This window comes from Phaseolus vulgaris, chromosome 6, assembly GCF_000499845.2.
Source record: "Phaseolus vulgaris cultivar G19833 chromosome 6, P. vulgaris v2.0, whole genome shotgun sequence".
In the NCBI taxonomy this organism is placed as follows: domain Eukaryota; kingdom Viridiplantae; phylum Streptophyta; class Magnoliopsida; order Fabales; family Fabaceae; genus Phaseolus; species Phaseolus vulgaris.
Window position 1 is genome coordinate 25788140 of NC_023754.2, and position 61913 is coordinate 25850052.

The following is a 61913-nucleotide window of genomic DNA, read 5'->3' on the forward strand; positions in this document are numbered from 1 at the left end:
TTAGTTATACTTTTAGCGGCTAAAATTTATTATGTCGCATATTCATATTCAATTCCGTCGTTAAAATAATATTTGAACATAGCTAGTGATTAGCGAATGATAATTCGTGACTAAACATCCTTTCTTTGAAGTTATAAAAATGACTAAAATGATTATTATTCTCTAAATTAATTACTAATTCTAACTAAATTAATTTAATTACTAAATTTGGTGACTATTTGACTTTTCTTAGTGATATTTTAACAACTTATACATTTGGATTATTAATGTAGTAACTGGTTGGTGGCGTTTTGACGATAGATGGATCTAAGAAAATGATTCATGTTGTTGATCTAGCATGGAGTGTTATAATGAATTTGTTCTCACCATGGGAATATTCCATAATGATTTAGATGAATTGTGGTTTGTGGGTGATTTGTCAAAATAAGAACTATGTATCAATTGACAAGTATGTTTTCCAATTCACATTAATAATATGTTAAAAAATAGTTTTTTTATTGAAAATAATGCTTCAAGTTTAGTTTTAATATATTTTTAGTCACAAATAATTTATTATGTGGTTAAAAGAAACACAATTATTCAGGTGATTACTTCAATGTTTAGTTTGATTAAAAAAATCATCTATATTGATAAATATAAGATTAAAATAAAATATTTAAAAGAAAAAAAAAATATTTTCATTTTTGTGTGTGTAAATACACCATTATGACATATTAAGTTAAGTAAACACAATACAAATAATGAGGTAAGTTAACTATTTTTAAAACTTCTAATATAAATATAATTTTAAATATTAAAACAAAAACATCAATTCTCATACATTTTCGCTAAATCATAAGAGTTCTATCAATTGATAATTTACTTGTCTTATGTAAGACTTATACTAATTCACAACACATATATATTTGACTTTATTTTCGGAAGACTCGTGTATTGAAATTAACATACAAAGACTTGTACTTGTCATACTATTTATTGTTAATACACACAGTCTCATCATCTCATGTGACAAGGTAAATCTATATGTTTTCTTGTAATGTTATTTCAAACCTCAAACTAAGTCAAATGAACATCCTTTGACTTTCTTCAACTTAATAACTTTATTTATGTGATTCAATTATATCATTAGAGTCAGATCGTCTCATTCAAATGACACTCATAAATCAATACACCCTAATAACAATCTCTACATAATATTTTCTTTCCTGAAAATATTATGTCTTGATCACACTTTCACATCATATTCCATAATTCATGTAACACATTAATACATCATTCAATCACATCACATATGAACTTTAAAAAAATATCACCAAAATTCACTTAAACTCACAAGTAATTACTTTTAATCATATTTTAAAATAAAATTTAAAACTTGCACACGAGAAACAATAATAAACTATGTTTTTAGAAAAAAAAAAAAAAGAATCCTGAGCGAGATATAGAGAAAATATGCATAATTATGTCAAAATACATGATCTCAACTTAATTTCATCATATATGTACAACCCAATTTAACAATTCAAACCACAAATATCTCATTCAACATGGTAGTAGTACTCTCATCAATCCACTCTATCAATCTATATATCATCATTATATCTAACCCAATTTAAATCATCCAGATTCAAAGAAAACACAAATTCAATAACTCATTCACTTTAATATTAACTTACACTATATCAATTACACAAATAAACCAATTTTTTAGATTCAAACAATTACTCAAAAACAATCAATCCTTACAAATAAAATTTGGAACCGTTGACCAAGTCATTTTTACATCCATATATAAAACTTGGTTGTTAATTATATATCAATTTATAATTTTTTATAAAAATAGAAAATACTTTAAATATTAATATTTTTTTATTTTTAAAATATTATTTAATTTAATTAATATAGTAACTAATTTTTTTCTGAAATTATATTTTATTTAATGATTTTTTAGTACTAATTAATAAAGTATTAATAAAAATTATTATTAAAAAATAATTTTAAATGTATATTAAAATAAAGATAATTTTACAATAATAATATTCTTTGATGATAAAATTAGGTTTTCAATTTTCTAACTCTTATCTTAGAAACATTAATTAACATTTATAACAAAGAATATTTAAAAATATATTTAGATGTAACAATTAAGTAGTTGGATTGTTAACTCGCAGTGGTCCACCATGCCTGTCCTGCCAAACTGACAAGATGGAGACAGGAGAATCCATTTGTTTAATTTTTAAAAAATTAGGAATTGAAGTAAAAGATTATTTAATTTTTTTATTATATTATATAAATATGTAATAATAATATAATAACTGAAATAATTAATTATAATAAAATACTTTAATATGTAATAATTATTTTAATTATTTAATGAAAAAATTAACTAACTTATTAAAAACTTAAAAATATTTTTATAATTGAATATATTTTTCACAATATATATAAATAAAAAAATTAGAAAAAATAACGAACTAACGTAGCAAGCCATTCTTTTGAATCTATCTAACCACGACAAAATGAGTCCGTCATCCCTAAATATGTTTGAACTATTTTATTTTATGATAAATTTTAATAATTTGATGAAAGATTTATATTCTTATAATAATTGTATTTTCAAACACCAAAAGAAGATGTGCGTAAGGAATTGACGTGAAGACTGAACTTGAACCACATGATTATGATTTTTTGTTTCTGAAAATTCTCTTCCAAACGGTTGTGAAAGTGTTTAAATCTGTGGCCCAAGATTCAAAATGTATTTCCACCGCACACAAAATTATTTTCAAACATTTATAGTGTATCACTATATAAGGATTTATATTGGAGTTTATTTTTATATATTATCAAGCTCATAAGAAACTACTTCAAATCCTAATTTTAAAATAGCAGATAAAAATATATTTTTAAAATAATTATATAGCACAATCATAAATTTATTTTACATGATAATTTCTTATTAAATAAAGAATTTAATATATTTTTAGTAATTACAAATTCTGTTAATTTTAAATTTATAAATTTTTTAATCATTCATTTTTCAGTATTTATCTTTAATTATGATTAGTTTAATATTAATAATAGAGTTTTTTAATTAATATAATTAAATTAATAGAAATATTTTAAATTAAAGTAGTTATGTTTTGTTGGTACGTAATTAAATTAACTAATATATTTATTATTTAATATAAATAAATATTTTTCAATCAGTAATGTACTATGTAACATTGTATTTTTATCAAAAAATTATCTACTTAAGATTTTTGTTTCTCTTCTGACTTCTATTATCTATTATATTCTTTTGGTGGTTAATACTTAGTAAGTTGTAACTTGTCAAAATAACAGTAAATAATTAATTAGTTCACTAACTCAACATATAAAGCTATATTAACCTATAAATAAATCCCATGTTAAGAAAAACCACTTCAACTCACTCTTTCCATTCTTATTTACTTTATCATTTATTTGATGATGTGTTCATTCTTAATTGTTGCGGATAACTTGGTTCATATATTAAGAATTTGATAAAAAAATATATTTAATTTTTAATAAGAACGTGTATCTAAAATAGGTACATATGTAATATATAGTAGACTATATTAGCTTTAATGACAATTCAGATTCTATTCTCTTAGTTCAATAATTTATTTTGCCAACTTCATTCCAATTTAGTCCTCAAAGTTGATTAAATTTTCACTGAAAATACCGTTTTTTATTCGTAAGACACATGTAAAAGATTTTATCATAATTCACTTAAGTTATTCAACTAAGAGTTTTTCATAACTTATATATCTTATTCAGTTAAATTTCCTTAACAAAAGACTCATTATTTATCATGAAACCGACACATTCATAAGACAATCACGAACTAATTTAACATATGTTATCATGTTAAAACGAAAGTATGCATTTAATATTTTTTTAAAAATATTGTATGCCTAAGGAAAAATGTTCTACTAAAAAAAGTCCTATATTTCCCTTCCTTATATCTCTACATGTTTTTTTTTTCATTTTTCTTTGGAGAAAAAATTGGGCTTATCTTGTTGTACTTTAGTTTCTGTCTTTGAACTATCGGAAAATTTATTTTGAAATTTCTTTTTCAAAAATATATTTTTTGAATTCCAAAAAGTATATTCTGGAAAATTTACAGAAAAGATAATTTGAAAGTCATTTAAAGAAAAGGTAAAACATTATTTTTAAAAATTGATGGGTGAATGAAGAAGTTTGATAGGGTGCAGGAAGAAATACTCAACTTCTTTTTGTGTAGAGCACAAAGATGGGGGGTGTAATTGAAGCCCAACCTTCGCTGGAAAGCAAGCCCATATTACTAATATATTTAAATTTGACAGAAAACATATTTTTTCCAAAAATTAAACGCACGTGATCTTAAATAAAAACAGGAGTGTAAGAAATGAAGCTCATCAGAGCTCCACTAAAGTTCTGAAAAGATAAAACGACGAAGTATCACACTATTAAAGAGAGTCTTCCCGTGCGCGCACTAGTGGTGGAACGGAACCTCTGTAATCTCTTTCCCTAAAACCCTTTGAAGTGTTTTGCGTTGCGCCTCTCTTTCACTTCAGCATGCAGTCCACACTCTTCTCTCCGACTTACACCGTTATCCCCATTTCGCCGAAATCTGTCAGATCGAATTCTCGTTCATGTTCTCTCTCCGTCCGAGCCTCCATTGCGGTGGACACCGCCACCGATGCGGCCAAGTTGAACAAGTACAGTTCCCGAATCACGGAGCCGAAGTCGCAGGGCGCGTCTCAGGCGGTTCTCTACGGCGTAGGACTCTCCGAGGAGGACATGGCGAAACCGCAGGTCGGCGTCTCCTCGGTCTGGTATGAGGGAAACACATGCAACATGCATCTCCTCAGCCTCTCCGAAGCTGTCCGCGAAGGTGTGGCCGCCGCCGGCATGGTTCCCTTCCGCTTCAACACCGTCGGCGTCAGCGACGCCATATCCATGGGCACCAGAGGTATGTGCTACAGCTTGCAGTCCAGGGACCTCATTGCCGATAGCATCGAAACCGTTATGGCTGCGCAGTGGTACGACGCTAACATTTCCATTCCCGGCTGTGACAAAAATGTAAGACCCGCGCCGCGTTTTCGCTCTTGATGTTATGTGTGTGTATGTGTATCTTACGCTTTTACAGATGCCAGGTACTATCATTGCCATGGGCAGGCTCAACAGACCTAGTATCATGGTTTATGGGGGGACTATAAAGGTAAAATCACTTTAATTGTATCCATTGTCTTGAATTTGGCCATTTTTCTAATTAATAATTTTCTCTGAGCTGAATGTGCTATTGCTACATGTGTAACTTTTTTGCTGTTGTTCCGTTACTGTAGGTTACTGATAGTTTATTTATTTTTATTGGGAGTGGTATTTTTCTTTCGGAAAATGTAAAATGGTATACACCAAATGAGTTGGAAGGAGGTGGAAAGAAGAGAAAGGAATATATAATAGAAGAGGATAAGGTAACAGATGCGATGAGTTGTGTCTTCATAGAAGAAGAAAGAGATAGGAGGAAAATTATGTGAAAAAGGAGATGAAAGAGAACGTGGTGTGGGAATATTCATCCCCCTCCCCCTTTTTATGTGGTTTTTGAGTCAGGTGTTGTCTTTCATCTTCGTTCTAATTTTTATTATTGTTATTTTTTGTTTCAGCCTGGTCATTTTCAGGGCAATACGTTTGATATAGTGTCTGCCTTTCAGGTAAGAAGACTTTTTCTTTTTAATATCATCCCATCTCTTCATTGTTTGTGGTGAATTGTTTTCTCCTCCTTTTATTTTGCACTCATTTTAACATAGGAAATATACTCTAAAATATAAATTTGTTTTTCCTGAACATCAAGGTTTGATGTGTACTGTCGAGCTAATGCAAATGTAGTTAATCATGTTCCATTAATTTCTGGTTTTCCTTTAGTGCTATGGAGAATTTGTGAGTGGATCAATTAGTGAGGATCAAAGACAAAATGTTATTCGCAACTCTTGCCCTGGTGCTGGGGCTTGTGGTGGCATGTATACAGCTAATACCATGGCTTCTGCAATAGAAGCTATGGGAATGTCTCTTCCCTATAGGTAAGTTATGTGTAAGTTTCTCTTCTGTTTTCTTTTAGAAATGTGCTTACCTTTATTTGTTGTTCCTGCAGCTCATCTACACCAGCTGAGGATCCACTGAAGTTGGATGAGTGTCGGTTAGCTGGGAAATATCTACTTGAGTTACTGAAGATGGACTTGAAGCCCCGAGATATCATTACTCGTAAATCACTACGTAATGCAATGGTTATAGTTATGGCACTTGGTGGATCTACTAATGCTGTGCTACATTTAATTGCTATGGCCAAGTGAGTGAAGTTTGATGCCAGGGATCCTGTTGTTATAAAATAATACTGAGAGGAAACCTCAAGTGTAATCATTTTGGCAGGTCTGTTGGCATTGAGTTGACTCTTGATGATTTTCAGAAGGTTAGCGATGAGATTCCTTTCATTGCAGATCTTAAGCCTAGTGGGAAATATGTCATGGAAGACCTTCACAAGGTATGCAATTGATGCTTTTGTTAAATAATTGAGCATTGCTTCTCTGATCAATTTGTCCCAGTCATATGATGTATATGCTCTTTTGTCATTATTATTCTTGCTCAAAATTCTTATTTTTTTTACTTCTCTTTTGTAGATTGGAGGGACCCCTGCAGTTATCCGCTACCTTCTTGAGCAAGGCCTTTTAGATGGTGACTGTTTAACTGGTATGTTACATGCCTTTGTGTTTAGTCTGTTAAGAACAGAAGGTTAATTTCCAAAAGTTACACTTATCTCTAACATACATATACCTCCTCTCTAGTCACTGGAAAGACCCTTGCTGAAAATACAGAACTTGTCCCTCCTTTGTCCAAAGGGCAGGTATGAGTATGATGTTTCCGTTGAACTGTATCTTTTTCTAATAAATTGATCTCTTGACAAATTGCAATTTTTCTGTGATGCATGATTCAGGAAATAATAAGGCCACTAGAAAATCCCATCAAGAAGACAGGTCACATTCAAATATTATATGGAAACCTTGCACCACAGGGTTCCGTTGCTAAAATTACTGGAAAAGAAGGACTGTACTTTTCTGGTGAACTTTCATGCCCTCTTTTCTTGAATATCTAAAAGATTTGATTTGCAAATTATATCTTCCCTTATCACATTTTTTTATTAATACAAGTATTATTCAACAGGTCCTGCACTTGTGTTTGAAGGAGAGGAGGCGATGATTTCTGCCATTTCAGAGGATCCTTCTAGTTTTAAGGTTTTTTTTTCCTGTTTCACCTAAAACTCAGCATATAAGGACAATTCTAGCTGTAGGGCTGTCAAAAGACTGAAGATGGTTTGAATGAAGTATCAAGAATTGCAATGTCCAAAAGTTCTTCTATTTCATGTGTGCTTGTCAACCTTTGGTATTGGATTGAAAATTTTACATATAATTTTTTTTACAAGCTTCCTTTTGAGAAAAATAACTTAAACATAAATCAATTTCACAAATCAAGATCATAAAGAAATAATGTTTGCAAAGGCACACTATCACTCTAGTCATAAGGGTTTACTTGTTAGACTATAGGTTTTTATCTTTTTAAAATAAGTAACTATTCAAGAGAAATGGCATTTTTCAACGTTTTTCTGAATTGTATATATTTTTTTGTTGAGCAGCAACAAGAACTAGGTTTGTTCCTTCTATTTTAACTGTTAGTCTCAGTGATTAACCTTTGTTCTGATTCTGGTGCATGTTGCCAAATCTTTCTTTGGAACTATACAGATCACTAATTTGGTTGAATTGATTGCTATCTATTTCGCAATTTTGTTGCAGTATTTGTTTGGTTTGACATGGATATAACCACAATAGGTGACAGGTAAAATGGAAAATTGGACATAAGATTTTTTGTGTTTCTATTTCTTCAGGGTAAAGTGGTTGTAATTAGGGGAGAGGGGCCCAAGGGTGGTCCAGGCATGCCTGAGATGTTAACACCAACAAGTGCAATAATGGGTGCAGGGCTTGGAAAGGTTTGTTTTGCGTCTTTTTTATTCTATTTACTTAGTTTGTAATAGTGTCCTGTCCATTATGACTATGGAATGTGTTAACTGACCTGTTGAGTTTTATCTTCATTATTACAAACTCAATTGACCTGAGTGCTTATTTTTAAATTTCTATTTAGCCAAACACATGTACAGAGATTCTCCGGCCATTATTATTTTAGTAGAAACTGAAAGGCCTTGCTTCAAGCATTATGAATCATGATAATGAACCTATGTGGATTGACATTTCTTAAGCTATTGTCTTTTGATATTGCAGGAAGTTGCATTATTGACTGATGGAAGATTTTCAGGAGGTTCACATGGATTTGTGGTTGGCCATATATGCCCAGAAGCACAGGTGAATTGAATATTTTTTATAATCAGATGCATAGTGTATGAACTGTTTGATATGTGTAAGTTATTACCCTAAATGCTTGTCATAATTAGTCCCTGCACTTAATTATTAGTAAAAATGTTTACCACAAGTAATAATATGTTGCATGGTCAAGCTAAAGTCTTTTTAACTTTCTGCTCATAAGTACTGTTTGTATCAGTGTTATGAGAAGCACCTGGTTTGTTTCGTCTCTAAACCCTGTGAGTGGCCAAAATGACTGTTCTTGAGATTCTTAGCAGTAGTGTTAAGAGTGAGAACAACATATCAAATGATTAAAGGAAATTAATTGTGAGGAAACTTAAGACACTCGAGTGAGAAAGAAATATTTCTAATCAATGCCAATGATTGTATATTGTGCAATACTTTCTTTTCAAGGGACCAGAGAAGTTGCTTTAGCAATCTTTTGGAATTACTATCCACACTTTTGCAGTTCATTCAGAGGAAGTAATCGTAGTGTGTTTGTCCATTTAGAAAAAAATTATACTTCTAAAACCATCTAGGCCTGCCTTTTGGTATTAAACTTTGTTCTTTGGAAACGCAGTTTAGTTCCAACATTCAAGCTATTTAATTGTATTGGGTGCAATAGTACTATGTCGGATTTTAAATGTTGAAGATCATGTTATAATGCTTTACTAGCTTGATTGATTTTATAGGAAGGTGGTCCAATTGGCTTGATTAAAAATGGAGACATAATCAACGTTGACGTCCAGAAAAGGAGAATTGATGCTTTGGTATCAGATGAGGAGATGGAGGCACGCAGGAAACAGTGGACTGCTCCTCCATATAAAGCTAACCAAGGAGCTCTGTACAAGGTATGTGGTTTGAAACTATTGGAAGGAAAAAAGTAGCCTTAACTTTATGGAGGTCTCTATACATTTCAATCCATGTGATATGAATACTACTCTCTGGTCCTCCTATTTTCAGCTGTTACAATCTAGTTTTCTTGGCTATGGGTAGATTTGTCCTGGGTCATGGATTTTCTAAGTTTGTGTCGCTGTGGTCAAACACAATTAAATTAAGAAAAAATCTAAGAACTTCCAAAGGATGGGTGTCATTGAAGCAACATGAAGCACTTAAGAATAACAACTGAGAGATATTGGGATGGGAAATTGCATTTTTTTTCTTCTTTAGTAGATGATTAAATGTGTATTTGTTTTTTAGCTCTGGATAAATTTAAATATGCACGTCGATACCTTTTATATATCGAAATATGATCTACACTTTTGTTAGTAATTTTTTCTTCCCAGTGTTTCTAATCCTACATTGTTTGTCCTGGCCCAGTATATTAAAAATGTGAAATCTGCTTCTAGCGGATGCGTGACAGATGAGTAGAAATACATATTTCCAGAGCAAAAGCTGATTGTATGCCTTGAAAGCGTTTTAATGAGGTATTCCAATTTTGGCATACACGGTGCATGTACATGTAGCCCGGTGTGTCTCTTGGATTTTTGTTAATTTTGGCTTATATTTTTTTAGACTTGAATGGCACCACCTGTCTTCTGTATCTCATATTTGTTTACTTTTCTTCAGTTATTAAATTTTATCAGTTAGAAGTGCAGTTTTGTATCTTAAACTTCCAGAACAAATTGGCAAAAATTGAATTGGCAGTTGATTAATTAGATTTTCTAGAGCTACCCTCTTCTTTGTTGTTTAAACTTTATAGCCTTCCTACGTAGCTACTACTGTTATTTCTAAATGATAGAAAATGGGGTTTCATTGAATTGGCAACTACAAATGAGGTTTCAAAGTGCCATAACAGCTACGATGTGAAGCTTAATTAAATCACGGAAAATGTGGAAAATTTATGCTATGGTATCTGCAAGCTCGGTTGAAGCTGGCCGGCAAGTATGCAAGTTCAGCCGTGATAATTACATGTTAGGTTCTTCAGCACCTAAACGGAATTTTACTATACATTTCTTTCCTCGAAAAGCCAAATTCTTCATTTACTTTCAGGTTATTTCTTCCTGCACCTTCATAGCTTCTTCTGACACCCTATACTTCAAATATCTTTTCATTTTGGAATGGGTGATAGGACAAAAATCTGGATTATAGAACTAAAATGGCACTGGAACTTCAGCTGCCAAAGGAAACAAATGCTCAACACATGCCTCCTATTGGAGAAGCTTCTTTCATTCATTTCCCTTACCAGCCGGGACATCTGCTCCTCAAATGGTAACTTCACTCTGCCCCTCTTGCCCCGCTCGAGTGGCCGCTGTATTTTCGGTTTTCGGATTTTATAATCTAGAATGTTTCCTTAAACCCTAATCCACAATATATTTTCCTTAAGAAAAAAAATAAGATTTTTATTGTAAAATTTAGAAAGGTAATTTTAAATTCGAAAATATTTTTTAAATTCTACAATTTAAAATATAAAAATTAAAAAAAAAAGATTTTGAATTATAGTTAGATTTGGGAATATCTTGGATTTTATAACTCATAATCCCTGTTGAATTTTTCTTAGAAAAAAAATATTATGAATTGTAGAATTCAAAAGATATTTGATTTTTCTTTTTGAATTCTGCAAGTATGTTAAATTAAAAATTTAAATTCTGAATTATAAAATTTGAAATGTGCTTTGAGCATATTTTATAATTTGGAATGTATTTCAGATTTTAGAATGTATTATAAAATTTTGAAATGTGCTTTTAGCATATTCTATAATTTAAGAATGTGTTTCAGATTTTAGAAAGTATTTTTACGGACAAAATGACGTTTTTGGTGACGTATGGGGTGTCATGAGAAGTAAGTTATGAAAGTACTTTCTTAATAGGCTTTGTTTCAGTGGAAAAAGAAATGTTGGAATGGGATAAAGTCATGGACAGTGGCTGTCTTTGGAGAGAACCTTCAATTCACCTAGAAATTGCAGTTTCTTATACATATTTCATCTGTTTAAAATTAACTAGAGAATCTGTTTAAATTTTTTTAACCATTTCCTATGTTCAAATTCACGGCTTTGAATAAATTTATTATGACCCATTTTAAAAATAAAGGACAAAAAGTTTACTTTTGAAAAACTAAGAGGCTAATTTTTTTCCCATATTTATAAGGACAAAAATATTTAGCCTATTAAAAGATCTCTGCATATTTCGCCTAAGAAAAAATATAAAGAAAATATAATGACATGTTATTCCATCAATAATCATGTAGACTTTGATTTGACATTTTTTTTTTCATTTGTCGGAAAAATATTTTTTGTTATAGATTAATATTAGCTTACACTTAATTTGATAGTAGAATTTTTTTGTTAAAGTTTTGCATATGGTTTTTTTAATTTGCGTATGACATGATTTTAATTTTAAAAAATGAATAATGTTAACTAGCCATACTTAGCTTTATTAAAGTAAATGTCTAATTCTCTTATATATACGACGATTTTTTTAAATTGTATTTTTTTTTAGCTTCGCTGAGATAAAAAAAAAACGTGATTTTGTTCGTTTGAGTTTAACTATTTTAAGAAAAAAAATTGGGCCACTGATGGTTTTGTTACTAAGTCTATATCACTTACATTTATACGATAATAATTGATATTATAGAAAATTATAGAAAAACGCAATGAATCTCTTACGAATGTTATATGAATATTGCCGAAACTATTGGCATTTATTTATAATTTTGAAAGATGAAATAGTTTTTTATTTAAGAACCCAAGTTTATCCATTTCCCTTTCGTAGGAGGACAACCTATATATGCCAGCTGTGTTAGACAGACTAGTATCCAAAATATGAAGTCTGCATTGTATGGACGTCCTTTTTGACCGACCAGCAATCATAAATATCATTATTACTAGATCTTCTCCATATCATATGCTCTCCATCATTCTTCCTATAAAAGGAGAACTCGGCATTCTCTATTACACACACCAACACCATTCATTATCTTTCTCTTAGCAATGTTTTCCTCTTTTGTCATCCATTTCTTCCTAATCTCATTACCCCTTTTCTCAGTTTGTTGCTTATCAGCATCTCATGCTCCCAACACCAAACCACACCCATTTATCCTTCCCATTAAGAAAGACCCTGCAACCAATCTGTTCTACACTTCAGTTGGTGTAGGAACTCCTAGGCACAACTTTGATCTAACCATTGATCTTGCTGGAGAAAACCTATGGTACGACTGTAACACTCATTACAACTCTTCTTCCTACCGTCCTATCGCTTGTGGCTCAAAGCAATGCCCCGACGTTGGATGTGTTGGCTGCAACGGCCCCTTCAAACCAGGTTGCACAAACAACACATGTCCTGCTAACACAGTCAATCCATTAGCAAAATTCCTTTTCGGTGGTGGCTTAGCTAAGGATTTCATATTCATTGTTCAACAGAAAGTGTCTGGCTTGCTTTCTAGCTGTATTGACACCGATCGATTCCCATCCTTCACCGATAACGAGACACCTCTAGATGGCTTACCCAAAAACAGCAGAGGAATTGCAGGCTTCTCAAAGTCGCAGCATGCATTACCAATTCAGCTTGCATCCACTAATAAGCTTCCTTCCAAGTTTTCTCTCTGTTTACCCTCTTTAAACCACCAAGGTTTCACCAACTTGCTTGTTGGAACTGGGAAACATCCTCTGGGAATATCCAAATTTCTCCAAACCACCCCTCTCATTGTCAACCCCATTTCCACAGGTCCGAGATCTGTGGAAGGTGTTGCTTCCAACGAATACTTCATTGACGTGAAAGCAGTTAAGATTGATGGGCATGTTGTGAACCTAAAGCCTTCCCTTTTGTCTATTGACAAGAACGGAAATGGGGGCACCAAGATTAGTACCATGAGTCCTTTCACTGAATTACAAACCTCTGTCTACAAGCCTTTCCTTCGCGATTTCCTCAAGAAAGCCTCCGAAAGAAGATTAAAGAAAGTGGCAGCAGTGGCACCATTTGAGGCATGCTTCGATTCAACAAAAATTGGTAATTCCGCAACAGGACTAGTTGTGCCAACTATTGATCTAGTGCTGCAAGGGGGAGCAAAGTGGAGTATTCATGGAGCCAATTCCATGGTTATGGCAAAGGAAAATGTTGCATGTCTGGCATTTGTTGATGGAGGGACAGAGCCTGTAATGTCTTTTGTGAAAGCTTCAATTGTGATCGGAGGATATCAGTTGCAGGACAACCATTTGGTGTTTGACGTGGCTTCCTCTAAATTAAGCTTCAGTTCTTCGCTGTTGCTCCACAATGCCACGTGTTCTCACTCTTGAATGAGATGTGTGTTTTTGACGCGTTGAAGTTAGCCACGTTGAAGAACATGTAGCTAGTAGCTTCTATCTTTCAATGCTTTGAGGATAATTGAAGAATAAATGTTTGCTTTGTTGTAAATGGAAACACACCTTAGCGTTTTCATGTGTGCCATTTAGAGGGGTAGAATTTTTTCTAAGATTGATAGAGAACTTCTGTAAGCTGTGCTCAGCATCTGCTACAATTGCTAGCAGGAAAATGTAGAACTTTCTAAATTATGTATTGTATCTCTTTATCTCTCTCTCTTTCTAAATTATTTATTGTATCTCTTTATCCCTCTCTCTTTCTAAATTATTTATTGTATCTCTTTATCTCTCTCTTCTAAATTATGTATTGTCTCTCTATATATAACTTTTTTCACTCTATACATCTACATCACCCATCTATATATATGGATTTCTCCCTTTATTTTTATTTTATTATTTTAAAAATGTATAAAAGGAGACATTTGTGAGTAGTTAAAACTTTATATTTCAAAAGGATAAGAAGAGATAACACTATTTTTAATTAAAAAAATTTAAATTCAAAATTAAACATTGCAAAATAAAATTTGTTGAGATGGTAAAATTGCATATTTTTCTCTCTTTCATTTTTACTTTTAACCACGAAACCAAGTAAGTGTTGTATACTTTTAACCACGAAACTAAGTAAGTGTTGTATGTTGTTTTTTAATTATATAGTAGAATATGAAAATATAATGTGTGAATTTTATTTTTTTTATTTGTTTTTAGAAAATGTCAAAGTTAAGCTTGCGTACCAGAAAACGGGTAAAAGTAAAGAATTGTAAAGGACTTTCAACATTTTAATGTTACAATGTTAGGTTAATCATGAAAACAGGGATTCAAAGTTTACCATAAAGGAGCTTCACTTTTCTCTCATACACAGTCACCACTCCTGATAAAAATGCAACAACCAGTAAGCAGAGGCGCGGAGATACGCTACATTTCTACCTATTAACTGAAATAGAAATTGAAACAGAAGATAAAATTGTGGAGCACCCATGAGAATTCCAGAAAGTCTAAGAGCCATAGGAACCGATGGGTTCAGGATCTCTTTGCTTCACATAAACAAAGAAATAGAATCAGTGATGTAACAGAAAACAGAGAACAGTTGGGATCAGAGTTATAACTTATAATAAATACAGAGCAGAAACGGACATATTTGACCAAGAGGAGCCTTCCAGGCAAGAAGCTGGTGTGAGTAAACATCTTCAATACAAGAGAAATTAAACTATCTGTATATACAATTCACCAAAGTAGCAAAACCTCTTATTATCTTAAATTAGAAAAGGCAAAGATAGAAGAATTTGAAAGCAAACCTTGCAAAAAAAACTCCCTCCTCCGCTTCGCATTGCAACACTCTCTACCCGCAGATGTAATGTCTTATAATGTAATGCAGCAAGTAACAACAAACACGCCTATTGCTAACAACGAATGTGGCAAACAAAGAGCTACCCTCAGTGCACCGAATTTTCCCGTGCTACAAGCATGACTATAACAGGAGTAGCAGTGATGTTTACTCACTCCCGACTGTTAGAGTGGGCTCCACATGTCAACGATTTTTCTCGTTTTTTGTTCATCGAAGATGAATTCGTTAGAAAAAGGTAAAAACCCATAAAAAATGGACACGCGCATCACATTGTCACGTGACTCTCATTTTCATTGTTCCATCTATACTTCACTCACCAACTACCAAGCCCAATCCCAATCTCGCAGAGAGAGAGCTTTGGTAGATGGAGGAGGCACTGGTGGAAGTGTGCGAGCCCGCAGAGGTGCGAATAGAGTTCGCACTCAACTGCAAATGCCGAGCCACGTGCGGCTTCGCTCTCTAAACCCAATCTCACCAGTGGCTTTCAAGATCCAAACCTCATCGCCAAAAAAGTTTCTGTCAACCCACCCTGTGGACTCATTCTCCCTTTATCCTTCGCCACCTTCAAAGTCATCCTTAAGCCGCAGTCTCATCTCCCTCGCTCCTTCCCTCGCTCCCCCTCCAACCGCTTCCTCGTGAAAACCGCCGAGTTCGCCGCCAACTCGTCCGGGTCCACTCACCCCGACTCCATCAACTCGTGGTTCGCCTCTCGCCCCTACGGATTCAAAACTCGGGACATCAAACTGAAGGTGGCCTTCGTGGGACCCTTCCTCCTTAACGATGCCGTCACGCGCGGAGAATTGGACGCGGTTAGAAACCTAATCAAACGACAGCGTTCCATGCTCGCGGATTTGTCACCCGCCGAAGCCGAGTAGCTCCTCGGCGCCGCCACAAAGCTGCAGGAGCCGGACGACATGGTCCACCTCCTCCTGGAAGCCGGCTTGAGAATAGTCCCCAGCCCCAACGCCTCTGATGAAGTACACGTGGCGGAAGATACGAACACAACTGTAAGTGAAAGCGAACAACCCAACCTAATTGGCCCATCACTTATAATGCTCTGTTTTCATATTTTTGTTGTGCTCAGAGAGAAGTGGTGGAGGTGGGAGAAGCAATATTTGAAGGTTCGAGGAATGGAGAGGCGAATGAAGTGAAGGCACTGTTGCGAAGAGGTGGTGGGAGTGTGAAGTATCGTGATCAATATGGTTTGACGGCGCTTCATGCAGCGGCTTTTAAAGGGCACAAGGATGTGATGAAGGTGCTTATTGAATTAGCGGGTTTGGACTTGGAATTTGAAGACGAGGAAGGTCACGTGCCCTTGCATATGGCGGTGGAGAGTGGCGATGTGGAGACGGTACAAGTGTTGGTTGAGGAAGGTGTGAATCTTAATGTTGTGAATAAAAGAGGGTGCTACCCCTTTACTATCCTAAACAAAGAGAATGCACATGCCCAGAGTCATCTTTATAAAGTTTTGTAATAGCTTAATTATTTATGTTAAAACTCAAACCTATTTGAAGATAATTTTGCATAAGAGCACCCGGTATTTCAAAACAGTGAATTTCTCACGTACCAATTTGTCTTATTTTGACTTTGACTTTGACATTAAGATTTACAAGTACTACGGAATGCAAATCTTAATTAGGATATTTCTACCTAGAATCCCTTTTCCTTTAAAAACTCTCACTTTATCTAAAATTAAAGTTACATTTGTCTCATAATAATTTATATTACCCAAATAATCTATTTTCTTTTATGAATGTAATTGAGCTCTATCATTTTTAAAAGAATAAATATGCATTTGAATTTCAGTTTAAAAATTAAACTAAATTTGAATTAGAAATATATATTATAATTTTTTTAGTTAATTTAAATTTAAGATGAATTTTAGTTAATTAAAAAAAAAAATAATGTCAAACATATTCAGATAATCTTTGAGTATTACAAACTAAATCAAATGCAGCGTCCCATTGTTTAAGAACCAAAGCATGTATCTTTTCCCTTTCTGAGACAGCACCTATGCCAGATGTATCTGCATTAGCCATCTGTTACTGACGAAAAAGTAAAAACCAGCACCATGAATAACATATAGAAAAATATTCTTTCATATTATATAAAACAAAACACTCTCACTTTACAACCTATTTGAATAATACAATAATATATATCAATAATTTATATTAAAATTAAAATATAAAAGAAAAATAATTAAAATAATAATATAATGATATAATAGAGAGTCATCATTGATGAGTATATTACATCGTTAAAGTCATTCAACCGGTGTAATATATGCGTATTACACCAGTTAAGTCATCTAATCGGTGTAATATATGACCCAATAACGCTGAATACTTGAACAATAAACAAAGAAGCAACGACAACCGCACAATAAAAACGTTTATGGTTTGTGTTTCGCTTGTTTACTGATTGTTTTGTGCTTTCCCCTCCTTCTTTGTCCCTCCATTTGATGAGGCCGTTGCTTCTTTCTCTCTTTTGTTCGACCTTTCCTTTCATTTAAAACTCTTTCGCTTCCGTACTCAAACATTAAACTCTTGCACTCTTACAAAAATGACACATAACATAACTCCCATCAGAATTTAAAAAAAACCTTCCACATCTTCACCCAAAATCACATCTACGACATCTAAGTATGTATGTGTTAGTGGACAAAGATGTGTTAACAAAACATTTTCCAATAATATATTGATATCCCCTCCATCATTCTTCCTATAAAAAGAGAACTCAGCATTCTGTATTACACACACCAACACCATTCATTATCATTCTCTTAGCAATGTCTTCCTCTTTTGCCATCCATTTCTTCCTAATCTCATTACCCCTTTTCTCAGTTTGTTGCTTATCAGCATCTCATGCTCCCAACACCAAGCCTCACCCCTTTATCCTTCCCATTAAGAAAGATCCTGCAACCAATCTGTTCTACACTTCAGTTGGTGTAGGAACTCCTAGGCACAACTTTGATCTAACCATTGATCTTGCTGGAGAAAACCTATGGTATGACTGTAACACTCATTACAACTCTTCTTCCTACCGTCCTATCGCTTGTGGCTCAAAGCAATGCCCCGATGTTGGATGTGTTGGCTGCAGTGGCCCCTTCAAACCAGGTTGCACAAACAACACATGTCCTTCTAATACAATCAATCCATTAGCAAAGTTCCTTTTCGGTAGTGGTGGCTTAGCTAAGGATTTCATATTCATTGTTCAACAGAAAGTGTCTGGCTTGCTTTCTGGCTGTCTTGACACAGATGGATTCCGACCCTTCTCCAATGACGAGTCACCTCTACATGGCTTACCCAAAAACAGCAGAGGAATTATAGGCCTTTCAAAGTCCCAGCTTGCATTAACAATTCAGCTTGCATCCGCTAATAAGCTTCCTTCCAAGTTTTCTCTCTGTTTACCCTCTTTAAACCACCAAGGTTTCACCAACTTGCTTGTTGGAACTGGGGAACATCCTCTGGGAATATCCAAATTTCTCCAAACCACCCCTCTCATTGTCAACCCCATTTCCACAGGTCCTATATCTGTGGACGGTGTTGCTTCCAAGGAATACTTCATTGACGTGAAAGCAGTTAAGATTGATGGGCATGTGGTGAACCTAAAGCCTTCTCTTTTGTCTATTGACAAGAAGGGAAATGGGGGCACCAAGATTAGTACCATGAGTCCATTCACTGAATTACAAACCTCTGTCTACAAGCCTTTCCTTCGCGATTTCCTCAAGAAAGCCTCCGACAGAAGATTAAAGAAAGTGGCAGCAGTGGCACCATTTGAGGCATGCTTTGATTCAACCAGAATTGGTAATTCCGCAACAGGACTAGTTGTGCCAACTATTGATCTGGTGCTGCAAGGGGGAGCACAGTGGAGTATTCATGGAGCCAATTCCATGGTTATGGCAAAGAAAAATGTTGCATGTCTGGCAATTGTTGATGGAGGGACAGAGCCTAGAATGTCTTCTGTGAAAGCTTCAATTGTGATCGGAGGATATCAGTTGCAGGACAACCATTTGGTGTTTGATCTGGCTTCCTCTAAATTAAGCTTCAGTTCATCACTTTTGCTCCATAATGCCACGTGCTCTCGCTCTTGAATCATAGAATCACATGTGCTTATGACTCCTTCAAGAATATGTAATTGAAACTATCTTTGGATTTCGAGGAGTAAAATAACAAAGTTGTTTGCTTTTAATGAAGAGTGCCACTGCTTTCACATTGTTCAAAAAAAAATAATGTACTTCAACACTCATTATTTTAATTATATTTTTTTCATATTTTAATATAACTTTTATTATATTATAATAATAGGTTGTAAAATAGAGGGTTTTGTTTTATACACAGTTAAAGAATCATTTTTCTGTAATGAATAATGGTGTCAAAAGATAATTTCCAAAAAAAAAATGCTAATTTTTCTGTGTCAGAAACTTTCGGTACAAGTGGGTATGGATCAGTTTTTTCTATTTTAGATTTATTATTTTTTATTCTTTTATAAAAATGTGTAAGTTATGTTTCAAAGTATTAATTTAAATTTTTGAAATAGTACATCCAAACATGATTTTAGATTTATATATTTCAGAATTTTTTTTATTGAATTCTTGCTTTTAAGTTTATACATCAATTTTTTGTGTGTAAAAACATGTTTAAAAATATAACTTTGTTATAATTTTAACTTTTTTTTTTATTTTAAATCGCTATAAAAAAACACGACTTGTTTAATTGTTTTTCTTTTGATTTTTTTTAATAATAAGGACGAGCATGATAATTGGATAACAGGGAATGCATTATGACGGCTCAATTTTCTATTTAGCATCATTTACACTTTTATTTCTCCATCTAGCACTCTTTTGTTTTTAATTCCCTATCTAATACCTTTTTGTTTTTATTTCTCTATCTAGCATCTTTTTATTTTTTATTTCTCTATCTAGCACAATTTCAAAAATAAATAATAAATTATTATTATTTTGATAATTTTAATTTTGAATGTATTAAAAAATAAGTATTTTTAATGTTTAAAATAGTTAGAAATATAATTAATGAATAAAAAAATGAGTTTTTACAAAATAAAAATAAAGAAGTAATAAATTTAAAATGTTTAGTTTAAAATTATTTTTTTTTTAAATGAAGAAAATAAAAAATTAAACCCTACAATAACATAAAAGTTGAATCTATAAACATAAATTAATATTTATTTTTATTATTATTGAGGATTTAATATGTTAATTTCAAGTAAAAAAATACATGATATAATTATAAAAAAAACAAATTAATTAGTATTAATTAATAGAGGACACACAAATAATATTGAAGTGTTTACCTTAAATGCAAAATCCTAAAAAAAAAAAAAACTAATGCAAATGTTACCCTTAATGCTTAAAAATGAGAAGAAAAAATGCAAAAATAAATAAGTCTAGAAAATAAAAACAACAACAATCAAATAAAAACAAAAAAACAGAAATAAATAAAGAGTGACAGAAAAAAAAAAACTAAAAACATAAAAGATATAAAATAAAGGCAAAACAAAATAAGATAAAGATAAAATATATAAAAAAAAGTCCAAATAAGATAAATATAAGAGATATAAGATGATACTAAATAAGTATATGTTGATCATAAAAGGAAAAATAAATGAAAGATTGTCATTCATTTAATATTTTCTTCAATGGTACATTAAATAGTTTGTGCGAAATGAAACATAATTAATGACGAGAAGTGCACAATCCAGTAATGTTGGGACATGTTCTTTATGTGTGTCATGGTATTTGATAATATGAACATTTTTTTGTTCGATCATGTTGTTCTCTTATGTCCATATCAGTCCTTATTCAACTTGGTTTTTTTATAATTATGTCATGTATTTTTTACTTGAAATTAACATGATTACATCATCAATAATAATAAAAATAAATATTAATTTATGTTTATAGATTCAACTTTTATGTTGTTGTAAAGTTTAATTTTTTTATTTTCTTCATTCTTAAAAAAATAATTTTTAAACTAAACATTTTAAATTTTTTATTTTATAAAAATTCATTTTTTTATTCATTAATTATATTTCTAATAATTATATTTCTAATTATTTTAAACATTAAAAATATTTATTTTTTAATACATTTAAAATTAAAATTATCAAAAAAAATTAATTTATTATTTATTTATTTTTGAAATGGTGCTAGATATGAAAATAAAAAATAAAAGAGTGTTAAATAAGGAAATAAAAACAAAATGGTACTAGATAGGAAAATAAAAATAAAAATATGCTAAATGGAGAAATAAAAGTGTAAATGGTACTTCATAACGAATTTACCCGCATTATGCATTATCGTGGTTGGTAAATTATGAGAATGCACTGATAATTGTGTTTGAAGAACATTGCTCTTTATTTTGTAACTGTTAATTTGAAATTACTCCTATTTAATTCTGAAAAAGATCCTGGAAGTGACTTCTCACTTTAATAAATTTAGTTTCTAAAATATTTAATTCTCTTATACTAAAGAATTAATTAATTTAAGATTGGAATGTTTTTAGATCTTACTTTGAAATTTAATTTAAAAATAAACACTTTTAGAATTAAACTTCAGAAAGTTTAGTTTTAAAAATAAACATCCTTATGTAGTTTCTTTTCTTTGTTTCGTTAGTTATGTCTCGTTCCAAAATAGGTACATATTATGACAACTGGCATATCAGCTATTAGACCAACAATGTACTAGTATCCCTAAGATCAATATTCCATAATCTCAAAATAAAAATAAGACATTTACAAAAGTTGATAAAGGATAAAAATATTTTAGTAGAGTATTTATTATTTGCATTTTAAATATTACATAAACTAATTTTTTGTAGCTATCCGTTGCAAAGTTAGAAATGTCTTTAGTGGTGATTATCAGTTTTCTATAAGGATTATCACAAGGTCAATTTGAAAGTCATTATCGGAAGTATTTATAAAAACAATTTTTCTTAAAAATATCTTGTTTAATACACTCATATTTGACCTATACACTTAAACATGAGAAAGTCCTTTTCAAGTAAACATCTCCTTTATTTGGAAACCAACCTTATAGAGAAATACCGAGATCTGAAAATTCACTACAATATTTTCCGAATACATTTACATTTCTGATAAGAACAATTTTAATTTCAAAAATTTTAAATAAAGGATGTTGCGTATAAAAAATAAAAAATATTTAAACTATTTTTATAAATATTATATTTTCACCGTCAAATCATAAATTATTATTTTTTAATTATTAGAAATAAAGAGAAGAATTTTTGTTTGAATAAAGGACTAAGTCACACACACAATAGATGAATTTATGAACCCAGTAGTTTGAAACTGCATGGAGAAGTGGTATGAGAACAAGTTGAGTATTGACACCATTGACCCATCCTCTTTGAAGAAGCCCTACTAATTAATAATATGATCAAAGAGTCATTATATGCAATGGGCCCTAAGGCCTCGCTAGCTATAAAAGAAGAACATAGCATTTATTATCCTCAATACCTTGCTAGGATTCGATTTAAATTTTATATCCATTATCAAATTAATTTAGATTATTTTAATCTAATTGAAGTTTGGATTTAAATTTCATTAAACCTATATTCATTTACTTTGGATAAAATTGAAACTATTATATATGATAAATACGATAATAAATTTTTGCAATATTGTTTGATTGTACAAAGAAATATCACATGAATTTCACGAATACAGTATAAAATAAGAGAATAAAATGACTAAATAAAATAAAATAAATAATAGAAAAAAATAATCAAACTTTGGGACTATGAACAAAGAAAAGCCAAATCACTAAATATATCATTCACGTAATTGCATATGAAATATTCAAAAGAGTGATCCTTTTAGATATTAAAAATTCATTGGTATGGTATGGCTAGTTGCGTTGATGTGAAGGACCAAGTCTGGGCGAGTGAGGCCCAATTAAAGTAGTTGAGCATTTACACCACAGAGCCATCCTCTTTGACCAAACACTACCAATAATATGATCAAAGAGTCATAAATGTAATGACTTTAGTTACATGCAACAGACCCTCACGCCTTCCTCTAAAATGACTTCTTATACCCTTCACTTCATTGTCATTGTTTTCTCTATTACCCTTTTTTCACTTTCATCATGCTTATCAGCATCACATGCACCAAAATCTAGAGTAAATCTAGGGCAACAAAACCATTCATATATTCAAAGGTCCTTTAAAAAGGATAAGTTTGGGCCTTATGGGCCTTACACATATCGACACTATTTTATCACTTAAAACTACTCTATCAATTATAACAATAAGTATAACTGCTCTATTATTTTCTTTTTATCTTTTATTTTTTTATATGCTATGTAAATATAGTACACAATTTTTAACAATTTTTTATTAATAAAATATATCACTTTTTTATTTATTTATTTATATGAGATACACAAAACTAATAGGTACTTTGTTTGAGGAAAGTGTTCCATCTACTGAATACTTCATTGATGTAAAATCAATTAAGATTGATGACAATGTTGTGAACTTAAAGCCTTCTCCGTTGTCATAGATGGGAAGGGCAACGAGGGCAGCCAAAATTAACACCGTCACTAGTTTTGTTGAATTGCAAAGTTTTGTCTATAAGCCTTTTGTTAGAGATTTCCTCAAGAAAGCTGCAGATAGAAGGCTGAAGAGAGTAGCATTTGAGGCATGATTCGATTCAAGAAGTATTGGCAATTCCATAACTGGTTTTGTTGTGCCAACTGTGGATCTAGTGCTACAAGAAGGAGTGCAATGGACTATTCATGGAGCTAATCGGATGGTATTAGGAAAGTAAAATGTTGCATGCCTGCCATTTGTTGATGGAGGGAAAATAGCAACATGTCATTTTTGTACCTATAGTTTTTTTAGCTTCGGTGAGCTAAAAAACATGAATTTGTTCGTTTGAGTTCAACTATTTTAAGAATAAAATTTGGGTAACTGATATCTTTGTTAGTAAGTATCAATTACTTTCTTCCTAACCAAATCATTTACTTTTCTAAACATTAATTGTTTGCAAAAAGAATAGAATAAAAATAATTATTTTGTTAAATTAAAGTTACAATTATACGATAATTTATATTGTAGAAAATTATAGAGAAATGCAATTAATCTTTTATGAATGTTATATGAATATTGCCAAAACTATTGACATTTATTTATAATTTTCAAAGATGAAACAGTATTTTATTTAAGAATCCAAGTTTATCCTTTTTCCCTTTCCCTTTCGGAGGACAACCTATGTATGCCAGCTGTGTTAGATTAGTATCCAAAATATAAAGTCTGGATTATATAGCCATCCTTTTTGACCAAACAGCAATCTTAAATATCATTATTAATTGAACTTCTTCGTATGATATGCTCTGCATCCTGCTTCCTATAAAAGGAAAACTTAGCCTTCTGTATTACACACACCGCAACATTCATTATCATTCTCTTAGCAATGTCTTCCTCTTTTGCCATCCATTTCTTCCTAATCTCAATACCCCTTTTCTCAGTTTGTTGCTTATCAGCATCTCATGCTCCCAGCACCAAGCCTCACCCCTTTATCCTTCCCATTAAGAAAGACCCTGCAACCAATTTGTTCTACACTTCAGTTGGTGTAGGAACTCCTAGGCACAACTTTGATCTCACCATTGATCTTGCTGGAGAAAACCTATGGTATGACTGTAACACTCATTACAATTCTTCTTCCTACCGTCCTATTGCTTGTGGCTCAAAGCAATGCCCCGACGTTGGATGTGTTGGCTGCAATGGTCCCTTCAAACCAGGTTGCACAAACAACACATGTCCCGCTAACACAATCAATCCATTAGCAAAGTTCATTTTCGGTGGTGGCTTAGCTGAAGATTTCATATTCATTGTTCAACAGAAAGTGTCTGGCTTGCTTTCTAGCTGTATTGACACAGATGGATTCACATCCTTCACCAATGACGAGTCACCGCTAAATGGCTTACCCAAAAACAGCAGAGGAATTATTGGCCTTTCAAGGTCGCAATTTGCATTACCAATTCAGCTTGCATCCGCTAATAAGCTTCCTTCCAAGTTTTCTCTCTGTCTACCCTCTTTAAACCACCAAGGTTTCACCAACTTGCTTGTTGGAACTGGGGAATATCCTCAAGGAATATCCAAATTTCTCCAAACCACCCCTCTCATTGTCAACCCCATTTCCACAGGTCCTATATCTGTGGACGGTGTTGCTTCCAACGAATACTTCATTGACGTGAAAGCAGTTAAGATTGATGGGCATGTTGTGAACCTAAAGCCTTCCCTTTTGTCTATTGACAAGAAGGGAAATGGGGGCACCAAGATTAGTACCATGAGTCCATTCACTGAATTACAAACCTCTGTCTACAAGCCTTTCCTTCGCGATTTCCTCAAGAAAGCCTCCGACATAAGATTAAAGAAAGTAGCAGCAGTGGCACCATTTGAGGCATGCTTCGATTCAACAAAAATTGGTAATTCTGCAACAGGACTAGTTGTGCCAACTATTGATCTGGTGCTGCAAGGGGGAGCACAGTGGAGTATTCATGGAGCCAATTCGATGGTTATGGCAAAGGAAAATGTTGCATGTCTGGCATTTGTTGATGGAGGGACAGAGCCTGTAATGTCTTTTGTGAAAGCTTCAATTGTGATCGGAGGATATCAGTTGCAGGACAACCATTTGGTGTTTGACGTGGCTTCCTCTAAATTAAGCTTCAGTTCTTCGCTTTTGCTCCACAATGCCACGTGTTCTCACTCTTGAATGAGATGTGCTTTTGACGCGTTGAAGTTAGCCACGTTCAAGAATATGTAGTAGCTTCTATCATTTAATGTTTTGAGGATAATTGAAGAATAAATGTTTGCTTTGTTGTAAATGGAAACACACCTTAGTGTTTTCATGTGTGCCATTTAGAAGGGAAGGCATTTTTATAAGATTGATAGAGAACTTCTGTAAGCTGTGGGCAGCATCTGCTCAATTCCTGAAGATGTAGAACTCTGTTAATATAAAATATGAATGATTTACAGTTTGTTAATAATAATAAAAAAATGTTTTTTTTACACTCACCTTACACTTCAATAAATATTAATATTTTAATTATTTTTAATTTTTAAAAATTATTTTAACATTTTACATTTTATTTATATTTTTATTAAGAAAATGTTTTTTTTAATTCTTTTATCACAAATATTAATATTTGGTTGTAAGTGTAAGGTAGAACAGAGTGTCAAAATATCATGACCCAAGAAAAGGGATGATATTTTGATATTCTGTTTCACTTTATACTCACTACAAAATATTAATATTTATAATTAAAAAAATTAATAAAAAATTCCTTAATAAAAATATAATCAAAATACAATATTAGATTGAAATTAAAGAGAAAAAAACTGAAAAGATAGAAAGATGATATTTTGACATCTTGTTTCACTTTACACTCACTATAAAATATTAATATTTGTAATTAAAAAAATAAAAATAAAATCCTTAATAAAAATATAATTAAAATACAAAATATATAAAAATAAAAAAAAAATCCTTAATAAAAATATAATTAAAATACAAAATATTAAAATAATTTTCAAAATTAAAAAATTATAAATAATTAAAATATTAATATTTATTGGAGGGTAGAGGGAGGTTTAAGTCTCAAAATATCATTTTACAAAACAAAATATGGAATTTATCAGATCAGGTGAGTGTCCTGGATTTTATCTCTCTCCATGAACATGAAGAGTACACGTATATTTGAAATGAAAGGTGGGAATTGTTTAGACTTTTGATATTTGTATTTTGTAAAATATGGAATTCTGGCTTCTATCTTTTTAAATTTTAGTTTCTTAATTTTTAATTTACCAGTAATTTTGGTCTGTTATTTTTTAAAAAAAAAATATTCTTTAATTTTTAATTTTAATAGTTTAAAAAATTATCATATTCAATAGCTGATCTGTTTTCACAATTTTGTAAAAGTACCATAATTATAATTCATTTTTTAATAAAATTTTATTGTGTGATTTTAAAATTCAAAAGAACTTCCGAGTAATTGAATTAAAAACTGAATAAAGTTAACAATCTAAAAAAAATAAAGGGTCAAAATTATCTAAAAAATAATAAGAACCAAATTTACCTATAATTAAAAATCAAAACTAAATTTACTATAAGAATTAAAAAAAATACAAATTTTGTGAAATATAAATATCAAATTTTTCATTAAATCAACAGTTTAAGATCATATTTAGTAAAAACTTTGAGAATAAATAGACAATTTAAGAGAAATAAGCAGTATAGATATTTTAGCGAAAAATAATTCCCTAAACAATAAAAATCAATGTAAGGCAATAATTGATTAATACCAAAATTATTTTAAAAAATTAGTATGAGCATAGATACCTAGATCAAAATAAAGATAACACTTGAATTTTTATGCAAAAGTACTATGGTTAAGTTTTTCTAAACTCTGGAGAGAGAAACTTCTTTACCATAACAATAACCAAAAAAGAATTAACGATTATAACTTTGAGATGAAAAGATTGTGAAGTTGTCGAGTTATAATTATAATATTAATCTCTATTTTTTATTTTACTATATTAAACAAAGAGAATGCGAGATAAATAATAGAATGCACACGCTGACACTCATATTTATAAAGTTTTATAAATTACTTAATTATTTATGTTAAAAACTCAAACCTATTAGAAGATAATTTTGCACTCATAGAGATGTATTTTATGAAAAAATGTTAGTAACATGTCTTTTTTTTTTTAATGAAAGTTTTCATGTTAGGCATTACTATGCAACTTGACATCTCAGCTAGGCTAACACCTCAAGTAACAACAATCATCTGCCATCACATGAAAAAAAGTATTATTAAAAAAAAGAAAAAAGAAAGAAAATACAAAAATATGGGGGGACTAGACTAAAACCCACATGTTAACAAAAACGATACATAGGTAGACTATACCTATTCATAAAGAATTCTAAGAACAGACTATATGGAAGTCTATTATACCAATGAAATGATTGTCTATGAATGAACCCTAAATTAGCCAACTTATCAGCACATGCATTTCCCTCACGAAAATATGAGTAACCCTAAACCTGATTGTCCTACAGAAATTAAGACAAGTATTTCATCGATTACGAAGCATCCACGGAACAGTAGTCCTAGCAGCAAACGCAGCACAAACCAAGACAGAATCACATTCAAGCCAAACATTAGTAAGTCCCATCTTTTGAGCTTCCTCCATAGCATGTATAACTCCATAAAACTCAACAACCAAAGCAGTCTGAACTTCAAGAAACCCTGAAAAAGCACCAATAAATTCTCCCATACTCCCACGAAAAATACCTCCACAAGTAGCAAGATCAGGATACCCCCTAGCAGCCCCATCAGTGTTAATTTTAACCCAGCCTGGTGAAGGAAATTCCCATCTAACTGGAAGAGGATGAAGAACTTTCCCACTACGAGTCTTAATACCAAAAAACTTAATCACGTTGAAATCCAACATATCATTCTTCATTGAAGCTTTAGACGAATTTTCCACTAGACAAGTTAAATCTTTAATTACCGAAATAGCCTTAGAAACCTCAATCTTATCCTGAAATCTAGCATAATTCCTCATACACCATATCATCCATATAGAAAAGGTTGTCACAGCAAGTTTAATCAATTTAACCAAAGGACTACCATCACTCTTAATAAAAGAAAGAAGATCATCCTTATTAGAGAAATGAGAAGTAAGAAAAATCTGTCGAACCCAACTCCAAATATGTAATGCATTAGAACATTCAAAAAATAGATGTTGAATAGATTCTTCATGCTTTTCACAAAGCGTACACATAGAACATATATGCAAACCCTTATTCTGAATATGCAGATCTGTAGGAAGTCTCCCATGAAAAATTTTCCTGAGTACTAAAGTTTTGGAAGGCGGAATAGATGAAGACCAAATGAACTTACCCCAACCACCTGGAACTCCTGGTTCCAAGAAAAAAGTCCTAGCCGATTTAAGAGTGAAACGACCAGACTCATCTAGAATCCAATTAGGAATATCTTGTTCCTCTCTAACCATGATATGATTAAAAAAATGCGGCATCTGCTGTAAAGATAAGGGAATATTCCAATCATAACCTGACCAAAATTGAGAGACTGTATCCGGAATGTTAGCCCCATCAGATAACCCTGCAATATTTGCTAAAGAAGTAGTAGAACACCATTTATCATTCCAGAAATTAATAAAAGAACCTGTACCAACAGTCCAAGAAGTATAATCAAGTATGATAGAATAAAATTGTTTAATTCCAAGCCAAAGAGAGGAGGATCTATAAACCATTCTAAACTCGTATTTTGATTTAAGAACTCTGGCTTTCAAGAGTAAAGACCAAGGTTTGTTGCTATAAGCGAAGTTCCAAGCAAGCTTAAGAAGATATGAATTATTTTCATGATGAAGATTAATAATATTCAAGCCTCCATCCTTAAGAGGTGAACAAATTTTCGCCCAATTAACAGTAGCGATACCTTTTTTCATAATATCATCAGTCCAAATAAAATTCCGGCACCACTGCTCAACTTGCTTAATAAGAGAAACTGGCTATTTATACATATTAAAACTATAAGCTAGAAATCCAGTAATCACTGTATTGACCAGCTGGATGCGACCCATCATGCTAAGAGATTTACCTTTCCAAGATGCTAACTTCAATTTGACTTTATTAGCCAAAGGTTGAAGAAATCGACACTTTGGAGCACCAACAAAGATAGGCACTCCTAAATAATTGAAAGGCAAACAACCATGACTACAAGAAAGAATATTTTGAATTTTGGTGACAAATCTTGGAGAATTATCCATGGTGAAGAAACTACTTTTAGAGTTATTAATATATTGACCAGAAAAATCACTATATGTTTTAAGAAAAGTACTCAAATTTCGAAGAGACTTAATATCCCCCTACAGAAAATAAAAATGTCATCAGCATACAAAATATGAGAGGGAGTGAGATAACCTTTCGGACTAGCCATATTTAAAATCTTCTTATCATTCACAAGCTTAGAAATACCTCTACTAAGAACTTCCTCTGCAAGACAAAAAAGTAAAGGAGACAATGGATCACCTTGTCTTACACCTCGACTGCAGGGAAAAAAACCCACCAAACTACCACTTATTCTGATAGAAAGCATAGCTGAACGGAGAATTGTACTAATCCAACTGACAAACGAGGGGTGAAAACCAAAGCGTTTCAAAACTAATAATAAGAACTTCCAACTCAGAGTGTCAAAAGCTTTATAAATATCAACTTTGTAAGCCACATTACCTCCTCTAACCTTTTTAGAAAGCATATTAATAGCTTCAGAAGCAATACCAATGCAATCTTGAATCTGTCTACCCTGCACAAACCCATATTGATTAGGAGAAATGATTCTAGCAGCCACAGGAGCAAGCTTATCTGCCAGTATCTTGGAAATAATTTTAAATTTGAAATTAGAGTAACATGTCTTTTAAAACATCTATTAATTAGCATTTTAAAAATACCTACTAAATTTGAATTTAATTACTTTCTCTATCCTCTTCAAGATCATAAATACAATTGTGATAGGTGGTGAGCAAACGGAAAGGAGCACCCAGTATTTCTAAACATTGAATTTTTCAGAGACGAAGTTGCTTATTTTGACTTTTGACTTTGACATTAAGACTTGCAAGTACTACGGAATGCAAATCTTTAGTAGGATATTTCTACCTAAAACTTCCTTTACTTTAAAAACTCTCATTTATCTAAAATTAAAGTTATTTATTCAACTCGAAAACCTCAGAGCATTGATTGCATTCAGCAACAATGTTGGTTTTTGGCATTGCCATATAAAATAACGGATTTCAAAAAATTACATTGACCTTTTGGAACCCAGCAGAAAAGGAAGAGGGTGTTAACCTTAATTGAAAGGAAAAACTCCCAATACACTTGCATTGTGTATGCTGCTCTTTATCTGTATTGCTTCCATCTGCACGTAATACTAAACGGTTGTAATATTTGCGATCCAAAGTTTATGAGAATAAAATTATCAACAAAGTACTTTGAATTCTAGATGAGATATACCACATTATTGATTTGAAATGTTATCTCCAGTCAGACTCTTCAAATTTTCGATCACTCAGATCTTATATTTGATAAAGTGGGAATACTGAAAAAGAACGATAAAGTTAGATGTGATTATATTCAAGTTATAAGTTCAGAGTTAAACATTAATTACCTTTTTTCTCATCTATTTAGAGTTTTTCTATGAGCCCTTTCTTCAAAGAGGATTAAAGTGGGTTCATATAGGCCTAATACTTTCTTAACTACACTCTTAATAAATAATCAGGTTTTACTTTGTAATTAATGTAAATTTTGTTATGTCATACTAGATCGAGAAGTCGTGTTGTCTAAACAAATATATTTCTTGAAAACTTGACATGTTTACCTCTTAACAAATCTGCACCTGATGATACATTTGTCCGTCATATTTGAGTTTGGATGAAGTGTGTAGATAAGAATGATAGAGGAGATATGTAAACATAAGAATAAAATCATTTTTTAACAATGGTCGAGTGGATAGTGTGGAAATTTTTACCTCAATGATGTTTAAACCTCATAGATTGCTTCAAATCCATTAAAAAGGAGAATTCCTAAAGGTAGTTTTTTTTAATGTGATTGTTGATCTGCATTGTTTGTATGTCTGACAATGGTTTTAAAAAGGAAAACCTAATTTAAAATGATCGTTATAATTTATTTTAATGTGTATTTAATCTTTTAAATTATATCAACAAAACTCAATTTAGCAACCCTAAATAAAAAAATATTATCTAAAGACGCACCACTTAAGCACCATATGCGAAAGCTTACATAGAAGAAAGGATCAACAAAGCAAAACTCCACCAATGTGTCTTCAAAGAGGATTATTCATGAATACCTTGCATCTGCTTCAACTTCTGATTAATTCATTCATAAACATTCTCAAAGCACCGTTTTGATTAAGCAGCACACACACAAAACTGTGAATAATTGCTACTGCACTTCAAAATAGCCAGTGTTGAAATTCCAAGTATAGTGAGTTAAGAAAGAAGCAGTGTTGGGATGCAGAAGTGGAGGGTTGATAAGGCATTGAAAAGTGATGAAGAGTAAAAATTCCCTTTTTAGTTCAACACGGAAAAGTCATACAGCTACACAACATACCCAATGGCTAACAACTGGACCAATATCCACGCATTTATCAGTTTCTACGAATCACAGCTTTTACGAACGTGAAGGGATGCTATACCCAACCATATATATACCTCTTCCTTTTACGATCCTAGATCTCTAATAAGTTTGGTAAATTATCACAATTTTTTATCAAATTAAAACTCATGCTAAACATGGTCATCGGAAAAATGCTCGAGTAGCTAAAATCGGATTAATGAATGAATCATCATCCAAGTATTACCTCTCTATAAGTCCAACTAAGTCCAAAACAACACAATAAGAATAACAATTGGGACATTACCTAACACATTACACGTAATATATTAAGTGGCGTGTGTAATGTAAAGTGAGAGTACCCGAAAAGGTGAATGAAACTGTACCTACCACCCTTTTCACGCTCACTCATTCCCTATTTTCCACACATTTCTCCCTCCCTTATCAACAACAACTCCTGTCCGATTCGCTATCCCTATCCGCGTGTCAAAACAAATACGAGTTCGTACTATAATTTCAATTTCATTTTTTTATTTTTATTTTTTAACTTTCTACTCAGTCACCCAATAATAATTGCCAACATTTATTTCGTACAATACTCGTCTTACAAGATAATGTTGCAGTAACTTGTACTGAACTTCCATTTCTACACGTGTCGTGACAAGGTGGTAGTAAAATCACAACAATCTTGCCTAGTACTCCATCCAAAGAAAAGCCTGGGAAGAAACTTTATTTAAAAAAATCGTTACTGCTAGTGACGATGCGGTGTAGCCAATTAAGTTTGAGGAAGATAACTCCAACAATAAAAACAAATTGGAATTCACCACTTTCATAATTTTAAATTCTATTTCTCATTCATATCTTTAAAAAGACAAATAATATATATATTTTTCTAATGTGACCAACAGAAATGGAATATGCTGAGGATACCACTAGCACAACAAATTGTCTTCCAAACCTATAGCCACTTATTTAGGAACGAAATTTATTGGAAAATTAAAATTTAAGACTATGTTTTAATATCACGTTTGAATATTTGAATGTTTAATTAATATAATATAAAAGTATATTTTTTTACTATTTAGTTTTTAAATTAAAAATTACATTTATGAAGCAATGAAAATGTAGAAATAATTTTTTTTTTTTACTTATGCATAACATAATATTTTGTTTTGTGAGAATAAATAATATTTTTAGTTTATTTTTTCGGTGCGCTTTACAGTTTCTCCAACTTTTATAAATTATATGTTTTTACATATTTGTGTTGTTATTTTTTCTCATAAATAAGTTTCATTGATCTTTTAAACTAAGAAAAATAAATTACTTTATAGAGCATCTCCAACCATACAAGTAAAAAAAATGTTTCTTTAAGTATCCTTTTGTGAATCGCGTGTGGTCCTTAAAGTAGTAAAAATTCTATCCTTTTTTTCTCTATTAAGAATTCAAATTCCTCATTTCCCTTACTTTCACACCTTTCCATCACCTTCTATTTCACTGTTCTTCACACTTCTTGGTGAAAAAACAGTTATTGGAGTGTGAAAAACTTTTCATATGCTCCAACCAAGTTCTTATATCCTAAGTGATAGAATAAAGAAATAATGCAGTTATTTTTGTGAAAAATAACAACAAAAAGCTGATTGTATATATCTATATCTTTTTTCTTAACGAAGGTGTCTTGCAGAAATAATCCAAGATTAAAGTTTTAAATATAAATAAATAAATTTAAATCCCAAAAATAAATTTTAATCTGTCTAAAATATGTATTTACATAATTTTTTAATTTTTATAACTAATAAAAGTAAGTTAAAGAAATACTTTCAATTTTTTTTAAGCATTGTAAATATAATAACGTATTTATCTACAGCACAGGTCACAATACTAATTATTTATAATATTATATAATTTAAATTTTAAAAAAAATATTTATAATATTTTCGCTGTTTTAATGAGTCAACTATATATGTTTAGTTTTTAATTGTATGCTTAAATGCTTTTTTTTCTGTTATGTTTGAACATTTTTAATGTTATTTTATATTATTAAAAAATAGGAATTAACATTTGATAAATGATATCTTGAATCTTATTCTATTAGCACTATGAAGTCTTCACTGTAGTTAAATAAATAAACACATGTTAAATTCAAAACATTCAATTTTCATAAAAATATTAAACAAATTAGTATAACAAATTAGTATATGCATACATAAAAAAAAATAAAAAATTATACCCTGGTACATAAGAGTAAAATTTTATAATTGATTTATTAAGTTTATATACAAGTAAATTGATAAAAGTACACATGTCCCCAACGAATTATAAGTGGGAATTAAAACTACTACCCCCGATACCCTATCCACATATACCTGATTTTCCAAGCTTCTACCAATTCAAAAATAAAATTATTAGATGTAAGAATGAATCAAATTCTGTAATTCTATTTGACTTACCTTAAGTCTAAGTTAAAATAATTTAGAAACTGTATTATGAAGCTTATATTATCGAAAATTTTATGCCACGGATTATTTGGCAGTGTGGCTGTACTTTGTAGACCTGCTCTCTTGAGATTATTTGAAAACCAAAGAAAAATGGTCCCAAAAGCTTGTTAGGAGTGCACAAGACGGCATCTTGAAGGGAATAAAAGGATATTCTTTTACGGTTTTTCAGCTTATTTTAAGAGAACAAAACTGTGTGCTATGAGCTGTATTTGTATCTTTAGTTTGACTTATGACTTATATCGGATATGCTTTTCTCACTATCAAACATTCCACAATTAAAAATGCATTTCTTATCAATCAAACCCAAAATTGCAACAATGGAGAAAAAGTATTTGGATTTAAAATATAAAAACATATTATAACCAAAAATGCCATCGCCATAGAGGGGCACATAAGCAGTGTATACACATACCGCAGGGGAGTAAAAGGAAAAGGGTTATTACAGAACCTGTTAAACTCCTCGAAACTCATCTTAACCTAACAAAACTATATGGTATGGATAATTAATTATGGTCACAAGAACTATGGTTAAACTGAAATGGGTTGAGCAGAAGATCCAGATTTGAAATCAGAGCAACTGGCGTGCCTCGTCAAAAGGGAAGGACTAAATCCCACCATGGAAGTATCGAAGTCAAACTGAACCAACACATCTTCTAGCTGATACCCTCCAATAACAATGGGATTTCTAGGGTTCTCGCCTCCATCCACAAACCCTAAGCACATAACATCTTTGCTCACCTGCACCATCGAGTTTCTTCCGTGGATACTCCACTTAACCATCTCGCTCTGTAACACCAGATCGATAACCGGCACATTGGGTCCCATTTGTGAGCTTCCTACGCCGTTGGACGAAAAACAGAGTCCAAAGGGGGAAACGGGACTCACTCTGCTCATGTTCAAAATCGAAGCAGCTTTCAAATACGCGCTCTCGAAGTTGGCGAAGATCGAGGTTTGGAGCGTGGTGTAGGGCACCACCGTGCTCAGCTGAGCCCCCCCGCCCAACGGGGCATCGAAAGAAACCTTTTTTCCGTTGATTTTGACGGAATTAACGTTGATGGAAGGGTGGTTCTGGTCTGGGTTGGTGAGCAGCGGCGTGAAGGTGAGAGATCTGAGGATTTCGGAGCCGGGTTGGGATTCGTGCGCCACGTTCCCAAATTGAACAACCCCAGAAGATGGGGAGAGGCAAAGAGTGATTTTTCTCTGGGTTCCAAGGGTGTGAAAAACCTGAGACGAGAAAGAGGTGCGAGATCTGTCGAGACCCACCATGCCTTTAGCCCCGGCGGCCAAACCGTTCAAGAGAAGGGTGGGTGAGCAGGTGAAGAGAAGCTGGTGAGACGGTTGAAAGAGGTCTTCCACAAGCTCTCCTTCGCCGACCCTTTTTCCCGTGATGCTGTTCTCCGCAGGAATCTGACACGCTTGGTCTTGATCCACAGGGTTGGCAAGGCTGGAGAGCCACCTGTGGGTCTCGATTTCAGGACCCTTGGCTGTGAGGCAGCGAACTGAACGGTGGAAAATGGGAGAGAGAGATGCAGAAGGGGCGGTTCGGGAAGCACAATCAACCCAGAGAGATGAGCCACCGAGATCAAGCACAAAGTTTGCGGCCTCAACAGGGGTGCCGTAAGAGAGGGTGGTGTAGTACTGGTGCGTAGAATGGTCTTTGGTGACGGGGAGGGTTAGAGAAGACTTGTAGGCAGAAGAGGTAGCAGAGAGAAGGCAGAGAAGGGCGAGAGAGAGCGGGAGAAGGAGGGAAGAGGAAGCCATGGGAGTTGAGAGGAGAGAGTGAGAGCAGTTGGTAGTTGAAATAGGTTTTTGAGAGTAGCGGTGTTGAGTCGCCGCGGCTTGTTGAAATATAGTTGGGGTTGGGGTGGGATAAGAGAAGAGAAGAGAAGGGAAGAAAGTTATTTGGTGTAGCTGACTAGATGACACTCCTTGTGCTTATCTTCTATTATTCTCTCTCTTCATAAACATAAAGAAACGTAATAGGCATGTGAAACTGATGACTCACTCCTCCTTATAATGCCAAAGGACATCCATCTCTTTAGCTAGGAAACAGACAAACTAATTTCATTCGCCCAACTTCCTCCCTTTATCCTTTCCCAACTCACATAATTAGCCTACGCGTTTCACCCTTCTACGTCAATAATAATAATAATAATTATTATTATTATTATTGCCAACAAATAATAACATTCACATTTACAATAAGGACCCTTCGAGAGGCCAGGGGCCAGGCTCCCACAACTACACATTTTTGGCACCCTTTAGAATCCTATGATTATACTTTGGGATAAACTCTCAAGTTTTAACTCCGACTTATCTTGTCGGTGGGTTGCTTATTACATGGACCTCCCTGTTACACACACCCTCATGCTCCAAGCGCTTATCACCCTCCATCATACCTTGCTTTTCTCATATTTTCTATATTAACTGTGTAAGCCCTCTTCTTACTTTTTTTTCTCTTTAGATACCACTTAATACTCTCCATATTTCTATTTCACCCCTCTTCCATACCCATCCAAATTCAATAATTTCAAAATCCAATCCGAACTGCTCTAATTACTTTCCATCTCTTACTGTATTATTATGAAAAAAAAATAGTTGTAAATCATTATCAATATTAGTATGATCATACTTCTAATGATTACGCAAGCAATTTCGTACACGCTTAATTTTTTCTGACGCATTAAAAGTAAACTTGTTATTATCAATAATTGTGTTTGATTATAATTTATTTTTAACCAAATCAACTTTTAAAAAGGGAATTGTTTCTATTTTCTAGTTGATTTTGGATATTTTTGTATAAGTTCCAACCTAATCCAATGAAAACTCAAACAGAAATGTTATCACTTATCACAAATTAGATAGTACTAGATAATCAAATCCGCGAGAACACTGTCTCGGTAGCTTTATTGTCTCTCTCACTTCTGTGTCAGTTGTTTCAACAAACAAGTAAACCCATAATTTAAATTATTTTAAGATAATATTACTTCTTTTTATTTGTGTTATGAATTTTAAATAATATTGCGTCTGTCTTGTTTCTTCTATAACTGGAAATTGTTCATTCACCGTAAACACTCTTTTTGTACTTAAAATCTAAAATCTGCACTTTCATCTAAATAGAAACCAAGATTGAAAGTCATCAAAGAGGAGAAATTGACATTTTTTTTTTTGCAATGCAACATGAAATGCTACCGTGTTAAGGGGAGTTGCGTGTAATTACACCATTCACATATTAATTAACGAAAAAACCGCGTCTTATTGATTCCCTCAACTCACTGAGAGCCACATATGAAGTATTAAAAAATTTAGGAATAAGACAACCAAGTTTTCGTTCAAAATCTCGCATAAGGGATAAGAGCGTCACTGATAATGTCTCTCACATATTATATCTTATTTATTATTTATTCAATGTAAAACCTTCATCTATTTTTATGAAGTATTTCCAACCAAATTATTACAATTTAGTGTTGAAGTTTTTCTTTGGTCTTTAAGGTTGATCAAAATCAGTTATCTACATATTCAACTATTAAATGTTTTTAAAAAAAATATGGAGAGTATCTCCCTACTTGATCCAAATATTTAATATTAATTTCAAGGTAATTGGAAAAAAAAAATAGTGACAGATAAAAAAACATATTATATACTAAGTATAAAAGAACAATTAATAGACCAAGAAAGAAATTTTTTCTATACATAAGTTTTGAACTATAAATTAAAAAACATACACTTAAATGTTTTAGTTCAGTCTTCACATATTATACCAGAACATTTATTAAAAAGTAAAATCTGTACAATTTTTGTGGATTATTTAATAATAATAATATATTAAGAGAGGGTATTAAAAATGTGTTAGTTAAAATATATACGTTATCAGTCTTTTCAATTGAAATTTGTTGAACAGAATTTGGTCCAAGATTTGGTACTGGCACAAAACCATGTGCTATTTTAGTTGTATAGTCACAACCTTTATCTCATATGTGGAGTATTTTAGTTGTTTAGTCACAGCCTTTATCTTATATGTGGAGCTTGATGGCGGTGTCAATGTTCCAGTGGTCCCACTTCTCCAACTTTAAATATATATATATATATAATTGTACAAATCTTTATAGCAAAACTATCATTATTTCAAATAAGAAGATTATTTAATAATTATTAAACAAAATAAAATAATCAATATATAAATTAAATTAAGTTATCTAGTTAGAATACTAAATAGTAAACATTTTAATTCTTACAATAAACATATTTCCATCTATTTTTATTTTCTATGAACATTTTCTTACACATCTATGATGACATCAATTACGCTATAATTATAATCAAGGTAATATAAAAAAAAATAAACTTCGTATACATATTTAAAGATAAAAATTTATGAAGAATTATTACAATTGACACTTGGACTTATATGTGTTATTACATATTTCGATTAATCCTAAAGAAATAAAAATATATGAATACTATTAAAACATAAAATTTATTAAAATTATTTAATATTATTTAGTATGCAACTTCTATTACCTTTAAAATATTTTTTAACTTATAACGATGATTGAGTCTAAGGTTTTATGTTTCACCTTAACAAATCAAAGTTTAAATCTATATTTAAAAGAAACTTTCACATTTATTGTTTCAGTGTGTTTCAAACAAAATTGTTTCAAAAAGATGATACATGTAAAAGGAATGTTACAGAAATTTAGGTGAAGTTAAGAGAAAAAAGAAGTAAATTTTGCCTTAATCATTGTGCAATTGTGATAGTGAAACTGTTCATTTCCCTTGTGATTTCACAGATAGAGTTTAATGGAGAAAGCGAATATTCCATCAACTTTTCTGCTGGGACTAAAACACAATAATGGTCCTCTTTCGCCTCTGGATTCCACCATTAAAATTAATTAATCTAAATTACTATAATTGTTTATCTCTTACATCACAGACATTAAAGGTCTCTCACTCTAGTCATGCATGTCAGGGAGATTACCAAAATAGGAAATGGGGATGTTAAGCTAATTTGATAAATTATTAACAGAAAAATAATAAGATTAAAATTGAAACTGTCTTATTACATTGATTTAATATATGGTAAATTGATTAACTTTAAATTGAGGTTTGAATTATGATTTATCAAGCCTTAGAAGCTTAAAATGTACAAAACCAATGTCACCAAGAATGAAACAATACTTTGTAGAGTTTGCACAGAAGCCTTAGAAAAGCTTAAGATTATTTGAGTTGTCTAACAGTGAATAAACTGGTTCCAGAAGCTTCATTGTGGGGAAAAGAAAACTATTGGTGTACACATATATCCCTGTCTCCTTGAGGTAGAAGCATCTTCAACGAATCAAAAGATATTCGATTCGCCGCATCTTTTGTTTTTTCTGGAATAAAATTTTGTGTGATGGATCAGTTTTTAGGAAGAAGACAACTAAGATTTCATTCAAAATCTACACGACATGGACTGTAATAAAAATATGCATTGAGACCATATTCGTTAGTAGGTCATGACTAAGTATGGGTAATTATATATTCAACTCAACGGAAACATCAAACTTTTGAGCCAAACTAATCCTACAAAAAAACATGTGTGAAAAACGCTATTTGTTTAATTAGAAAATGTTTAATTAGAAAAGAGATGTGTGGGGATTTGAGACACTAGATGGATAAGGATGTGTTGGAGATCTCACTAGAGATAAGAATATTTCATTATATATAAGCGGATACAAACCTCACCTTATGAGTCGGTTTTAGGCAATTTCTTCCCGCACCCAATCCATTTTGAGTGGCACTCAACGAACATTTTAAAATTCAATTGTATCCTTGTCATGTTTATTTTGAAAAAGCTTGTAGGGTGCGTTGATGCCCTCATATCTTCGCGCAACAATGGAGGACCTTCGCACTCCTAGCTTCATCTTTGTTCAAGGGGTCCTTCCACTCAACACTACGCTACCGGAGAAATGTCAACCAAGATGCGAGGAGGCGAACGCTCGTGTGAGAGATGGTGTTGGGTGCGAGAATGGCAGAAACGAACTTGAGTATGTGATTGGGTGCAGAAATCACTAAATCCTAATTTCATTTTCATTAAGGGTAATTTGGTATTTTCACAAATGCAATTGGGTGCAGGTCCAATTTGATTGGGTGTAGGGAGAATTAGCCCCGATTTTATGAGGTTGAGTTTAAAGTCCACTTTGTAATATGGTATCAGAGTCATTTTCGAGCATATTTTAACGAGTGTGATTGATGGGATGATTATAAAGAATTTTTTTTTAAATGTGTAACATGTTACCTTATAAATTTATCCTTACTTATTAAAACAATTAAATAATGAAATGAGTTTTTTTTAAACATATTTATAAATTAAAAATTAAATATATATTAAATGTAAATAGGTATAATTTAAAAATTACAATTCAAAAAATATGTATTCAAAAAATTAAATAAAAACAGATACTTAACATAATTTCTTAAAATATTAAACATGAATTATAAAATTTAAAAATAAATCAGATATTATATAAATAAATAAAAATATTATTTTTTAATATTAAAAATTCTGTAATAATGAAAAATAAAAAGTACTATAGAAAAAAATATTATATAAGGTAATTAACAATAGAAAAGAATTTCATAAAAAAATATAATAGAATAAATTATAACTCATAAATATAATAATTATACATAAAAATATATTAATATAAACACAACAACAAATTAAATAAAAACAAAAATTCAAATAATTTCTTAAAATATTAAACGTATATTATAAAATTATAAAATAAATCATATCTTATATAAATAAATAAAAAATACTATTTTTTAATATTAAAAAACCTTACAATTTGAAAAGTAAAAAAAAAAATAACTATAATAGTAAAATAAATGAGAATAAATTTTTTCCCTTTAGATCTCTTCATTTTGAAGAAAGAAAATATTTATTATTTACAAATATATTCTCTTCTTCTTTTTTCTCACAAAATCATGAATTCAAATTTTTCTTATTATTGGTTAAACTATATTGCTATACAAGTTTTTAAAGTGCAAACTATTTATCTAGTCCAAGAATGAGTCCAAGTACAAATACTTGCAATTTATTTGATCCAAGAACGTGTCCAAGTGAATGCTGTGGTTATTTGGTTAAAGAAACTGTCCAAGTGCAAAGAGGAGCTCTTTATTTGGTCCAGGAATGTGTCCAAGTGCTATATTATAGATAACCAAGACAATTTGTACTTTCACAAAACCATGTGATATTTATTTGGTTAGTCACGTGTATATTAACCATTATGTCAATGGTGACATTAACATGCTCTCTTCATACTCCTTTTCTTTTCAAGGAAAATGATACATACATAGTCCAATGTTTGGTTCTTAATTAGTGGTAGTCTCGGTGATTAACCTCACTAACAAACCATAAAATCCTCTGCATTTCACCTATTCCAAACTAGTTTTTTTTTTCTCATTGAAGAGAAATTCGGGCTGTGTCAATTACCAACCAATGGACATTTTTTTTCCCATCAAATACTACAAATCTAATTTATTTGAGGGATTTGCTTACAATGATCATGTGTGGTTTTTTTTATTTGTAATTATGATCTCTTTCAAGATATTCAAAATGAGAAGTATGATATTTAAGCTATAAACGAACATTATAACAATCAAACACACCACTTTTAGAAAACTTCAATTAACAGTGTAAAGAATCATTAAATTAGAATGAAACAAAATTTAAAAACTAAAAATAATTAGTTGTTATATTAATTAAATTAGATATTATTGTAGAGTCTGAAAAAATTATTGCTATCTAATTAATTAGTTTTTATCATTGATAAATAGTTTATACATTGATATATACACTACTAAACAATCATTAAATATAAATCAATTTTAGAGACTAAAAATAATTAGTTGCTATATTGACTAAATTAGATATTATCTTAGAGACTAGAAAAATTATTGGTTTCTAAATTAGTTTCTATTGTTGATAAATAATTTCTAAATTGATATCTAAATAGATACCAACTTTAGAATCTAAATAATTGGTTGCTAAAACTTAGGTAGCTAATTAGATATAAAATTAGAAACTATTTATCAATAATAGAAACTAATTTAGAAATCAATAATTTTTTCAGTCTCTAAAATAGTATATAATTTAATCAATATAACTAATTATTTTTTGTGTTTAAAATTTGTTTTATTTTATGATTTTTTTTATTGATAATTAGCTATCAAGATTTTAACTACAAAATAATTGGTAGTTAAAATATTTATAGTTAGCTAGATACCAATTTATAAACTATTTATCAATTATAAACACTAATTTAGATATCAATAACTTTTTTAGTAATTTAATCGATATAACAACTAATTATTTTTGTCTTTAATTTTTTTTTATTTAATAATTTTTTAATAGTGTAATTTTTCGATAATTATTTTTCCTCTAGAATATCATTTTGGTTCCTTATGTGAAATTTTGGTTTTACGATGAAGATCATTTTTAGATTTAGTTTTTTCTTCTTTAGAATGTCTATATGTTAGATTACAAATAATAGATTTGATAAGTTTTTTTTAATTAACGGTGTTAATTTATGGGAGCTGTAACAGATTAATCTTAAGCTATTTTACTTTGTTTGAATTTGTTATATTTTGGGTTTTGAGGTTTTTTCTTAACTATAACATCTTTGTACGTAGTTTTGTTGGTACAAGAAGCATTATTGGTTTCTCTGTCACCAAGAATCTTAGCAGTATGACTTTTTTGGTATATTTGGTTTGATGTATACAAAGGTTTGCTTGCTGTTATGTGTCATGTGGTGAGGGAATGAACATTTTAAAGTACACTTTGTTTAGCCAGTTAGGCTATAATGTTTTTTATTATAACTCATTGATTAAAAAATTTCTACTACTCCCATTTATTAAAAAAATTTATTGTCAATAAAAATATATGTTAATTTTAAAAAGCATAAGGTAGCATTTCTCATCATTACTTTAGTGATATACATCATAAATTAATATCTTGCTATAGCTCTCTTATTTTATCTGTACAGGTTAAAGTCTCATTGGGTGGGCACCAGTGATAACCACAGATGCAGAAAAGTGAAGAAAATCTTTGATAAATACATAGTAGAAATATTAACATTAACATGTCAGTGCAGTAATTTCTTATTTCTTTTATGAATGGTTTTTTTTTATATACCATAAATTTGATTTAACTAAATTTTTTATTTTTTACTGACAATTTAATGATCTTTTAAGACTCGATGCTGACAAGAGAACAACTTGTAGTTCATTCCAGTAAACAGAATCAATAAATTAGACAAGTGGGTATTTTTTTAAACAAAAAAGTAGGTTATAATTGCAGGATAAAAAATGCCTCTCTTAGCTTTTTTCCTAACCCACTATTCTTAATTGATCTTAAAGATTTACAAAGTTGTAAAGCTTTATTAATTATATACATATATATGTTTCTAAAATAGGTTATCATGTTCTGAGCAATTTTTATTTTGTGAATTGTAATGGTGGTTTTAAAAGTTTCCTTGATGGCAAAGTGCTAATCATGGTTTGCACTCATTATTGAGGGGGCTGGAAAACTTTGCTTGACAAAGCTACATATAATATTTTTCAATTAAAACATAATTTAATCCATTCATGGATATGAACTGCTCCCATACTTGCAGACCGTTTGAGATGGGAGTAGAACCTTATATATTTCTCTATTCTCTTCTTTTAATTTAATTTTTTTATAAAACAATTCTACTCTACTCAAAAAAATATTTTTGACTTAACATTTGCAAGTTCTGAAAATTATTTTCAGAATAGCTTTTTAAAAATAAAAACAGTTCAATTATGTTTTTTTTCTATAGTCTTGCATGTTTATATTGTTTTATGCCACCTTCTACAAATTTTCTACATCCTTAAATATTTTTTAATTTTAAAACTAGGGACAATATTAAAAATAAAATTAAGGATACTTTTAAGAAAAAAATCTATCTCCATTTTCTAACAAGAATAATGTTTCATTATTTTATATTCTCTACCTATTGTCTTTTTATGTTATCTCTCATTGAATGATTATACATAAATATTTTATTATAAATATTTTATTTTCTACAAACATTCACAATTATTAAAGATATGATATTTGTAACACCCCAGAAAATAACATCTAAATATTTCAATACAAGTTCTACGTATTTCTATACAAACTTGGAGTTTTTCAAAACATTCCTAATACATATGATTAGGATTTATAGAAATACAAATATTTACATATCCATAACTCAAAATAAAACTTTGAAACCTCTAAGGCTTTCCTGCACCTGTATGGTCATCTGCTCGTGTACATAGTACAGTCATTGCAGTTTAAACACAACACAAAAAGCAAGGGTAAGCTAGTGAAAATAAAATTTTATAATATACGGAATTAAATTAAAAGAGAAAATAAAATTACATGGCCAATTTCTCAATTATTCAATCTTCTTCAAATTCCAACATAAATCAATCACATAGATCTCACATGGATCTACACATCCAGAATATTCAACAATCAACGTCTTCCGGAAGACCCGTATTAAGTAAGTCCTACCAGAGACTAACACCTGATCCAAAGATTACCAGCGAATCCAACAGAAAGGATCAGGGTAAGTTCAATACAATCCAAGCCGTGCATCTCATATGTCACGGTGTGCATGAACTCCCCCATCAGCTTCTCACCACCTGATATCTTAGTCTATGTGACTTAGATCATCAGTGAAGCTCGGAGATCTCTGTTACCACATAGGCATCAATACTTAATACACAACAAACATCAGTCCATACATTATCCCAAATGTATGAATTCAATTCCATACCATTCCATCATACAATATCATTCAAAAAGTGATCCACAATATTCAAAAGTCTATTTGACATAAGAAAAGATAACACTTTAATACTAAATCATCAAAATATAATATTTTTAAATTTAAATAATATACAAACAAACAACCCAATATATAAACACACAACATCCCTACATGAAAAAATTGAATATTGGGACCACGTCCCTTCTGCATTCAGATCTTCTATCCTAGGGTGCTATTAAAAAATTAAATTTAGCTTCCCTTACCTCAATTGCTTGCTTTCCAAACAACTTTTATAATTTTATTTCCCACCGTCTGGATAAGCTTCAAGATTTACGGGCCTAATGCAAGTTATCCAAACATAACAAAAATTCAGTATAGAGTAGAATAAGTTGAGAGGATTAAACTTCTCAACTGACCCCACCAATATTGATGACTAAATTCTAAGGAAAAACAAAGAACAAAGGATATTTAGAGTAAAAATGAACTTACTCTGTTTAAAAATCTGATCGGGTAGAAATGTTCCTTAACTCGCCAGCTACAACGTGGTCCGATCAGATTCTAAAATAGATGAAGATTGGAAGAGAAAATTAAGAGAGAGGGAGATAAGAGAATATGGAGAGAGAGAGAGAGAGAAATGAAGATAAGGAAGAAAAGAAGAAGAAGAAAAAAAAAACGTGCAGGGGGGAGGGTTCTGTCTTTTTTTAAAAAGAAAAGTACTGTTACATTATCTCCAACTACAAAAATTTTCGTCCTCGAAAATGAACTTACCAAGAAAGAGATTAGGGTATGATGCTCCTATCTTTTCTTCAATTTCCCAAGTGGAATCTCCAGAGATGAGATCCCACAATACTTTCACCATGGGAATACTCCTTCCACGAAGTTGTTTCACTTGTGAATCTAAAATTCTGATTGGCTTCACTTCAAATGACAGATTTTCTTTGACCTGGATGGAATTAAACTCTAGAATGTGGCTAGGATCAGGTACATACTTTCTTAGCTGAGATACATGGAAAATATTGTGAATGTTAGCTAAAGGAGGAGGCAAAGAAATTTCATAAGCCACAGAGCTTATTCTCCTGGGAATTTGATAAGGTCTTATGAACTTTGGAGTCAATTTCTTGGATTTGAGTGCTCTTCCTACACCAGTGAACGGTGTAACTCTAAAAAAAAACATGCTCGCCCGCAGAGAATTCTAAAGGTCTTCTTCTTTGATTTGCATAAGATTTTTGCCTGCTGAGAGATGTTTTCAATCTTTCCTAAATCATTTTGACTTTCTCATTGGTTTGTTGTATTAATTCTGGTCCAATTAACACACTCTCACCATCCTGAAACCAGCATAGAGGTGTCCTACACTTTCTTCCGTACAATGCCTCGAAAGGAGCCATTCCTATGCTAGCTTGGTAACTGTTATTGTAAGTGAATTCTACCAAAGGTAGAATTTCATCCCAATTGCCCAAATGATCTAACACACAAGTCCTAAGCAAATCCTCTAAGGACTGGATAGTTCTCTCTGATTGTCCATCAGTCTGAGGATGGTATGCTGAACTAAGTTTGAGTTTAGTCCCCAAAGCTTCTTGAAGTGTTTGTCAGAAACTGGAGGTGAATCTAGGATCTCTATCTGAAACTATGCTGGAGGGTGGTACACCATGCAATCTGATTATTTCATCTATGTAAAACTGAGCCAACTTCCGCATAGAGATTCTCAAGTCTATAGGTAGGAAGTGTGTCGTCTTTGTCAACCTGTCCACTATAACCCAAACAGAGTCATGCTTCCGCAAAGTACGTGGTAAGTGGGTAACAAAATCCATTGAGATACTATCCCACTTCCACACTGGAATGTCTAACTGAGTTAACATGCCTCCAGGACGTTGATGTTTAATCTTTGATTTCTGACAAGTCAAGCAAGCAACTACAAAGTTAGCTACATCATTCTTCATGCCATGCCACCAATAAAACTTATTGAGATATTGATACATCTTGGTCATTCCTGGATGTAAACTGAGTTTGCTTTTATGACCTTCAGATAACACTGTTTGCTTTAGTTCATTATCCTCTGGTATGCACATTCTATTTTTGAATCTCAAAATACCATCCACTCCTAAAGAAAAGTCTTTAGCTTTTTCAGTATTTAATAAGTCCAAGAAATTCTTCAATTTTGAATCTTCCAACTGCTTCTCTTTCACCTTCTCCAGAAATTCATTAGTTATAACAAGTGTATTACAACTAATGCAATTTGAAGACATGGAAACCTCCAAATTCATACTCTTGAAATCTTCAATCAATGTTAGCTCTCTAATCATAAGCGACGACATTTGTATCTTTTTACGACTCAACGCATCTGCAACAACATTTGCCTTCCCAGGATGATATATTAGTTGAAAATCATAGTCTTTTAAAATTCAATCCATCTCCTCTGCCTCATATTAAGGTCCTTCTGCTCAAACCAATACCTCAAGCTTTTATGATCGCTAAACACATCAAAACTAACTCCATAAAGAAAATGTCTCCATATTTTTAAAGCAAAGACAACTGCTGCCAATTCTATGAGTTGGATAATTTCTTTCAAGCACCTTTAACTGACGAGAAACGTATGCAACAACTTTCTTATTCTGCATCAGAACACAACCCAATCCCTGATAGGAAGCATCACAGAAAACTTTAAAATATTGATTGGTATCAGGGATTGTCAATACAAGAGCATTAGTCAATCTTCTTTTCAACTCTTCAAAACTTCTCTCACATTGTTCTGTCCATGCAAAAGGATGACATTTCTAGTCAATTGGGTCAAATGAACCACTATTTTAGAAAAACCTTCTATAAATCTCCTGTAATATCCTGCTAACCCGACAAAGCTTCTAATTTTTGTAACTGTTTTAGGACGCTCCCACTGAAGTACAACCTCCACTTTAGAAGGATCTACTGATATTCCTTGTGCAGAGATGACATGTCCTAAAAATTGTATTTCTGACATCCAGAAGTCACATTTTGAAAGTTTAGCATATAACTGTTTTTCTCTCAAAATGTTCAGGACAGTTCTAAGATGTTCTGCATGTTCTTCCCTTGTACGAGAATAGATCAAGATATCATCTATGAACACTACCACAAACTTATCAAGAAAAGGTCTGAATATCCGATTCATATCATCCATGAAGATAGCTGGAGCATTGGTCTCACCAAATGGCATGACCAGAAATTCATAGTGACCATACCTTGATCTAAAAGCAGTCTTCTGAACATCTTTCGCTTTCACTAAAATTTGGTGATAGCCTGAGCACAAATCTATCTTAGAAAAGACAACTGCCCCATGCAACTGATCCATCAGGTCATCAATTCTAGGAAGAGGATATTTATTCTTTATTGTTAACTTGTTTAATTGTCTGTAATCTATGCATAAACGTGACGAACCATCTTTCTTCTTCACTAATAGCATTGGAGCTCCCCATGGAGAAACACTAGGTCGAATGAATTGTTTCTCCAATAAGTCTTCTAGTTGTTTCTTCAATTCCGCTAACTCCGCTGGTGCCATTCGGTATGGAGAAATTGAAACAAGGCCTGCTCCAAGAATCAAGTCTATTTCAAACTTTATCTCTCTTTTAGGTGGAAGTCCAGGAATCTCATCAGGAAATACATCCATAAACTCCTGAACTACAAACATATCTTTTTGTACTTTATCAGTAACTATAGAACAAGCCAAAAGCATAAAACATTTTGCACCTTCTTGTATCTCTCTCTCAAACTGATGAGCTGAGATAACCTGCACTCTTTCTAATTTAGGGAAAATTAACTTCTTCTGACCACAATCTATAAGGATATGATTAGCAGACAACCAATCCATTCCCAATATAACCTCCAAATCTTTTAGAGGTATACAAATCATGTTGAGTTTGTATCTCTGCCCATCTATAATTACTGGACACTCAGTACACATGGAAGAGGTTACTATAATACCTTCTCTTGTTGTAGATACCACCAACTCAATTTCTAATTCTCGGACTGACAACTTAAGCTTCTTAGCACAATCAAAAGATATAAAAGAATGGGTTGCCCCAAAATCAAACAATACAGATAACTGTGTTCCAAGGATAGAACAAATACCTTTAACAAGGCTATCAAACTGTGAAGCTTCAGCTCCACTAATAGCAAAAACTCTGCCAACAGTTTTGGGTTTTTGATTACTATTTTGTTGTACTTCTGCACTCCGCCAGAATTTGGAGCTCCCAATTGGACACAACAGTCTTTTGTTGCATGACCATACTTGTGACATCTATCACATGTCACATTTGACACTGAATGAAGGCAAAATCTAACAACATGTGGCCCACCGCATCTAAAACATTTGAAACTAGGTGGTGATTGAGAACTGGGTCTTCCGCTGCTATAAGATTGAGGTCTGAAATAAGGTTTCTTTCTATCTTCATATTTAGGCATGCTTTTAGAAGGTCGTCCTCCCACTTGAGTCTTAGCAAGTCTGCTACTATTTTTCAAACTCTCCACTACTTTTGCTTTCTCCACTAGAGTAGGGAAATCTCTAATGGACATAGGAATCACCACTTCTTTAAGCTCTTGCTTCAACCCAAACTCAAATTTTCTACATCTCCAAGCCTCAGTCATGGTATGGGTGTAGAATCTAGCTAGGTGTTTAAACCTAGTAGCATATTCAGTGACTAAAAGATTTTCTTGTTCCAGCTGCATGAATTCAATTTCTTTTGCATACCTGACACTATCAGGAAAATATTCCTCCAAGAATCTTACTTTGAAGTTCTCCTAAGTGACATCTTCTCCTCTGTCTTCCATCATTTGCTTCATGCCTATCCACCAGAATTCAGTTTCTTCAGTTAGTACATAAATGGCATAGGATAACTTTCTCTCTTCAGGGCATTGAGTAGCTTCAAAGATTCTTTCTATGTCTATCACCCACTGGTCTGCTCCATCTGGATTTACCTTGCCATTAAATATGGGCGGATTGTGTCTCAGAAAATCCTTCAAACTAAAGGTATGGGGTTGTTGATGAAGCTGAGATGCTTCAGCTGCTAATCTAGTAGTTTCTAATTGATGAAGGGTAGTTTGTTGTTGTTGTGCCATAGTAGCACTCTATTGTTGCAAGGTTGTTGCCATCATCTTTATTGCCCGAGCTAAGTTGGGCATATCTACTGGTGGAGGAGGAGTTGGTGGTCTACGTGCCATCTACTAAGCACGTAAAGAATTGGGTTAGAAATTACTAAAAATTTCCAACTACATCTTTAAGACAAATTAACTTAAAAGAAATCATCACACAAAATAGATACAAAATCAATCAAGACTTATCTCTAAAATGTACTCTAGCTACTTAGAATTAAGATAGAAAACAATCTTGATCTAGTCATGAGTGTGCACCCTCACCACTCTATCAAGATTCTTTTCATTCTTAATACTTTCATCTTTATTCATAACAATTAACTTGACTCGAACACAAACAAGATTTCAAGAAAAACAACTTTGTCAAACATCTTATTAGAAACTTTTAATTAAGTCTTGAGGCTAGACTTAAACAAAAATCTACACGCAGGAGAAACAGAATAAACCCACTACCCTCAGGTTATCCTAAGGATGAACCGCTCTGATACCATTAAATGTAACACCCCAGAAAATAACATCTAAATATTTCAATACAAGTTCTACGTATTTCTATACAAACTTGGAGTTTTTCAAAACATTCCTAATACATATGATTAGGATTTATAGAAATACAAATATTTACATATCCATAACTCAAAATAAAACTTTGAAACCTCTAAGGCTTTCCTGCACCTGTATGGTCATCTGCTCGTGTACATAGTACAGTCATTGCAGTTTAAACACAACACAAAAAGTAAGGGTAAGCTAGTGAAAATAAAATTTTATAATATACGGAATTAAATTAAAAGAGAAAATAAAATTACATGGCCAATTTCTCAATTATTGAATCTTCAAATTCCAACATAAATCAATCACATAGATCTCACATGGATCTACACATCCAGAATATTCAACAATCAACGTCTTCCGGAAGACCCGTATTAAGTAAGTCCTACCAGAGACTAACACCTGATCCAAAGATTACCAGCGAATCCAACAGAAAGGATCAGGGTAAGTTCAATACAACCCAAGCCGTGCATCTCATATGTCACGGTGTGCATGAACTCCCCCATCAGCTTCTCACCACCTGATATCTTAGTCTATGTGACTTAGATCATCAGTGAAGCTCGGAGATCTCTGTTACCACATAGGCATCAATACTTAATACACAACAAACATCAGTCCATACATTATCCCAAATGTATGAATTCAATTCCATACAATTCCATCATACAATATCATTCAAAAAGTGATCCACAATATTCAAAAGTCTATTTGACATAAGAAAAGATAACACTTTAATACTAAATCATCAAAATATAATATTTTTAAATTTAAATAATATACAAACAAACAACCCAATATATAAACACACAACATCCCTACATGAAAAAATTGAATATTGGGACCACGTCCCTTCTGCATTCAGATCTTCTATCCTAGGGTGCTATTAAAAAATTAAATTTAGCTTCCCTTACCTCAATTGCTTGCTTTCCAAGCAACTTTTATAATTTTATTTCCCACCGTCTGGATAAGCTTCAAGATTTACGGGCCTAATGCAAGTTATCCAAACATAACAAAAATTCAGTATAGAGTAGAATAAGTTGAGAGGATTAAACTTCTCAATTGACCCCACCAATATTGATGACTAAATTCTAAGGAAAAACAAAGAACAAAGGATATTTAGAGTAAAAATGAACTTTTTCTGTTTAAAAATCTGATCGGGTAGAAATGTTCCTTAACTCGCCAGCTACAACGTGGTCCGATCAGATTCTAAAATAGATGAAGATTGGAAGAGAAAATTAAGAGAGAGGGAGATAAGAGAATATGGAGAGAGAGAGAAATGAAGATAAGGAAGAAAAGAAGAAGAAGAAAAAAAAAAAAGGTGCAGGGGGAGGGTTCTGTCTTTTTTTAAAAAGAAAAGTACGGTTACAATATTTTTATTTTAAAATTTGAAATTAATTTTAAGATGAAGTAACCGAAAAAGTAAAATTTTTATTATTTTAACAAGTATTTCAAAAATGTAAAAGAATTAAAGGATGTTCATGTAGTAAAGGTGAAGAGAGTGAGAGAAAGAAGATGAAGTGAGATTGAAGAGCCCATGCAGAAAAAAAATTCCCAAAAACACATATATAACTACGGTTCAAAAAAAAAGTCACAATTTACATAGAAACAAACATATAACAATAATTGAAGTGAGAATTGTCGTTAAAATCAGAGAAATTTTAAAAAAATTACAAAAAATTCATCATTTCTTTTACAATAATTATTCTTTCCGAATCATCTTTATAATCTTTATAAGTAATCGTTGAATTCATATTTTGTAATAGTGTATATTTTCAATTACAATTATGTGGTTCTTTTTTAATTTAATGTTTAATCTTAACTATTCAATACATATATAATTACGTGTTCAATATTTTTTTATTCTTGCATAAAAAAAACCCTTCTAACTTCGTATAATATAAATTGTTATATAAAGTTAATGTTAAATAGGAACATTTAAAAAAGTGCGCTATTTAGAAGAGAGAGAAAAATATAGAGGATAAATAATGACAGTATATTTTATTTTTATTAATTAAAATATGAAAATAAAATAGACATAAAAATTTATATTTAAATAAAATAGACATAAAAATTTATATTTAAATAAAATATGTTATTTTCCTCCAATTTAAATTTTAAACCTTTTGTGTGTCTTTTTTTTTTCTGTGTAATTATCATACAAACAAACCAACATGGAGAGGGTAACACAGTTTATCTCACAGTTGGTCAATTTTTGTCTTGGAACTCTAGTTTAAGACGACTCCTTGGGGTGCCAAACAGAGATACTGTTTAAATTTATTTCCTACGTATTTTGGCATTTTGTTTTAATGTTCTTAAAAGTTTAAAATTAAATCAACGATACCTATTCAACGAACTTTCCTTGCAAGATTATGCCGAAAATCGTGAAAATTATCCACAAGATCAATTATGTTCTACTTATAATTAACTACGATGGAAAAAATATTATGAATTGTTTTATCTCATAATTATATATATATATATATATATATATATATATATATATATATTATACAATAATATTATTAATAATAAATAAAATTAGTAATAAAAAAATTCAGTCATTTCTTTCTCAGCAAACAATTTTAATTTTAGTTTTTTTTTTATATTTCTCCTTTTTTCCTTTTTTCACTTTTATTTTGTTTTTCCTCTACCAAAAACTAAGTAGTATAGATAATTAATTGTTGCAAGTTCATATCATAAAAAAATCCATTTTCGTGTTACTGATAAATAATTTATTCCTTACACGAATACTAAATTATAATCATATATCCTTAAAATTTTATGTTATTATAATTCTATAGTATATTTGTCGATTACGTTTTAATTCTAAAAAACTCTTTATATATATAGGATAAATCAAGTTATTTTAAGAATAATTTTACTTTAAATTCATTTTCATTCTTTATTTTTTTTAATCTAATGGCTCTAATAAATATTTTATCTTTATATGTTAAATTAAAAAAATAAACAAGAGGAAAAATGTAACATCCCTATTTTTTTTTTCCAATGCAATATCTAATTAACATGTAAACATATATTAGGTTATCATATTTGTATCTATCCCTCTTCATAGGGAGTTAATATATACATAAAAAATAAAAATAAAAACAAAAGAAACAAAGCATTCCAAGGTAAATCTATCCAATACTCCAGTTGCTCAGTGAAAAGTTCTATTACCTACAATCTCATCTGCTCCCGTGTAAAACACGATCATCACAGATAAAGGAACAAACACAAACAAATAACAGGGTAAGCTAGCTATTTAAGAAATTTCTATATAATTTCATGTCAACTTAATCAACATAATTCATCAAGTCTCATACAATTTCTCAAATCATCAAGTGTCTATTCATTTTCATAATTCATCTTTTCACATGTCAGACTTCTACTGACTCAACACATAGACACTTGACTCTACTTCCGGAAGACTCGTGTATTGAAATTAACATCCAAAGACCTGCACCTGTCATACTACTGCTGTGAAACTCACACAGCCATGCGCATAATCATCTCAATATCTCATCATCTTCATATGACATGGTAAATCCATTTGATCTGCTCTGATAAGTTCTTTCAAACCTCAGACTCAGCCAAATGGACCTCCTTCAACTCTCACCAACTGAATAACTTCATCTATGTGATTCCATTATATCAGTAGAGTCAGGATCGTCTCATTCACAGGACACTCACAAATCAATACACCCTAATAACAATCTCAACACGGTATTTTGTTTCCTGAAAATAATATGTCTTGATTAGACTTCATATTTTGAACCTCATAATATCCAACATCAAACAATCAAATCATACCAATGTTTAGAATATCCAAAAATACACAACAATTCATTGACTAATCATATAAATGTCTAATTAAAGAGATTTTCAATTAACTATACATGAAATAAAAGTTTACATACTTTATAAGAAAAACTATATAGAAATAAATAGATCAATCTTTTAAAAGCAAATAAAAATTAGTTTAATATTTTTATTTTATTTTATTTTATTTTATTTTACTTTAGCTTGAGCTAGAATTCGCTAGCTTGAGCTAAAATCCACCAGAGAGCACCCAGAATTTTAGCTTGAGCTAAAATTCACTAGCTTGAGCTAAAATCCTCCAGAGAGCACCCATAATTTCTTAGCTTGGGCTAAAATTTGCTAGCTTGAGCTAAAATCCTCCAGAGAGCACCCAGAATTTTAGTTTGAGCTAAAATTCACTAGCTTGGGCTAAAATCCTCCAAAGAGCACCCAGAATTTTTAGCTTGAGCTAGCACTGGCTAGCTTGAGCGAAATATGCAGAAAAATTCTGTATAACTTAATATACCTATTAGATTATAAGTCAATATCTCATTCAATTCCTAAACTATAAATCTACACATTACATGGACAGTTCCTGTTCAGCATGATACAATCACTCTCATTGAATCATTGAGTTATTATGTCCATTTATACATATATATGATTTCCAATTCCAAAACCATTTAAATCAAGCAACCAATTCTCAATCACAACACTTTCAATTTCAATCAAACTACAATCTATTCAGAACAAGAAATCTTGCAACAAAATCTGGAATTGTTGACCCCGTCATACTCACATTCAAATCTTCTAACCTATGGTTCTATTGAAGATTTTAAACTAGTTTCCCTTACCTTTACTTGAGCATATGCTCACGAAGAGCTCCAAACCTACCAAAATCTTTAAAAGTAGCTTAACTCTATCAGAGATTTTGATAGGGCAATCTTATAGGATTTACTGCCAGGAGTCCAATGGCAGACTCCGATCGCCAAACTGATAAGCAAGGAGATCAGAATCTTAGAGAGAAGGGAGAGAAAAGGAAAAAGAGGAACAAAACTGAACTTACTCTATAAGAATTCTGATCAGGCAGTCGTGTAGTCTTCACTGCCAAGAGTCCAATGGCAGACTCTGATCGCCAAACTGATAAGCGAGGAGATCAGAATCTTAGAGAGAAAGGAGAGAAAGGAAAAAGGAAACTTTTAGAGAGATGGTGATTCTGAATTTTCTATTTATATGTCATTTTCATTTTAATAATAAAATATTCAGGTATCATTTAAAATATACCACTTCTACTCTAAGGTTATTTTCTAGACCCTTACACAAAATATCATCACTTATTTAAGGATTTTTGTATTTTTTTATAACTTTTTTATTATCAGAAAGTATTTTTCACCTCTATAAAATAAAATATACTTTCAATCTAGCATTCTTATACTAATAATTATTTCTTAATTCTTAAGAAATAAATTTTAAGTATAACTCAATCTTCACACTGATGATGTACAATTACATATGAACGGATCGATAAGGGATGACCTAATAAGGTCAACAAACACCTTTTAAAATACATCATATGATTCTAATATATATTAAAAAAAAGTATAATTCAACTTCATAAAATTCTTATATTATACTATATCTATCATAATAAACCTGTGATCTGTATTCCTAAATCATGTTATAATATGTTATTACATGCGTTCTCCGACCTGTTATTAATTAATAACTTGCCCAAAATTTATAACCCATTAATTATAGGATTCTGAAACTTTATCTTTTAAGTGGGCTAAATGATATTGTGAAAAAATGTTGTTATTTATAACTGTGTATATAAACATTATTTTCCTGTTTCTTGGAGTCTTGGAGAGCTGCAGTTAAAAGAAAATAATAGAATGTGTAATGTACACAGTGACCACATTGCAACCGATCACTGGAATTGCAAAGGATTTTGGTACACCCAACAATGTTTGGGAATAATTGCATGGTTGCAACATGCTTCTAAGTTGAGCGATGAAGGCCTCGGCAAGGCATGCATGAATGAAGGAAATGGAACAGATAAAAATGCATGGGAGAGCTGAGAAAATAACCATCTCCCTGTTTTAACTCACGAGGGCACGTAATTGACGCAAGATCATAAACGTGAGACGCGTAATGTTTATAAGCAAGGAAAGAGAGAGAAAGAGTGATTCTGTCTATGTATGTCTATCAGTAAACTACGTTAAAGAATACTTCACGGGAAAGCAACCTATAGCATTTATTACCTTTTCTTTTCTCACCACTTCAACTCTTAATTTGCCTCCTATAAATACACCACACTTTGATTTCTGCAGTGAAAATAACTAACTAGCTAAAACCAAGAGATAGAGCTCAACCATACTTATCTACAACCAAATCATGTCTCACATAGCTGTCGAGAGGAACCGAAGAAGACAGATGAATGAACATCTCAAAGTTTTAAGATCGTTGACCCCATGTTTCTATATCAAAAGGGTATTTTCTCCCTCTATATATCTTTCTTTTATTTTTCCTCTTCATAATATTTGTGTGTATGTCTTCGGTTTTAGAGTTACTCCTAGAGAAAATCATCATCAAAACTCTGATGTCAATGAGGGAAAAACAATTTCACATGCTGCCAATTTATTGATTTTTAGAATTGAGTTTCTTTTTTTATTCTTCCTTTTGTTTTAGGGAGATCAAGCATCTATAATCGGGGGTGTCATAGAATTCATCAAGGAGTTACACCAAGTTCTTCAGGCTTTGGAGTCCCAGAAAAGAAGAAAGAGTTTAAGCCCTAGCCCTGGTCCGAGTCCACGAACACTGCAGCCAACGTTTCATCAACTTGATAACTCCTCCATAATTGGGACCAATTCTTTCAAGGAACTAGGAGCAAGCTGCAACTCTTCTGTTGCAGATGTTGAAGTGAAAATATCGGGTTCAAATGTGATCTTGAAAGTCATTTCCCAAAGAATTCCTGGTCAAGTTGCAAGGATCATAACTATTTTGGAAAGTCTTTCCTTTGAAGTTCTTCATCTGAACATCAGCAGCATGGAGGAGACTGTCCTTTACCAGTTTGTGGTCAAGGTGAAACAATAACTATTGCTGTCATAATTGTTTTATGAATTCATATTTAACACTAATATAGTAGTTACATAATCATATATTCATAAATACACTCACAACAAAAATCAAGGAAAATAACAGTGAGATTCCCAAATCTTGGGAGTTTTTTTATCATTGATCATAACACTTGGAATGTATAGCCCAGTTCAATTAGGGTTTCAAACCATTTCTATGATCTAAACACCTAGCTTTCTGAGAAATCGGTAGATCTTACAACTTTTCGATATCTAATCCACAAAGTGTTAACACTTCTTGATTTTGATCAACTAGCCATGGGATGTTGCACCCATATTACTAATGCGATCCAGCTTCTAAAACTTATCAAAGAACATATACAGTCTGACAAATATTCTATGCACTTCTTCATGCTGAGAAATTTAGTTATCCTTTTTTTCTCACTTTTATTTATCACCTTCTTAATGTGTTTTTCACCAAATAGCACAGATTTCGTGCAATCTACCTTGTAGATTCCTCTATTGAAACTTTGTCCAATATTTATGTTAAATTTCCGAACTGAAATTCAATTAAGGGAATATAAATACCAAGACAATATCCGTAAATTTGGATGAAGGTGATCGTACCTATTCAATTAAACATAGAAAACACTGATATAATATCGATAGTTACTATAAAATAAAGTTGCAATCATTTTTCGTTTGGTTCAAATAAAATATTTATATGGATTTTATTTACAACTTAAGTTCTTATTACATTTTTTTACGTGATATTGCAGATAGAACTGGGATGTCAACTAAGTCTGGAGGAACTAGCAATAGAAGTGCAACAAAGCTTCTACTCAGAGCCTATAAGTATGCTGTGAAGATATAACAAATCAAAAGAGATCCAATTTTCTATCGTTCTTTAATAAAAGATAGGCATGTTATATACATGCACAAAAATCATTTCTTCAGTTAAACTAGAAACTAGGGTTATTATATCATAACCGCTGTCATAAACTTCATGACAGAAAATATTCTGCAGCTTTATATTTGGTAATATACATGCATTATCTTTGTCCATGAACTCAATTGTTTCATTATTTCATGGATCGATGCGACCAAAATAAATATATATATATATATATATATAATATAATATAGTTACAACCCTATAAAACAAAACAAAATTGTAAGAGAAAGTTTTTTTTTTTTTATCAGTAAGAGAAAGTGTATGTATTATAATAATAACTCCATATAATTCAGTGGTATAGTATTCACATTCTAACTCTCAATTTTATTTAACCGTTTTAGTTTTACCTTTATTTCAATTTTTCTTGAAAGTCAAAATACATTTATTCACTCTTCAGTAGTCATGGTTTTATCTTGTTTTCTTTTTAATTTCACTACATTTAATTTTTTTAAATACTTTAAAAGTGTTTTTTAAATAAAACTTAATGGTAATATATCTAGTAAAGTATTATATTTAATGGTGATAATATAAAAATTAGATTGAAAAATACTGTATTTATTAGAATATAAAATGTAACTCAAAATATAAAATAAGAAAGCAACCACATATTTAAAAAATACAATTTTAAGTAAACAGATTAAATTTTAAAATAATAAACTAAAAAACAAAAAAAAAAAGAGAAAGAGTTTCTGCCCTCTATTTTTGCTTAGGCCGTTACACATATTATCTGTTACACATATTATCTGCTACCTCGTAACCTTAATTATTTTTTAGTGGTAAATAGTAATAAGTAACATTTTATTGCTTCTTATGCTTCTACACATTTTAGAATGATACTTGAACACTTCTGTTAATTAATTTATCATGGCATGGTATTAATTTTTTTTCATAACAATCAAAATCATGTTTTCATAATTATGGATATTTTATTTTATATTAAATAAGATTAAAACATGTTTGAATTTTTTGAATTTTATTTATTTTTTCTTATTTTATATATGACAGATAAATTTAAATGCTTTTAACAAAATTTTGAATAAGGAATGTTCTCACACTATAATTAATAAACATTTAGAAACTAATAAATTAAACCATAAAGGTTCAATTAAAGGCACAATTATTTGTAAATTATTGTCTTTTCTACTAATACTATCCACGTTCACTGGATCCACCATTCGGAATCTGGATCTTTGGGTCAAATCCTGGACATCAAAACACAAGCTGAGGTCATTTTTATTTTTAAAGTCCAAATACTAGGGCAATATGGGCAGAAAAAACAATTATGAGAAAATGAGATCTTTTTATTAGTTAAGGAAAATAAGTTTTTCCGAGATAGAGAATTATATGTGCATTCTCAAGAACGAATTATAGAGGGGTTAATTAAAAATATATTTCAAAAAATATAAAAAATAATAATTCTCACTCTCTTTCTCTTTCTCTGTATAAAAAAACTTATTAATTCTACTATAATAAAATAATTAAAACACTATTTTATAAATTAAAAAAATTAATAATATGTAAAGTAATTTTTATTATTAATAAAAAGTATAAAGTAATTAAAACTAATTATTTTATATTTTAAATTAATCCTTAATTTTTAATTAAAGATTAATTTAAAATTTAAAGTGATTATTAATTAATGTTATCTACCAATTAATTTTTTTTTTCATAAATTTATATTAATATTATAAACTATTTTAGATACCAATAATTATTTAGTTTATAAAATAGTGTATAATTTATTCAATTTAGTGTTAATTGTTTTTGTCTAGGTAGTACTTAATGATTTTATTGCACTAGTGATGATGAATGAGATTTATCTTTTCTTAAAATTTACTACTTAATCAATTGAGAAACATGTAGTGTATCTTTGGTAGTATCCCGTTAGGTTTAATAATATACATTCTGTGATTAAAATGTGAGTGAATTAATGGGAGGAGTGAAGATGGTTTGATAATTTTATTTAATAGTTTTATCTGTTGAATTTGTATGAATTAAGTTTGATTAGGCATTTGATGATAATGTGATGGTAATAGGAATAGTAGGATTAGGACCACTTTGGTTCATTGATTACATTGCATTTCATCAAAAGAGATAGTAAATCCAACACCTACTCAACCTATGGGACCACTCACTCCCTTCCAAACTTTTTTTAACCTTTTCCAACTCAATAATACACTTCACCCCTCAAACCCTTTCATTAATGCACTTAAAATACAAGATTCCCATGGTAATTCTTCAAACACCTTTCTTTTCTAATACACAATTTATTATCGATTCAAATTTATTACAACTAAGAATTTTTCAAAAAGTGAAACATTTTGTTAAGTAACACACTCAACCTTATAAAATTGACTTATAAGATAATGTTTAAATTCATGAATCATGTAAGAAATAGTGGGAGTGTGAAAAACAACTTTAATACATTATTAAAAGGTAAATTTTAAATTTAATTCAATTTTATAAAACTGACTTATAAAATAAAATTTACACTTATTTATATATTTATATATTGTTTATGAAATATCTTTTTATTTAATGATCACCAACAACAATTTCATTGTCCTGCTAATTATTCCATTATAATGCACAATACAGTTCTAAATTATGTAATCTAAATATGTAATCTAAATATTATGAGTTGAGAAATTTGACATCGAAACCATATCACTAGACTCAGGCCCAGGCCCATCCGACCGATTTGAATCCATCTGCCACTATTCACAAAGAGAGTGTTACTTATTGTTTTCTTCCACTCAAAGTTTACTCAAATAAACAAAGAGTTTGTTTTGGATTTTCTTTTGAATAATTGCCGCGTAACTGATCTAATCATCATTAGTTTTTGTGATGGAATGACTATTT

At 31.3% G+C, this 61913-nt stretch overlaps 7 protein-coding genes and 2 long non-coding RNA genes across 9 annotated transcripts; 6 read left to right on the forward strand and 3 right to left on the reverse strand.

Moving 5' to 3' along the window:
- The first annotated feature begins 4385 nt into the window (after positions 1–4385).
- LOC137832259 (dihydroxy-acid dehydratase, chloroplastic) lies at positions 4386–10075 on the forward strand. Its single transcript, XM_068640319.1, has 14 exons — positions 4386–5085; positions 5153–5224; positions 5667–5714; positions 5926–6080; positions 6152–6346; positions 6427–6538; positions 6675–6744; positions 6840–6898; positions 6989–7112; positions 7216–7286; positions 7934–8035; positions 8325–8405; positions 9095–9253; positions 9723–10075. Exons 1-14 carry the CDS (start codon positions 4579–4581, stop codon positions 9771–9773), a joined length of 1806 nt encoding a protein of 601 aa, XP_068496420.1. The 5' UTR covers positions 4386–4578; the 3' UTR covers positions 9774–10075.
- Positions 10076–11909: 1834 nt separating this feature from the next.
- LOC137832260 (probable aspartic proteinase GIP2) lies at positions 11910–13922 on the forward strand. Its single transcript, XM_068640320.1, has one exon. It carries the CDS (start codon positions 12331–12333, stop codon positions 13630–13632), a length of 1302 nt encoding a protein of 433 aa, XP_068496421.1. The 5' UTR covers positions 11910–12330; the 3' UTR covers positions 13633–13922.
- Positions 13923–15334: 1412 nt separating this feature from the next.
- On the forward strand, positions 15335–16592 carry LOC137832261 (protein VAPYRIN-like). Its single transcript, XM_068640321.1, has 2 exons — positions 15335–16044; positions 16122–16592. The coding sequence occupies exons 1-2, from the start codon at positions 15952–15954 to the stop codon at positions 16509–16511; spliced, it is 483 nt and encodes a 160-aa protein (XP_068496422.1). The 5' UTR covers positions 15335–15951; the 3' UTR covers positions 16512–16592.
- Positions 16593–17780: 1188 nt separating this feature from the next.
- On the forward strand, positions 17781–19231 carry LOC137832262 (probable aspartic proteinase GIP2). Its single transcript, XM_068640322.1, has one exon. It carries the CDS (start codon positions 17829–17831, stop codon positions 19131–19133), a length of 1305 nt encoding a protein of 434 aa, XP_068496423.1. The 5' UTR covers positions 17781–17828; the 3' UTR covers positions 19134–19231.
- A 5147-nt stretch (positions 19232–24378) lies between these two features.
- LOC137832264 (probable aspartic proteinase GIP2) lies at positions 24379–26094 on the forward strand. The gene has a single exon (XM_068640325.1). It carries the CDS (start codon positions 24497–24499, stop codon positions 25796–25798), a length of 1302 nt encoding a protein of 433 aa, XP_068496426.1. The 5' UTR covers positions 24379–24496; the 3' UTR covers positions 25799–26094.
- Positions 26095–35046: 8952 nt separating this feature from the next.
- LOC137832263 (probable aspartic proteinase GIP2) lies at positions 35047–37378 on the reverse strand. The gene has a single exon (XM_068640324.1). The coding sequence runs from the start codon at positions 36496–36498 to the stop codon at positions 35266–35268; it is 1233 nt and encodes a 410-aa protein (XP_068496425.1). The 5' UTR covers positions 36499–37378; the 3' UTR covers positions 35047–35265.
- Positions 37379–44857: 7479 nt separating this feature from the next.
- On the reverse strand, positions 44858–47991 carry LOC137832265 (uncharacterized). Its single transcript, XR_011084528.1, has 3 exons — positions 46053–47991; positions 45827–45901; positions 44858–45050 (listed from the first exon to the last, which is right to left on the reverse strand). It is a non-coding gene; the product is annotated as an uncharacterized lncRNA (long non-coding RNA).
- A 3210-nt stretch (positions 47992–51201) lies between these two features.
- On the reverse strand, positions 51202–52489 carry LOC137833158 (uncharacterized). The gene is made up of 2 exons (XR_011084692.1): positions 52136–52489; positions 51202–51362 (listed from the first exon to the last, which is right to left on the reverse strand). It is a non-coding gene; the product is annotated as an uncharacterized lncRNA (long non-coding RNA).
- Positions 52490–57368: 4879 nt separating this feature from the next.
- LOC137833159 (transcription factor MUTE) lies at positions 57369–59177 on the forward strand. The gene is made up of 3 exons (XM_068641519.1): positions 57369–57512; positions 57711–58103; positions 58876–59177. The coding sequence occupies exons 1-3, from the start codon at positions 57417–57419 to the stop codon at positions 58960–58962; spliced, it is 576 nt and encodes a 191-aa protein (XP_068497620.1). The 5' UTR covers positions 57369–57416; the 3' UTR covers positions 58963–59177.
- Positions 59178–61913: the final 2736 nt, after the last annotated feature.

Coding starts and splice junctions, on each gene's coding strand:
- LOC137832259 (XM_068640319.1), top strand. CDS start 4,579: ATGCAGTCCACACTCTTCTCTCCGACTTACACCGTTATCCCCATTTCG. Junction 5,715..5,925: donor ATATAGTGTCTGCCTTTCAG/GTAAGAAGACTT, acceptor GTTTTCCTTTAG/TGCTATGGAGAATTTGTGAG. Junction 6,347..6,426: donor CATTTAATTGCTATGGCCAA/GTGAGTGAAGTT, acceptor TCATTTTGGCAG/GTCTGTTGGCATTGAGTTGA.
- LOC137832260 (XM_068640320.1), top strand. CDS start 12,331: ATGTTTTCCTCTTTTGTCATCCATTTCTTCCTAATCTCATTACCCCTT.
- LOC137832261 (XM_068640321.1), top strand. CDS start 15,952: ATGGTCCACCTCCTCCTGGAAGCCGGCTTGAGAATAGTCCCCAGCCCC. Junction 16,045..16,121: donor CGGAAGATACGAACACAACT/GTAAGTGAAAGC, acceptor TGTTGTGCTCAG/AGAGAAGTGGTGGAGGTGGG.
- LOC137832262 (XM_068640322.1), top strand. CDS start 17,829: ATGTCTTCCTCTTTTGCCATCCATTTCTTCCTAATCTCATTACCCCTT.
- LOC137832264 (XM_068640325.1), top strand. CDS start 24,497: ATGTCTTCCTCTTTTGCCATCCATTTCTTCCTAATCTCAATACCCCTT.
- LOC137832263 (XM_068640324.1), bottom strand. CDS start 36,498: ATGGCTTCCTCTTCCCTCCTTCTCCCGCTCTCTCTCGCCCTTCTCTGC.
- LOC137833159 (XM_068641519.1), top strand. CDS start 57,417: ATGTCTCACATAGCTGTCGAGAGGAACCGAAGAAGACAGATGAATGAA. Junction 57,513..57,710: donor CATGTTTCTATATCAAAAGG/GTATTTTCTCCC, acceptor CTTTTGTTTTAG/GGAGATCAAGCATCTATAAT. Junction 58,104..58,875: donor TTTACCAGTTTGTGGTCAAG/GTGAAACAATAA, acceptor GTGATATTGCAG/ATAGAACTGGGATGTCAACT.